At 45.2% G+C, this 64,910-nt stretch overlaps 2 protein-coding genes across 3 annotated transcripts; one reads left to right on the top strand and one right to left on the bottom strand.

Moving 5' to 3' along the window:
- Positions 1-26,376: 26,376 nt before the first annotated feature.
- On the top strand, positions 26,377-41,236 carry AQP11 (aquaporin 11). Of its 2 annotated transcripts, XR_001412601.1 has the most exons (4): positions 26,377-27,523; positions 31,290-31,355; positions 32,967-33,083; positions 39,793-39,806. XR_001412601.1 is itself a non-coding variant. In XM_014947091.1 (3 exons), exons 1-3 carry the CDS (start codon positions 26,929-26,931, stop codon positions 39,843-39,845), a joined length of 765 nt encoding a protein of 254 aa, XP_014802577.1. In that variant the 5' UTR covers positions 26,377-26,928; the 3' UTR covers positions 39,846-41,236. The 2 variants fall into 2 exon arrangements, 1 of the variants encoding a protein (XP_014802577.1); XM_014947091.1 differs by lacking the exon at positions 31,290-31,355 and having other exon boundaries at positions 39,793-41,236.
- Positions 41,237-45,532: 4,296 nt separating this feature from the next.
- Positions 45,533-59,929, bottom strand: CLNS1A (chloride channel, nucleotide-sensitive, 1A). The gene is made up of 7 exons (XM_014947112.1): positions 59,752-59,929; positions 57,005-57,141; positions 53,074-53,184; positions 52,226-52,336; positions 51,066-51,239; positions 49,206-49,290; positions 45,533-46,149 (listed from the first exon to the last, which is right to left on the bottom strand). Exons 1-6 carry the CDS (start codon positions 59,898-59,900, stop codon positions 49,223-49,225), a joined length of 750 nt encoding a protein of 249 aa, XP_014802598.1. The 5' UTR covers positions 59,901-59,929; the 3' UTR covers positions 45,533-46,149; positions 49,206-49,222.
- Positions 59,930-64,910: the final 4,981 nt, after the last annotated feature.

The following is a 64,910-nucleotide window of genomic DNA, read 5'->3' as shown; positions in this document are numbered from 1 at the left end:
TGGAACAGGTTGCCCAGAGAAGCTGTGGCTGCCCCATCCCTGGAGGGGTTCAAGGCCAGGCTGGATGGGGCTTTGAGCAACCTGGTCTGGTGGGAGGTGTCCCTGCCCATGGCAGGGGGTTGGAACTTGAAGATCTTTAAGGTCCTTTCAACCCAAACCTTTCTATGATTCTAATGTTGCCATTTGCATCAGCTTGGCAGCCTCTCTCCAAAGGCCTTGCAGAAAAACATGACACTGAAACTTCTTCTCTGTTGACGGTGGCCTTTATCCCACCCAGGCTGGAAGATGTAAATGGCTGTAAAGATAAAAAGGGCCTAGGGGGGGTAAGGTAAATAATTTTCAAAGAAGAGTGCAGAAAGTGAGCCAAGTGCTGATGTATGCAGACTGTGTTTGAAACAGTGTGGGAAAGCTGCGTGCTCACGGGGCACTGGGGTTGGGAACATTTAAGTTACACGATGGACAATGCTCTGTTTTGAAATCCATGTATGAAGGATTTCTGATTTTTCCCCGGTATGCCTAGATTTCTGGGAATAGCACATTTAATTAAACCATATTCAAGAGGACCGTGCTGAAGTAATTGTTTTTTCCCCTTTAGTTTTTTAAGGGGGTAGAAAACAATGGAGCTCTCAGTTCTTTACACTTCACAGGGGAGAAGGTACAAAGAGCTGCTTAATCTCTTTCAGTTCAGCTCTTTTCTTCTCATGGGTATCCAGTTGCAAGGTATCCCCTCTCCGTCTCGGAATTCGCAGCCGATGCCCAAAGCAAAGTGCATCCAACTGTAAGCTCTTGTTTTAACACGCCTGGTTCAGGACCGACCAGGTTTCGGGCAGGAGCATGGGAGGGTTTGCTCTGCCTAAATCCGTTTGGTGTTGGCAGAGGAGCAGCATCTCAAAACCCAGCAGAGCTCATTGGGGTGATGAAATGCCGAGTAAGCGCTTTCACAACGCCCGGGCTGATCTTAACGCTGACGTTTGCCATCCAGAAGGAAGCAAGACACACAACTAAAAGCAGGCACGTCACCCAGGAAGAGCTGAACGCTTCCTGACTGGTTTTCCAAATAATTATTTCATTTGCTTCTAAAAGGGACTGGCTGGCAATTTGAGTAGTATACAGTTTTCTTCATTGCAAACTGTAATTAAGGAATCGGATGGCAAGATATAAATCATCTCACAGCATCAGCTGGGAAAGAATGGTGAAACCAGACAGTATTAGGGATTCTGGACAGACTGGATCAATGGGCCAAGGACAATGGGATGAGGTTTAATAAAGCCAAGTGCCGGGTCCTGCATTTTGGTCACAACAACCCCAGGCAACGCTACAGACTTGGGGAAGAGTGGCTGGAAAGCTGCCCGGAAGAAAAGGACCTGGGGGTGTTGGTAGACAGCAGGTTTAACATGAGCCAGCAGTGTGCCCAGGTGGGCAAGAAGGCCAATGGCATCCTGGCTCGTATCAAGAATAGCGTGGCCAGCAGGAGTAGGGAAGTCATCGTGCCTCTGTACTGGGCACTGGTGAGGCCTCACCTCGAGTGCTGTGTTCAGTTTTGGGCCCCTCACTACAGGAATGACATTGAGCTGCTGGAGCGTGTCCAGAGGAGAGCCACCAAGCTGGTGAGGGGTCTGGAGAACAAGTCCTATGAGGAGAGGCTGAGGACACTAGGCATGTTTAGTTTGGAGAAGAGGAGGCTGAGGGGAGACCTCATTGCCCTCTACAACTACCTGAAAGGAGGTTGTAGAGAGGCAGGTGTTGGCCTCTTCTCCCAAAGGACGAACGACAAGACCAGAGGAAATGGTCTGAAGTTGGGGCAGGGGAGATTTAGATTAGATATTAGAAAGAACTACTTTACTGAGAGAGTGGTCAGGCACTGGAACAGCCTGCCCAGGGAGGTGGTGGAGTCACCATCCCTGGAAGTATTTAAGAAACGTATAGACATGGCTCTTCAGGGCATGCTCTAGTGCCCAAGGTTATTGGTTTATGGTGGGGTGTTGAGTGTGTGGTTTAGTTGGTGGGTGCGGTGTTTTTGGTGGGCGTTTGGTGTGGTGTATTTTTGTTTGTTTGTTTGTTTGTTTGTTTTTGTTTTGTTTTGTTTTGTTTTGTTTTGTTTTTGTACTCGATGATCTCAGAGGTCCCTTCCAACCACTAAGATTCTGTGATTCTGTGATTCTGTGATCTCACAGCATCAGCTGGGAAAGGATGGTGAAACCAGACAGTATTAGGGATTCTGATTAATTTTCTCCCTTTATTGCCAGGCAGTTTCAAATGCGAAGAGGAAAAAAGCAACATAAATATATTTATAGCGAAGGTAATAAATTAACACCTGTATGCCAAATTGATTTGTTAAATTTGCCAAATTAAAATCCTAAATTTGGCTCAGTCACTTAGCAACAGCTGCATCAGTTTAAGATGTTTCCACCCTGCAGCTGTCACCTCGGGCTGGAGCTCCCACCCCTCCTAGCAAAGGCAGCAGAAGGAAATGTGTGCCTACATTTTACCTGCTCCTCTCCAAAATCCAGCATCTTAACTCAGATGTGTCTTTACCAACCACCTACAAGCTTGGATGTGTCGGCAGGTAGAAGCCCCAGCACAGGTTTGTTCTGACAGCTCTGATGTGAAGCAGTAACCCACAGCAGAGGGGCAGAACAAGCAGTCACGTCTTAAACTGCCACAGCAATACCCACTGGGGTGTATCCGTCGATGCCTGAAGTAAAGACGAAGGTAGAATTGCCAATAAGCATGAAAATGCCCAAGGAAGTAAGGACAAGAAAACTTCTACTGGGGTTTTGTCATGCTGTAACAAACAATTTAGGAATTACTAGGCCTAAAAGAAGGAGCCAAAGGGTTAGAGCCCATCCCAGGGGAAAGGGAGCTCTAAAATCACAGAATGGTTTGGGTTGGAAGGGACCTTAAAGACCATCCAGTTCCAACCCCCTGCCATGAGCAGGGACACCTCCCACCAGACCAGGTTGCTCAAAGCCCCATCCAGCCTGGCCTTGAACCCCTCCAGGGATGGGGCAGCCACAGCTTCTCTGGGCAACCTGTTCCAGGGTCTCACCACCCTCACAGCAAAGAATTTCTTCCTGAGATCTCACTAAATATCCTCTCTTTCAGTTTAAAACCATTTTCCCTCATCCTATGGCTCCACTCCCTGATCAGGAGTTCTCCCCATCTCTCCTGGAGCCCTTTTAGGGACTGGAAGGAGCTCTAAGGTCTCCCTGGAGCCTTCTCTTCTCCACGCTGAACACCCCCAACTCTCTCAGCCTGTCCTCACAGCAGAGGGGCTCCAGCCCTCCCAGCATCCTTGTGACCTCCTCTGGTCCCATTCCAACAGGTGCATGTCCTTCCTGTGCTGAGGACTCCAGAGCTGGACACAGTGCTCCAGGTGGGGTCTCACAAGAAAGGAGTAAAAGGGTTTTTGTGGCCCTTTCTTCCCTCTTGGTTCAAGCTCTCTTGGCTACTTGATCACAAGGCTTTGGCACCCTTGGTTATTTACTTGTTTTCCAATGTGACTGTGTGTGTTGTGGTGCGTGTCAGCCCAGCACTATCCCCTGTGAGGCAGGGCTGCTGGGACCACAGCTTCCAGACCACAGCCCTCAGCAGATGCAGACCAAGGAATGCCTATTCTGAGGATCCCAGGTAGGATTACGAGCGAAACAGGAGCTGAACTGCTGGCCAAGGCAGGATCCAGCCCAAGATCCACGTGCAGAAAGAAAATTCAGAGTGGAGGAAACTTTGCCAGCCGGAAAGAAATCACTTGCCTGGTGCTTATCACAGAATCACAGAATCACAGAATCTTAGTGGTTGGAAGGGACCTCTGAGATCATCGAGTCCAACCACAAAAAAAAAACAAACAAAAAAACCAAAAACAAACCAAACCACCACACCAAACGCCCACCAAAAACACCGCACCCACCAACTAAACCCCACACTCAACACCTCACCATAAACCAATAACCTTGGGCACTAGAGCATGCCCTGAAGAGCCATGTCTACACGTTTCTTAAATACCTCCAGGGATGGTGACTCCACCACCTCCCTGGGCAGGCTGTTCCAGTGCCTGACCACTCTCTCAGTAAAGTAGTTCTTTCTAATATCTAATCTAAATCTCCCCTGCCCCAACTTCAGACCATTTCCTCTGGTCTTGTCGTTCATCCTTTGGGAGAAGAGGCCAACCCCTGCCTCTCTACAACCTCCTTTCAGGTAGTTGTAGAGGGCAATGAGGTCTCCCCTCAGCCTCCTATTCTCCCCACTAAACATGCCTAATGTCCTCAGCCTCTCCTCATAGTACTGGTTCTCCAGACCCCTCACCAGCTTGGTGGCTCTCCTCTGGACACGCTCCAGCAGCTCAATGTGATTCCTGTAGTGAGGGGCCCAAAACTGAACACAGTTTTATGGAGGACAGTGGAGTGGACAGTGGAGTGGACAGTGGAGTCCTCCACAGTTATGGAGGACTGTGCTTATGAACCTACAGAGCTAAACTCCAAAAGCATATTAGGAAGGAATTTTTCACAGAAAGAGTGGTCAGACACTGGAATAGGCTGCCCAGGGAGGGGGTTGAGTCACCATCCCTGAATGTGTTTAAGGGACGTTTAGATGCGGTACTGAGGGATATGGTGTAGGGGAGGACTTTGTAGAGTAGGGTAGATGGTTGGACTCGATGATCCCAAGGGTCTCTTCCAACCTGAATGATTCTATGATTTCTTAAAATGTAATATTTTGATCCTTAGGTATTCCTATCAGAGGACACCACCGGAACAAACAAATTATGTAAGTTACAGTCAGAGAAAGAGAATCTCTGTGGGCTGGTGCTCACATTTTCTTGTACGAGTGGATCAGAGAAGTGGATTTCCAGGAGCTCCAGCGTCTCCATCTTCACTGAATGCCCTCGAGCATCAGGTGTATCTAGAGCAACGGGTGAAGACAGTCTGCCAGGTGTCACCGTTTACTGCTCATCAGGCTGGAACTCCCTCAAACACCACAATGTTTTTTCCGTGCTGTCCTTCGACAGGAAGAACTTAAGAATATCCATAAGAATAACACCGCAGCCTCCTTCGCACCATTTATGATTATTGAGTCTAAGGATGATGCCTTCACACCTCTCAGCCACACAGAATCATAGAATCATAGAATGGTTATAGTTGGAAGGGACCTCAAAGATCATCGAGTTCCAACCCCCTGCCCTGGGCAGGGACACCTCCCACCAGACCAGGTTGCTCAAGGCCACATCCAGCCTGGCCTTGAACCCCTCCAGGGATGGGGCAGCCACAGCTTCTCTGGGCAACCTGTTCCAGTGTCTCACCACCTTCATAGTAAAAAATTTCTTCCTGAGATCTAATCTGAATCTTTTTTCTTCCAATTTAAAACCATTTCCCCTTGTCCTATCATTACCCTTCCTGGCAAAGAGTCCCTCCCCAGCTCTTCTATAGGCACCCTTCAGGTATTGAAAGGCCGCTATAAGGTCTCCCCCGGAGCCTCCGCTTCTCCAGGCTGAACAATCCCAGCTCCCTCAGCCTGTCTTCATAGGAGAGGTGCTCCATCCCTCTGATCATCTTCGTGGCCCTGGAAATGCCAGGGCCCTGGAAATGCCACCTTCGTGGCTGGAAATGCTGCTTATTGTACTTAATCAGCATCATTTTTCATTGTGTTGTCTCTCTTCATGAACAGAAAAAGACAGGAATCAGCCTTCCTGCTCTTCCCACTACGTAGTTACAAGGGAGCCCACAACCTCTGGCCGATGCATTTCAGATTCCAAAACCAAAAAGACCAAACATGCCCAGGCCATACGGTCATTCAAACTCTGTTAAATGCATGAAAATCACACCTGAGCCACATGTATCATGCAGACCTAGATCAAGGTGCCCATCCGACCTTTTAATCTGAACCCTCAATGGCAAGGCCACAGCTTGTAGGCACCACCATAACAAGTTCTGGGCTCCCCAGTTCCAGAAGGACAGGGAAACTGCTGGAGAGGGTACAGCAGAGGGCTACAAAGATGATGAGGGGCCTGGAGCATCTCTCTGATGAGGAAAGGCTGAGGCACTTGGGGCTTTTTAGTCTGGAGAAGAGAAGGCTGAGGGGGGATCTGATCAATGCTTATAAAAACTTAGAGAGTGGGCGTCAAGAGCATGGGGCCAGTCTTTTTTCAGGACAAGAGGAAATGGGCACAAACTTGAACATAAGAAGTTCCACCTAAACATGAGGAGGAACTTCTTCACTTTGAGGGTGGCAGAGCCCTGGAAGAGGCTGCCCAGAGAGGTGGTAGAGTCTCCTTCTCTGGAGACATTCAAACCCCACCTGGACACGTTCCTGTGCGACCTGCCCTGGGTGGCCCTGCTCTGGCAGGGGGTTGGACTAGATGATCTCCAGAGGTTCCTTCCAACCCCATATCGTCCTGTGATTCTGTGAGCTAAGCTTCCTTCAGCAGAGAGTCCTCATGCAGAAGTAAATGTGGAATGAAATATTTGTGGAGAAGCATGTAAAAGAAGTAAACAGGACGCTATTATTAAACAAATTCGGATCACAGGTTGCCAGAAGCTATATTTTTCCCTTGTTTTCTTCCCCAAATCCTGTAAGATAAAGTGATGGCCAAGAAGATCACAAAACCAGCAGCAGGCTATTAGGCCCACTTAGTAAGGGAAAATAAATTTAAACACATAAATTTAAATTACTTTAAAAAATAAATCAGGTCAGAAAGCAACTCAAATCCTCCAAAAACTGCATAGGAAATCCTCCACTTCCAAAGTGTTTCCCCCTCTTTAGTCTTTGAGTTTTGTTTTGTTTGGGTTTTTGATTTATTTTTTTTTTACCAGCACAGCTATTTGCAGGTGTTCAGCGTGAGCAAGAAATGCAGCTGAAATTACTGCTTTGTGTAATGTGAGGAATGTTTCTAGCAGATTCCAGCTACAGAACAAGTCTCCTACAAGTCCCCTGTCTGGCCGGGCACTGTCAAATGAAAAACTCTGCTGTTTTGCCTGACAAACTGTGGTGTTTTGCTGCCAAAACCTCCTTCTCTTTCCACACGGACCCTCTCCCTTCCCACTGTCCCACGCTACCTCTGCTGTTCTTACCCCACTCCAAATATTGGAGGAGAGTCCTCTCAGTCCCAACATGGAATTCCAATTTTCTGCCTACTTCCCAGGACATTTTTTCAAGCACATCCAGATACTGGTGTATAAAACAGGTAGATAAATCCAAGACTAACAGAGAGATTTCCCTTTTAGATCTGCTCAGCAAACCACTTCCCAAAACAGCTAATTAAGTCTCCGTCTTCTGGACAGGCTTGAGAGGTGGGCCTGTGCAAACCTCATGATGTTCAACCAGGCCAAGTGCAGGGTCCTACACCTGGGACATGGCAATCCCAGGCACAAATACGGGTTGGGTGGAGAATGGCTGGAGAGCAGCCCTGAGGAGAAGGACTTGGGAGTGCTCGTGGATGAGAAGCTCAACATGAGCCGGCAACATGCGCTGGCAGCCCAGAGAGCCAACCACATCCTGGGCTGCATCAAGAGAAATGTGGCCAGCAGGTCATGGGAGGTGATTCTGCCCCTCTGCTCTGCTCTGGTGAGACCTCACCTGGAGTACTGTGTCCAGCTTTGGAGTCCTCAGCACAGGAAGGACATGGACCTGTTGGAACGAGTCCAGCAGAGGGCCACGAAGATGATCAGAGGGCTGGAGCACTTCCCCTGTGAAGACAGGCTGAGAGAGTTGGGGGTGTTCAGCCTGGAGAAGGCTCTGGGGTGACCTTGTAACAGCCTTCCAGTACCTGAAGGGGTCTACAGGAGAGATGGGGAGGGACTCTTTATGAGGGAGTGGAGCCACAGGACAAGGGGAAACGGTTTTAAACTGAAAGAGGGGGATTTAGATTAGATATTAGAAAGAAATTCTTTCCTGTGAGGGTGGTGAGACAATGGAACAGGTTTCCCAGGGAAGTTGTGGTCGCCCCATCCCTGGAGGGGTTCAAGGCCAGGCTGGATGGGGCTTGGAGCAACCTGGTCTGGTGGGAGGTGGCCCTGCCCATGGCAGGGGGGTTGGAACTTGATGATCTTTAAGGTTCCTTCCAACTCAAACCATTCTACAATTCTATGATTCTATATTACTAGAAAATTGACCTTTTGTAGACTCAAAGACACTATAGAGAGAATGGAATTTGCACTTGCCCTGGACTTACCATCAGACCATGTCAGCATTCACTCACTTCACCCACTCATAGATAGTTTAGCAAACCCAAATCACACGGGCCTCAAAAAAACGTGCCCAACCTACACACACGCCGTGACAACATCCTGACATCTGCTGGTCCTCAAACCAGGCAGAGCTTGGTGGACCCAGGATGAGGTTCACCCCCCTTGCTGTTTACCTGCATGGTTTCCACAAGTTCCTTCACAACCTGTTCGTTTGACGTAGATAACGGGGCACAAAACAACCAGTTTAATGGGCTCACGGGACACGATCATGAAACATCCACAATAAGTAGGGAACTTTGAACTCGCCTGTTTGCGTCACCATTCTTGCCATAATCCCCACTTTTGCCTGTTTGACTCAGTTTTCTTGGGAGCAACACACCAACTAATTCACTGAAGCCCTAAGAGATCACATTTTTCTTGTCAAAAACCAGTCATTTTACAAAATAAACATATACCCTTGTTCTGATCTGTTTTAGTTAATTTCTTTTACTTTTTACCCAATCTCCATGTGCCTCTAAATTCGCCAGATTTGTTTTAAAGCCTCTACTTCCATCAAAGCCAGATTAGTGGGTCTGAGAGGCTTACTGGCTAAGCTGGAGTTTGCTGGTTGCTCCGCAGAACGGCCAATGAAGAACTCACACGCTTGAGACCTCCACAGAGATTTGGGGTTTTCTTTAAAGTTATTTGCCTTTTTTTGCTTGCAATGCAATCCCAAAGGAAGCATCATCCAGCAGCGAAATCTGATCTGATTTCTGGGGATCTGATCAATGCTTATAAATACTTAAAGGGTGGGTGTCAAGAGGATGGGGCCAGGCTTTTTTCAGTGGTGCCCAGGGACAGGACAAGAGGAAATGGGCACAAACTTGAACATAACAAGTTCCACCTAAACATGAGGAGGAACTTCTTCCCTTTGAGGGTGGCAGAGCCCTGGAAGAGGCTGCCCAGAGAGGTGGTGGAGTCTCCATCTCTGGAGACATTCAAAGACCACCTGGACACGTTCCTGTGCAACCTGCTCTGGGTGGACCTTCTTTGGCAGGGGGTTGGACTAGATGATCTCCAGAGGTCCCTTCCAACCCCATATCATTCTGTGATTCTCTGTGTGTGTGTGTGTGAAATCACTGAGTCAGAGTGTTATTTACACTTTGATTGCAAGAGAACAGTGTTGATAAGTATGCCCACTATTTTTGTTTGCTGCGGTGTCACCTTCCGTGGCGGTGGGGAGGGGGGGGACACATCATTAGGAACATCTACACTTTTGCTTCTCACTTACATAACAAAGTAATCATTTAAGGTGTGATTACTGGTACTTACTGCAGATGAAAAGAAGACAGCTGATGAAACCGAAGTTTGTCTGAGCGCCTGAGGTGACTTTTCTTGTTATTTCAATGGGAAGGGAAAAGTTTTGATGCTGCAGTTCATCCACGCACCTGCAAAACGAGGCAAATTCTCCTGTCAGTCACAAAGTGGCCACGTGAGTTACACCAGAGTCATTCCAGGTGTAACTCTACAGACTTCCACACAATCAGACCACAACAAATTTAGCCTACTGTTACCTTTTTTTTTTTTTTTTTTTTCTTTTAACTAAATCCTAGAATCATAGAATCATAGAATGGTTTGGGTTGGAAGGGACCTCAAAGATCATCGAGTTCCAACCCCCCTGCCATGGGCAGGGACACCTCCCACTAGAGCAGGTTGCTCAAAGCCCCATCCAGCCTGGCCTTGAACCCCTCCAGGGATGGGGCAGCCACAACTTCTCTGGGCAACCTGTTCCAGTGTCTCACCACCCTCATAGTAAAAAATTTCTTCCTGAGATCTAATCTGAATCTTTTTTCTTCCAATTTAAAACCATTTCCCCTTGTCCTATCATTACCCTTCCTGGCAAAGAGTCCCTCCCCAGCTCTTCTATAGGCACCCTTCAGATATTGAAAAAATAAAATCTATAAATCTTCTATCCAGGCTTCAAGGATACAGAAGACACTGAAATGGACATGACAAGCTCCCCGCGTTAAACCAAATAAGTTTAAAGAAGAAAGGGAAGACGGAGCTGCCAAAAAATGTACTGACTTTGAAGTGCTGCATGATGAGACCTGAAGACCAGTGGAGCAGAGCGAGGGCTGGCATCCCCAGGGAGGGAGCTCCACAGACAATCCTGACCTGAGAAGGCTCTATTCTCCCAGCTCAGTCAGGGGGGACCTGCAGGATGAAGCACGAGACAGCCCAGACTGTCCTTGACCGCCTGCCTGCCTGAGGAGACGAGTGATGGCCGCTCGTCGGGACGACAATTCTTGCTGTTTCGTGTGTTATAAAAACCAAGCAGCTTATCTGAGAAATGCAGAAAGTTTCACGGTCACTCCTGCGGGCCCGAATCACTCTGAGCTCTGTGGGGAGGAGAAGAATGGATGTGCTTCAAAACCACAAGCATTTACATCGAAATGAAACGACAATCCGCATTGTCTGGTAACAGCACTCAGCCCGTAACACCCAGCTGGGGAGTTGTGACACACACACCAGCGAGGCTTAAGGATTTTAAAAGTTTTTACATTTACAAATTATTACCAACCATCTTTATCACCACAGGCTGTAGAGTCCTAAGGTGGTAACACAGCACAGTACAAATCGTTCAAAGATAACACGTCTCCTCTTCTGAAAAAGCACCCAGTCTAAATAGACAAGGCAGGGGCTACACACCACTATTTGTGTTCCCAAAACAAAGTTCATACAGCTCAGGGTTTCTGGTTTTTTTCCAATTTAGTCCAAGTCAGTAGTAACTGAAAAATACAGGCTTCTGACAGCTACTCCGTGTTGTGACTGCAAAGCCTCACAATACTTGCCCAGGGCTTGCAGGCTCTACCTCTATGCAAAAAAATACACAACGTTAATTAAACACACGAAAAGGATGCTCAAAGAACACTAATGAAATTAGCAAATCTAAGCATTCAAAAGCCGGGAAATGCCAAAGCGAGTGTCAGCTGCACCACCTTAATTAATGCCCTTTGCATATATACCTTAGAATGGATTTTAATTATCTGAGGAGGTGCTGGTTTTCCAACAGATCCCCTGCTTCCTCATTTGGTTCACAAAAAGAACGCCACTCACTCGAGGGGAGATCGGTGTCATTTGTCTTTAGGCACCAAATTTAGGTAGCCTGAGTAGTTTTACATAAACTGCTTTTGAAACACAGACCATCCAAAACCATAATGTAGATATCTCGGGGATGTGGAAGTAATTCACCCTTTGAAGCAACAGCAGCTCAACTCTTTTCCTCCTTATTTCTTGCATGCCTTATTCACTCTAAGCTGGCCAAGCCTGAAGACAGAAAATATTAGTTTATTCTACATTTTTCTATTGTTTTCATCCTAACAGAACTTCAGCATTTCTCTCTCGTTTTTATAATACCCTAGATGGGGGAGAAGTCATCTCTCCAGTCCCATAGGGAACAGCTCTTGCTCAGTCTCAGCTTCTCACTTCCCAGACATCCTGTCATTCCTGGTTTGTTTGTCCGATCTATTTGTCCCCACGCACACCAGACTGTTTAGGTAAATCTGTCTCTACTCCCCCGCAGCCAATCCAACACCTTCGTGAGGCCAGTCCTAGTTTCTTCCTCTTCGTGTCCCCTCTCTCCCACCCATCTCCTCACCCAAGTCTCTGTCATCCTCCCCACCCACTGCTTTATTTCACTGTTGACGTTCAGCAACAACTCCCCAGAACACGACAACTGAGATTTCTTTCTCAAAGGCTTTTCTGACTTGGCCAAATTTAGGTCAATTTTCATAGGCACAGTCCCCACACAAAGTCCATCCTCTTGCCAAAGTGCAGAAAACACAAAAGGATTTGTGTTTCTAAGACGTTTTAAAACTGAAAAAAAAAAAAAAAAAAAAACATTTTTTTCTTTTTTCATACGGGGACAGTGGTCTCACTTCATCCGAAACCATTAGAGAGGTCTGACAGTTTCTTTGGGTAATAAAAGTTAAGATATTAATTTCAACAATTTTGGCTTAGAATACAGTGAACTTTACCCAAAGAAAATGGCAAACCTTCTGAGGCTCAGCCATCATGGCTAATAAGTACTGCAATGAATCAAATTGATTAACTGGATTCCCTGTAGACTTCCAAAACATTTCCTTGTAATTCACAGGCAAATATACGTATGTGCCATGAGCTTGTTAGGTAGATGACAAATGAAGAGAAAAGCCTCAGTGTACATACAGCTGTTCCAAGTCGGAAATCCCTGATTTAGAATTCAAAGTCTTGGGAACTCTTCTGGCACCATTTCCTCCCTTGAACACTTTGGTGAGAAAGCTGAATTTCTAGATGAACACTGCTCATTTGCAAGTGGTTTCCCTTTATCCTGCTGGTCTCAACACATCAGTAAACTCAAATAATTACTTCCCAAATTACAGGTAGCTTTTTTCTGAAAAGTCAAATGTTACCAGTTAGGCTGAAAAACAGAGGTGAAGGAAGAAGGATCAAGACCCCCATAAAAAAATCACATAATTCAACTCGCTGTTTCTGTGAACCCATCAGTCCTATAACTGCTCAACTTCTACAAAAGCACCTGATATGCAGGAGAACCCTGGGCCCAGGGCTGACAGGTTACACACCTGGGACCCACTTTGAAGCTTGTAAAGGGTGTAATGAGTGGTTGTGTTGTTTTATCTGGGGGAAGAGGGAAATGTGTGTGCAGTACAGGGAGAAATTGAGCACAGCTCTAAACGTTAGCAGTTACTCTAAAACTTCCTTGGCAACACTGAGGAAGGAGCTGAAATATCAGAAGACAACACAACAGAGTCAATCACAGTAACTGTACCTGTTTTACTAGAAACAGATTGTCTCTAGAGAAGAGGGTTTGTTCATTACAAATCAATAAGGCACTCATTAATACTTAAGAAAATCATTCTTTCTTTCAGAGACATTTCAATATCCACAGTGAAGCTTCTATATATTTTCTAGAAATATAGACTTATTCTCCAGACCCCTCACCATCTTTGTCGCCCTTCTCTGGACCCGCTCCAGCACCTCAATGTCTTTTTTATGGTAGGGGGCCCAAAACTGGACACAGTACTCGAGGTGGGGCCTCAAGCACCTCAAAGCACCTTTCATTTCTCAGAACTCTTTTTCCCAAGATTTCTGAAAACTTATTTCAGTCACACACTGAATTGTTTTCTGAAATCCTGAGGGCGAGAAATCAGAGAAGGTGGAAGAAAATGGGGGTTTATAACAAAAGCTTCAATTCTGGGAAACTAGTGGCATCTCAGAAAATTAGCAATTGTCCGTAGTTATTTGCTGGCTGATTCTGACCCCAAACCAATTTTTATTCAAAGACAATATGGAAGTTCAGGCTTCAGAGACTTTAATGTGGCACCTCTGACCGGGCTGAAACTCATACAAAGGTAGAAAGAGAATAATTGGGAAGTGGCAGGCTTGTCACGGAAGTTGTTTCAAAGATCTGGGTGTCTCAATGTTGTCCTTATAATTTACCTCTTATTATCTGTCGTGAAGGATGATTCCTAACATCTTACTGAAGAAAGAAAGTCTCTTGACACCCAGTGCCCTCATCTCACCCTCAGGAAAACTTTCAAAGCTTCAGCTGATTAAACTTGGGTCCAGCATGTCCACAGCAAACAGCAAAACGATGGCTTGCTTTTAAGGCAAACCCAGGAAGCAGCAACTGAAGGTAAAATAAATAAAATTAAAAAAAAAAACCAGTCAACAAAATGATACCCAGTGACCTGAGCACAGACTGTGTGCTCTCCAGACATGAGCTGGGCAGAATCACAGAATCACAGAATCTTCTAGGTTGGAAGGGACCTTAAAGATCATCTTGTCCAACCGTCAACCTAACTGACAAAAATAGACACCCACACAACAAACAAGGAGCATCATCACCAAACCATACCTCCCAGCACTACATCAACCCGTCTTTTGAACACCTCCAGGGATGGTGCCTCAACCACCTCCCTGGGCAGCCCATTCCAATGTCTGATAACCCTTTCAGGGAAAAAATTTTTCCTAATATCCAGCCTGAACCTCCCCTGGTGCAACTTGAGGCCATTTCCTCTCGTCCTGTCGCCTGTGACTTGAGAGAAGAGACCAACCCCCACCTCTCTACACCCTCCTTTCAGGGAGTTGTAGAGAGCAATAAGGTCTCCCCTCAGCCTCCTCTTCTCCAGGCTGAACAACCCCAGCTCCCTCAGCCTCTCCTCATAAGACTTGTGCTCCAGACCCCTCACCATTTTTGTTGCCCTTCTCTGGACCCGCTCCAGCACCTCAATGTCTCTTTTATGGTAGGAAGCCCAAAACTGGACACAGTACTCGAGGTGGGGCCTCAAGTACCTCAAAGCACCTTTCATTGGTGCCCAGGGAAAGGACAAGAGGAAATGGGCACAAACATGAATGTAAGAAGTTCCACCTAAACATGAGGAGGAACTTCTTCACTTTGAGGGTGGTAGAGAACTGGAAGAGGTTGCCCAGGGAGGTGGTGGAGTCTCCTTCTCTGGAGACATTCAAAGACCACCTGGACACGTTCCTGTGCAACCTGCTCTGGGTGGACCTGCCTTGGCAGGGGGTTGGACTGGATGATCTCCAGAGGTCCATTCCCACCCCATATCCTTCTGTGATTCTGTGGTTTAACTATCCATCGATTTGCTACCCAATAAAATGAGTAATTTTCCACTGCACCCTGTAACAATGCTGTGAAACGTACTTTTAACGTTCATGTACCATTCCAAGATTTTTGCCTGAGGGCGAGAAATCAGAGAAGGTGGAAGAAAATGGGGGTTTATAACAAAAGCTTCAATTCTGGGAAACTAGTGGCATCTCAGAAAATTAGCAATTGTCCGTAGTTATTTGCTGGCTGATTCTGACCCCAAACCAATTTTTATTTAAAGGCGATATGGAAGTTTAATGTCACACCTCTGACCAGGCTAAAACTCATACAAAGGTAGAAAGAAAATAATTGGGAAGTGGCAGGCTTGTCACAGAAGTTGTTTCAAAGATCGGGGTGTCTCAATGTTGTCCTTATAATTTACCTCTTATTATCTGTCGTGAAGGATGATTCCTAACATCTTACTGAAGAAAGAAAGTCTCTTGACACCCAGTGCCCTCATCTCACCCTCAGGAAAACTTTCAAAGCTTCAGCTGATTAAACTTGGGTCCAGCATGTCCACAGCAAACAGCAAAACGATGGCTTGCTTTTAAGGCAAACCCAGGAAGCAGCAACTGATGGACCTGCTCTGGCAGGGGGGTTGGACTAGAAGATCTCCAGAGGTCCCTTCCCACCCCATATCCTTCTGTGATTCTGTGGTTTAACTATCCATCGATTTGCTACCCAATAAAATGAGTAATTTTCCACTGCACCCTGTAACAGTGCTGTGAAACGTGCTTTTAACGTTCATGTAACATTCCAAGATTTTTGCTGTTACTAATTCTTCGTGGTACGTTAGGGTTAGAGATCCCACCCGAGATCTGATCGTTTGCCACGCTGCAACGATAATCCCTTCCCCCGAGTGATTGTAAATTGACAAGTGGAAGGATGCAGAGAAGCAGAACAGGAATCAAATCAAGACCGCAACGCAAATAATTAAGCAAAAAGGATTAGATTGTACCTCTCGACTAACATACCAATGCTTTGCTACCACATTACCTCATCTCTCTCAACTAAATTATGACCAGTGTATAGAAGTAGTCCACTCAACACCTCTTCTTACACTGGAAAAACATATATATATCTATTGAAGTATAAAGCATAAGCAAACAAAAGATGTGGTAATACCCCATAGAAAAAGTATTGCATCTGCTTGAGTGAAATGAAAGAAACACAGTTCTGCTTAATAAGATTTAATCTTATTAAACTTTCAAAGCAATTACGTGAATGCAAAGATAAAGAGTCAGGAGATGTCTCCTAGCGCTGGAAGCAACAACTTCACTAACATAAACTTCTGCCACAGGGAGCCACTCACCCAAATTGATTTTCCTGTCTTAATGCTTAAGTTTTCCTTTGCTTCAGCTCCGCGGCATCAGGAGCAGACAAAGAACAAACACACCTTATCAACAGGGACTCCAGCAAAGATGAGCTTACAAAATGCTCTCTCTGAAGGAAACCACAGAGGACACGGGCAGCACAAAGGGAACACGTGAAAATAAAACCAGGCACAAATCAAGAGTCATGTTCCTTTTCCACAGTTTCACCACTTTTCCATTGGCATCAGAAGCAGACAACATCAGAGCCAACTAAAAGTTGTGGTCGTTCCCTTTTTATCTGTTTCTTCCCCCACCTTTGGTCAAGCCTGTGCTGCAGCTGATTCAAATACTACCATGGGTCGCCTGCTTTTCTCTCTTAAAATCTTTCATCACCTGTTCATAAAGAAAAGCAGAGCTCCCATTTGCTTTCTGAACTCCTGCTATTGTATTTTTGAGGGTATAAGCAACACATGAGTCATTACCACTAACAATCGAGAGAGGGAGAACAAAAGAACTCACTTCTTTCCCACAAAGAAGTTTCTGGCACACTTGTTAACATACGTTTTTTGATAAATGCTTTCATACCTGTCAAGAGAATGTGTTGGCTGATTGCAGGTTCAGAAGGGCACTTGGCAGGTGTATGCCCACATCAGTGAGATTTATACTCCAATGCACAGTTTACCTACAATTAAATTTTAATTCAAGAATTGCTTTGCCTGGGCTGAAACACTGCTTTGGGCCAAAAAGAAACACTACTAGTACACAAGCCCTCCTGCTCACACAGTACAGTGAATGCCACTCACAACCCAGATCCGTGAAGGACAAAGTTGAGGGAGTTGGAACTCGATGATCTTTAAGGTCCCTTCCAAATCAAAACATTCCATGATTCTATGATTTAGCACAAAAAAGACATTGAGGGGCTGGAGCGGGTCCGGAGAAGGGCAACGAAGCTGGTGAGGGGTCTGGAGAATAAGCCTGGTGAGGAGAAGCTGAGGGAGCTGGGGGTGTTCAGTCTGAAGAAGAGAAGGCTGAGGGGAGACCTTCTGGCTCTCTCCAACTCCCTCAAAGGAGGGTGTAGCCTTGGGGGGTCGGTCTCTTCTCCCAAGGAACAGGTGATGGGACAAGAGGAAACGGCCTCAAGTTGCACCAGGGAAGGTTCAGGTTGGATATCAGGAAAAATTTTGACACTGCAGGGTTATTAAGCCTTGGAATGGGCTGCCCAGGGAAGAGGTTGAGGCACCTTCCCTGGAGGAATTCAAAAGACGGGTTGACATAGAGCTTAGAGACATGGTTTAGTGATGGGTTTTATCAGAGTTAGGTTGATGGTTGGACTAGATGATCTTGAAGGTCCCTTCCAACTTAGACAATTCTATGATTCTTTGAGTACAAACCAGGTTTTCACAGAGTTTAAGTCTTTTCTAAAAGCAAGAGAGCGTGCCAAGAGGCTGCTGGACTCCAGGTCTCTCACTCAGACCAATAAAACACAAATGCATATTTAAATACATTTTAGTGCTACACAAGACAATAGAGACCCTCTTAAATTTCCTCCTAGCCTTGAAGCCAGATTTGTAGAAAGATACTAATTTTTGCCCCTGTAAATTGCATTGGCACTTTATTTGTTGGTTTTGCTCCATGGATCTTTTACAGAGTCAGAGAAAGCTAATTACCAGTGACAGCAACTGGAATTCGGTAACATCTCTCTCTTTACCAGTTCGACAGAATATTGTGTTTTGCTCTTATGTAATTATTTTTCTCAGAAACACCCACAGGTAAAAAAGATAACACAGCAGGGATAATTTTTGTTATCCATGGCATAATAAATCCATGCATAATATCCATGCATAATAAACAGAAGCAGAGAATTTGGTTTGTTGTTTTGGAGACTGTTGTTCTAAAGAAGCCTGAAAACTAGTCCTTTCACCTCGGGGCCTTCTGTGGGTTTTTCAGCATTTACAATTCTTAGAAATATGGTTCTAAGTTATGTTACATAATTAAGGTATCTTTAGAAGCAATTAAAAAAATTGCACACTGATCTCCTTCAGGGCATCTTTATACTTCCATCAGGTATAACTTATTTTTAAGTATTAAAGTATTATTTCAAGCTGATGGTGCCCTTGCAGGAGTAGCTACTTAAAAGGACAAAGAAAAGGGGAAACACAGAGAGTTGTAGAACAACTACAAACACACCTGAAGAAATATCATTAACAAATAAACTTCTGAGGCCACGTGAGTGGGATGCTACCTACTTTTAAGTGCATATAAATCCTAGGACAGGTGAAAAATAATGGTTGCAGGAAAATGGTGAGTTAGGGCAGGTGATCCCGAAGAAGGCACTTGGGCTTGAGGAGGTGTATCATTGGTGAGGAGCCTGGCTGGTTTCCACAGGCCTGGAATTTGGAAAAAATATTTGGAAAGTTGGGTGCAACGGATACGTTGAGACAATAAACCTTGATTACACGGACTCCCTGTTCAATATAGGACTATATTTTAAGGCAAGCAGTTTGAACGAACTTCAAACAGATGGAAAGCAAGAGGATGTGAACAAAAGCTGAAGGACTGCACCCTGTGTAATTTTGGTGAGCAAGTGTCACTTACACTGTCGTGAATGGGGCTGTGGCAGCTAAAAGGCAAAGCCAAGGATGATTTTGTAACATAACCCACAGGGGGAAAAAAAACCCACCCAGAAATAGGCTTAAAACACATGAGCCTTTAAAAAAGATGAAGCTTTTTTTCTCTGCCGTTAGCTTTTTGTTTGTTTTAGCTGTTAGCCTTTTGGATTATGCCTGTGAGCTTGTCTACAAAACCAGGGAAGTTAGATCCTTCTGGTTTTAAATCAATACTGACAGATACAATCACTCGAATGCAGGATCTTGGTCTTAGAGGGAAAAGAGAAATATTGTAGTGCTCCTAAGAAACTCGAGAGCTTTGGCAGCATCACTTAATGCAAGGGGCTTCTGCCTTCAAGTCACCATTTAGTTTAGTCTATTTTTGCTCCAGTCATATTCAAAATTTTCTACACACACTACTGCAGTAATAACAGGCAAGTTCCTACCGCAAAACATCTGCTTTTGAATAACATTGAAAGATGTTTTTATTACTACAGAACAGTCATTTTATTTCTATTAATTTGTATATGTCCTGTTGCATCAAAGATTATGAACTCCAGCTAGTGTAGAGACTTCCTTTCTCCGTGATTCAGCTCATCAAATAAGATTGCTGGTTATATTTTTAGGAAAAAAAAAAGTGCTTCCCATCAAAGCTAACAGCATGATCAGAAAACAAAAATCAGAGCAAATAAACCTTCTGGCCCTGCAATACAAAGCAGTAACCTTTGGAAACAGCAGGGGAAAAGATGGGGGTTACCCCCTCTTCAGTTGCTGCTGCCTAAACCCAAGAGGGTTACCAAATCCAAAATTTCAGTCTAGTGGCTGGGCCCTGTCACTGGGATTCCACCCACATTAATAAATTAAACAAGTCTGGGACCAGTACTCTGCCCCTGAGGCCAACTGGCACAGGACATCCAACGTCTCTTCTACTACAGCCTCAAAAAGTCATAAAAGCACACGATCTCCCTGTTGGGGATGGCAGGATACATCCCCCAATCCGTGCCCTGGAGTATTTTGGGAAACTGCTGATCATCCCAGGCTAAAACCATGGAAGGATTAAGGAGAATCGGTAGAAACAACTGAGCACCAGTGCTCAGGAACACCCCCGATGCTGCTGTTTAATTTGCTGGTATCAGCAGAGCTTTAAAGAGCCTGGACATTTCTCATGCTTTGATCTGTGCAGATACCCTCAGCAGGTCCTCACAGCAATAGTCCTCACATGCAGGGGTATTTTTTATCATAGAATCATAGAATGGTTTGGGTTGGAAGGGACCTCAAAGATCATCCAGTTCCAACCCCCCTGTCATGGGCAGGGACACCTCCCACTAGAGCAGGTTGCTCAAGGCCCCATCCAGCCTGGCCTTGAACACTTCCAGGGATGGGGCATCCACAACTTCCCTGGGCAACCTGTTCCAGTGTCTCACCACCCTCAGAGTAAAAAATTTCTTCCTGAGATCTAATCTGAATCTTTTTTCTTCCAATTTAAAACTGTTTCCCCTTGTCCTATCATTACCCTTCCTGGCAAAGAGTCCCTCCCCAGCTCTTCTATAGGCACCCTTCAGATATTGCCTTCATATATCAAGCAGCCCCAGATATATTGTCTAAAAGCTCACACTCACGTCTGCTGAGCAACTCCCCTGATGTCCTCATCCTTTTCTTGTCACCCGTGCACCAGGGTTACTCTCTGCACAGCTGTCCAGGTACAGCAGAGCTTCCGAGTGCCCTCTCCAATTTAAAACCGTTTCCCCTTGTCCTATCATTACCCTTCCTGGCAAAGAGTCCCTCCCCAGCTCTTCTATAGGCACCCTTCAGATATTGCCCTCATATATCAAGCAGCCTCAGATATATTGTCCAAAAGCTCACACTCGTGTCTGCTGAGCAATTCCCCTGATGTCCTCATCCCTTTCTTGTCACCCGTGCACCAGGGTTACTCTCTGCACAGCTGTCCAGGTACAGCAGAGCTTCCGAGTGCCCTCTAGTGCAAGTCTGGCACCGTCCCTCAGCTGCTGTGAAAAGCAGCCAGAAAGGGGTAATGTCAGAGAATCACAGAATGGTTTGGGTTGGAGGGGACCTTTAAGGCCATTTGGTCCAACCCCCCTGCCATAAGCAGGGTCATCTCCAAATACATCAGGTTGCTCAGAGCCAGGGTCCAACCTGGTCAGGATTGTTTCCAGGGATGGGGCATCTACCACCTCTCTGGGCAACCTGGGCCAGTGGGGGGCTTTCTGGGCTGCCAGTGAACATCATCAGCTCATGTGCAGCTTCTCATCACAGAATCATAGAAGGGACCTCTGGAGATCATTTAGTCCAACCCCCCTGCCAAAGCAGGTCCACCCAGAGCAGGTTGCACAGGAACGTGTCCAGGTGGGGTTTGAATGTCTCCAGAGAAGGAGACTCCACCACCTCTCTGGGCAGCCTCTTCCAGGGCTCTGCCACCCTCAAAGTGAAGAAGTTCCTCCTCGTGTTTAGGTGGAACTTCTTATGTTCAAGTTTGTGCCCATTTCCTCTTGTCCTGTCCCTGGGCACCACTGAAAAAAGACTGGCCCCATCCTCCTGACACCCACTCTTTAAATATTTCACGCATTGATCAGATGCCCACTCGGTCTTCTCTTCTCCAGACTAAAAAGACCCAAGTCCCTCAGCCTTTCCTCATCAGAGAGATGCTCCAGGCCCCTCATCATCTTTGTGACCCTCTGCTGTACCCTCTCCAGCAGTTCCCTGTCCTTCTGGAACTGGGGAGCCCAGAACTGGTCCCAGTGCTCCAGATGGGGTCTCCCCAGGGCAGAGCAGAGGGGCAGGATAACCTCCCTCATCCACCAACACCGCCGAGTCCTTCTCCTCAGGGCTGCTCTCACCTCGGCAGAGCTGCTCTCATTGTACTAAACCTCCAGAGCTGCTTCCTAAGACAAGCTGTGCTGATGCTGTGCTTGAGCTTACCCAGGGCCTGTGCTCAACAAGGTTTTTCTCTTTGGAAGCACTAATTTTAGTTTCCGTATCTCATCGATTTCCAGCGAAGTTTTAAATGTCAGTGGAAAGCTACTGGTTTGAGGGGAAAACCAACTAAACCACAACAGAGGAAAGGAGGGCGCATGAATTCCCTGATACACAGCTGAACTACAGACTCAACTCCTCTGCAGTTGCTCATTAAAGTGGTTGGAAGCGTTTGCCAGCATCTTCCAGCCTGATAACGCCCAATTTCACCCCTGCGAAACCCATCCAAGAATTCTTGGCATCTCGATACCCTCTGCATGACTCAGCCTCCCACAGGGAAAGAAAGGAAAACAGGGAATTTTAGGAAGGAAGGGTGCTGAAGCCACACACAGAGCTAAGAACAGCTCACTGTGTAAGAGAAAGGAAAGAGAAGGAAATAGGGGAGCTTGGGGAGAGAAGGAAAGTAGGAACACACATATATAGGAAAGAAAATACAAGCACTGATATGCATGGAAGGGAAAATCTCAGAATCACAGAATGCGATGGGGTTGGAAGGGACCTCTGGAGATCATCTAGTCCAACCCCCTGCCAAAGCAGGTCCACCCAGAGCAGGTTGCACAGGAACGTGTCCAGGTGGGTTTTGAATGTCTCCAAAGAAGGAGACTCCACCACCTCTCTGAACCGCCTCTTCCAGGGCTCTGCCACCCTTAAAGTGAAGAAGTTCCTCCTCATGTTTAGATGGAACTCCTTATATTCCAGTTTATGCCTGTTTCCTCTTGTCTTGTCACTGGGCTCCACGGAAAAAAGACTGTCCCCATCCTCTTGACATCCACCCTATAAGTATTTATAGGAGTTGATCAGATCCCCCCTCAGCCTTCTCTTTTCTCTTCTCCAGATTAAAAAGACCCAAGTCCTTCAGTCTCTCCTCATCAGAGAAATGCTCCAGGCCCCTCATCATCTCTGTAGCCCTCTGCTGTCCCCTCTCCAGCAGTTCCCTGTCCTTCTGGAACTGGGGAGCCCAGAACTGAAGCCAGTGCTCCAGCTGGGGCCTCTCCAGGGCAGAGCAGAGGGGCAGGATGACCTCCCTCCACCTGCTGCTCACACTCTTCTTGATGCCTCCCAGGATGCCATTGGCCTTCTTGGCCACAAGGGCACATTGCTGGCTCATGGTCACCCTGTTGTCCACCAGGAGACCCAGGTGTTTTTCCTCAGAGCTGCTCTCCAGCAGGTCAGCCCCCAACCTGTAGTGATGCAGGGGGTTATTCCTCCCCAGGCACAGCACCCTACACTTGCCCTTGTTGAATGGGCAAAATGGGAGAAAAGGATGTGAAGTGACAGAGAGAGAAGAGAAGAGAAGAGAAGAGAAGAGAAGAGAAGAGAAGAGAAGAGAAGAGAAGAGAAGAGAAGAGAAGAGAAGAGAAGAGAAGAGAAGAGAAGAGAAGAGAAGAGAAGAGAAGAGAAGAGAAGAGAAGAGAAGAGAAGAGAAGAGAAGAGAAGAGAAGAGAAGAGAAGAGAAGAGAAGAGAAGAGAAGAGAAGAGAAGAGAAGAGAAGAGAAGAGAAGAGAAGAGAAGAGAAGAGAAGAGAAGAGAAGAGAAGAGAAGAGAAGAGAAGAGAAGAGAAGAGAAGAGAAGAGAGAAGTATTGGAGAAACAAAAACTATATATGTCCTGCAATAATATATGTCCTGTAATAAAGCAGGAAGGAGCATGAGGGGATCTGGTACATGGAGGAGAGAGCAGACATGGGAATTACCTGGAATGAGACACGGACCCAGCAGTGCCACGAGGAGGAAAAAACTGATGAGCTCAACTCATTTAGTATCAAAAAAAACCAAACACGTTGTAAAATGAATTTTAAAAGACATTCCAGGCTTGAATATTCGCTTTTACAAATGACAAAATTATCCAGAAGATCTGTGTTCTCACCTATCAGCGGCAAAACACAAAATAAAGCTGCTGTAAGAGCGCAGCAAAAGCAATTGTTTGGAATGACACCACCCTCTGGTGGTCAAAAAATCCGGACACCATGGAGCTGGTAGCTGTGGTTTGCTGACCCCTTATTCATGTCACTGGCCCCAGCTTTCCTTAAAAAAAATAAGGCAATCCATTCCAGTCTGCACGTAATTAATCCAACTTGAGACCGTGCTGTTAAATGACACATCCACCTCATTAGTCTATATTTTAAAATGACACATTCATGACTGCTCATAAGCACAAGTTGTCTGAGGCTGGGAAACAGACTGGCAATCATTTTAATGTTCTCTGGCAAGCAGCAAGGATAGGAACAACACACATGTCTGTGCTTGGCTACGTAAATAAAGGAAGTGACACAATACTAAATTCCCAATTAAAATGTAAAGCTATTACCTGCAATTTTCTGCTTTATCTCTCCGGAAAATAAGCTCTTCAGAACCTGACACTCACTTTCCCTGTGTGCAAGACAGCTCCTAGCCCAGCAGACTCTAGTCTCTAGATGTGACTTTAATAGATGTCTTTAATAAAAGTTACAATACAGCTTGTAGGGAAAAATGGAAGATAAGTTTTCCAAGTTAATCCTGACCACATCCATAATTGTGTACATTTTCTCCAACTAATTCAAACCAGACTGCATAAAGCTGTGCTCAGAGGCAAAAAGAGGAGCCTATATATTGGGATCCAAAACCAGCTTTCTTATTCTGATCCTTAATTCTAACAGGACATTCCTGAATGTCATCCTAAGCCTGAAATACATAAAGGATAACTGTTATTTTTCCTCCCATAATGACAGTTACAGAATATCATTGCTGAGAAAAGCAATTGCCTCAATTCAAGGTTTTCATGAAGGTGCTTCGGGACTTAATGTAATGAGTTAACACAGTCATGATGTCTCCTGCCTCGCCTTACTACCACTTTTTGACTCCTGATCTTGTATAAACAGTAAAACCCAAATATTAACCACTCTGCCATTAGCTCCTTTCCTCTCTTTATGTTATCACTGCTACCCTCTTGGGGATTTCCTGTTAATAACACCCCTATTTCTCATAGCCAAATGATCCTTTTGGAAGCTGAGCCTCCCAGATACTCTTTTATCCCCAAAATTCTTGAGACCAGATAATTTCAATGGTCCTACATTCCTGGAAATGAGGAAGAGCTTGTCACGTCGCTCCCTCCTACAGTAACGATTACGTGTTTTGCAACTTTGATCTTTATGGTAGGCTGACCTTTAACTAAAACTAAGGGTTTGCTTAGTTGGAAGCAACGCATTTGTCTATTGCTTCCTTGCAAGAAATACACCATGCAGACCTTGATCAGGCAAAAGTCCTTCTTGCCAGGCCATTAACTATCATCTTGGATTCCACCTCGGGGCAAAAATACCGGCTCCTAGAAACACTCAGCATTTGTCCCTCCTTGCAGGTGCATTTAACTGCAGCACAGTGGGAACTGCTGCCAGCAGCGCCACAGTTTTGCAGCTCATAAAAGCAGGATTTTGGCACTCCTGAAAATGCGTCACCGGTCAGTGGCGGAGAGGACGAAAAGCAGGGAAAAAGCACCGCAAAAAGCATTTATTCTTTCCGCAGGGTGAAAACTAAAGCGTTACATCGAAGGACACACGGCACACCCACTCGTGTGCTCAGAGCCCAAGGGTTTGTTGCTCTCTTCCCTCCCTGCAAAACACTCGCGGTGAGAGGTACAGCCTGTTCCAAACACCTAACTGCAAAACAGCACTGCAGGTAGAGACTGGAGGAAAACTCAGCCCCAGCCTAATAGGACGGGAAGCATTTACGCCAATTACCTCACACTAAACTCACCCTTTTTAGTTACTAGGCACAAAAACACACCCCCAAGGAGGCGATGCCTATTTTTCAGGGCTGTCCCGAGGCCATTTGGGGCCCGCTATGAACGACAGCGTTACCACCTTCTGCAGCATGAGTCTGCTGCCTATTTTTAGCCTTACTTCCATTGGAGAAGCCCCAGAATCCCCACCTGCCTCCACCGTCAAATGCCCTTCTTCCAGCAAGCGAGTGGGAGGGAGAGATGGAATTAACCCCCACAACCCGCCTCCTGTGCAGCCGGGCTCCCAAAGATAAATAAAACCACTTTCAAAGCCTTCAGCCAGGCTGGGGCCAGTGGGAGCGGCCACAACCACCTCAGTTTTGCCTCCAGGTGACGATGGGCAGCGGCCCATTAGATCCTCACCTCACTGCCCCTCACTTCATGGAATGATAAAAAGGTTTGGGTTGGAAGGGACCTCAAAGATCATCCAGTTCCAACCCGCTGCCATGGGAAGGGACACCTCCCACCAGACCAGGTTGCTCAAAGCTCCGTCCAACCTGGCCTTGAACCCCTCCAAGGATGGGGGCAGCTTCTCTGGGTAACCCATTCCAGTGCCTCACCGCCCTCAGAGCAATGAATTTCTTCCTGAGATCTAACCCAAACCTTCCCTCTTTTCAGTTTAAAACCACTGCCCTGATTCAAAAGCCCCTCCCCACCTTTCCTGTAGCCCCTTTAGCTACGAGGAGGGGCTCTAAGCTCTCCCCGGAGCTTTCTTTTTGATCCGGAGGGTCAAACACCCTCCCTTCACCTCAGCACCAAGGGCGGGAAAGCGCAGCGCTTCCCCCCCCGGCGCTCCCCTCACATCCACCCCTCGGCTCCCTTCGCCCCCCCTCGGCTCCCGCTCTCCGACGGTGAGGAGGCCTGGGAGGACGAGGAGGAGGAGGAGGAGGAAGGCGCTGCCGCCTCGCCTCATCCCGCCGCGGTGACGGAGCTTCTTTTTTCAGCCGCTTTCGCTTGCTCCCCCCCCCAACTCTCCGCCCCGGAGAGGCCGCGCTACCAACCCGCCCGAGAAATTGGCTGGCCTCCCCGTTCCCCCTCCGTGGGGCTGAGGGGAGCTCCCTCCCTCCCTCCGGCCAAGTGCTGAGGGGCTGAGGGAAAGCGGAGCCCCCTTTCTCTCCCCCCACACCTTCCCCTCCCCGTCCCTTTTTTTCCACCGAAGGGAGAGACCTTCCTTCTCCGAAGCCCTTCCCAGGAGGGCAGAGGGATCTCCCCCTGCCCTCACCGCCCTCAGGCCGGGCTCCCCTGCCCTTTGCTCCCGGTCTCCTGGGTGAGTCAGAGCCTCGCAGGTGGGGACAGGAGCTGGGGACAGAAGCTGGCTCCTACCTGGAAGGGGAAGGGGTGGTCGTTTGCCCTCCCTTTCCCGCTTGGTTTCTCCCCGCAGGTGGTGGGGCTGGAGCAGGGTGAAGTCCTCCTGCGAGCCCTTGGGCCTGTCAAACTCTCGCCATGGCTGGTGGTGGGCTGGGGACCTCTCTCCTGCTGATGGCCAGCATCGTGGCGGCGGTGGGGCTGGGCAGGAGATTGACCCGCCGCCGGCTGCGCTCCCGCCCGCTCCTTTACACTTTCTTTCTGGAGATGTTGAGCACCTTCCAGATCTGCGCCTGCACCAACGAGCTCAGCCTGCTGGGCAACACGGAGCCCAAGCCACACACCGGCCTGACACTCACCTACGGCTTCACCGTCCTGCACGGCCTGACTCTGCCCGGCAGCACATGCAACCCCTGCGGCACCCTGCAGCCCATGTGGGGCGGTGGGACGTCGGTCAAGATGGGGGGACTCAAGATCGGGGCTCAATTCGTGGCAGCGGTGCTTGCCAGGGTGTTTATGCACTTTCTCTGGAGCTTGGAGATGGCCGAGCCACATTTCGGAGCGCTCTCGCAGGGCTGCAGCAACCCCATGCAGACTACAGAGATGCAGGCATTCTGCATAGAACTGCTCTTTTCTGTTGTTTTCCAGCTGACCGTCCTGCGAGTGGAAACTATTAATCCCAAATACAAAGTCCACTTGGTTGCTCTTCTCATCACCTTGCTCGTCTACGCAGGTCAGTCTTTTCTCTGTTCCTACAATAAAATTGTAACAGAGGGCTTTTTTTTTTTTCTTTTCTTAAACGTGTTAAGATGCAAAATTATTTTTCTCAGATTACAAAAAATGCGTCAAGGAAAGCCTTTGGTCCTACACATACCTTTGGAGTTTATGTAAAAGTTTGCCTGGTTACATTCCAGGCAGGTGTGGGGTTAAGAACGAAACGAGCGAGGAATTTAAAACCGTGTGGAATTCACACATAAATAGGGTTAAGAGTTTCAGGGAACACTGTGCAGATATCTCAGGGAAGGATCGTTTCGTAATCCCACTTTCTGTAGCGCGAGAGGTTTCATCCAACGTGCTCTGATTTGTGAGGCGGCGTTGGGAGAGCGCAGGGCTGTCTGCATCAGGAAAAAATGCTGATTGTGCAACGGCAGGTGATACGGAAGTTTGGCGTTTAAATAATGCATAATTCATATCAATGCGGCTTCTCCAGCTGCGTTCAATCCTTAAACCAGAACCAGGTATGGTTATTTGTAGAATGCACCCAGAAACGATAAAATAATACCTCGTGACAGGAAAAAATGCTGATTGTGCAACGGCAGGTGAACGAAATGAGCGAGGAATTTAAAACCGTGTGGAATCCACACATAAATAGGGTTAAGAGTTTCAGGGAACACTGTGCAGATATCTCAGGGAAGGATCGTTTCGTAATCCAACTTTCTGTAGCGTGAGAGGTTTCATACAACGTGCTCTGATTTGTGAGGCGGCGTTGGGAGAGCGCAGGGCTGTCTGCATCAGGAAAAAATGCTGATTGTGCAACGGCAGGGTACGGACCGGTATAGGCACTCGGCATCATATGAGGGTCATAAACTGAAACACAAGGTTTGCATGCGCTCTGACTGAAGGGGAGATTTCCAGGCTCATAGTCTGCTGTTAGTCTTGTGTTAGACATTGCTTTTTTTCTGAATTTTCACTTCCAAATGTAAAAAAAAAAAAAAAAAAAAGAATTAGGTGCCTAATTGTGGCATTTGTAAGAGTCTCCTCTCTCTGTGCTGCCCTGTGTGGCCGTGTCCTTGTCTGACTGTCACCTCATGCTTCCCCGAGGTGGGACACTTGTCACCTGGACCAGAGGGAAGGAAGAAGGGAGAGGAGTCAGTCTGAGCTTCTTTCTGCTGGCTCTTGATGCTGCCTGTTGTCCCCAGTGAAGTGCCTTCTCACTTGAGGGCTGCCCTGCAGGGATTGGGTTGTACTGGGAAGGAGATTCTGTCATTTGGGATAGGGGGAAGTGAAAGAGGGATGGTTACGGAGCTCCTTGCTTGTGCTCCAGCCCCCACCACAGAGACAGTCATCTAGGAAATGATCAAATCCGTTTATGAGAGAGGGAGATCGCTCTCTTATCCGCAAACATCTGGGATGTCATTGATGTCTGGTCCAAAAGGTTTAACTGTATCGTGCTATTATCTAACATAATAGCATATTGCAGAATAAACTAGTCGAATTTTCAGATGTACTAATGAAAAAAACCTTTTCTCATTATGTTCAGCTGAAATTAGCTAACACCTGAAAGATTAAAAGAAGTCCACGGAGACTTCTGAGAATTAATTTAGCTATTTGAACTACTTTCTAAAATTAATTTTTGAAGGCAGGGGCAAGGCGTGAGTCCATGTTAGCAATTAAATATATTTCTGAATTGCTCAGTGAAAGTGTAGCCAGAGATTATCCTGCCTCTTCTACAAGCATAGGAAGCTGGATTCAGGATTCTTAACATTCCTTTCCAGCTTAGCAAATCCTCACATAAAATAATACGTGTCACATTCCCTTTCTCTTCGCTACTTCATGCAAAGAATTCATGCCCGGTGTCGTTGGCCAGGCTGGCCTTGTTTTTTTTATTTTCCTAGCAGGAGAAGGCTGTGTACCAAGTCCTCTTCCTTCTCATAAATTTGGACTCGTTAGGACCATCCAGTGCAAACGATCCTGTACTTCCAGCAAACATCAGACCCTCTTGTGCCCAGGCCTCTTTCACCTGCACAGTGTGTCCTGGTTTGTGTGCAGAACACCCTGCGCTACCTGGACAACTTTCTTTCCATTTCTTTTAATCTAGAATCATGTAAAAATGTATATTTTCCAGGGAGCATATCCTGAATTTAGTTTTATCCCCTACTTAGTGGAAAATCCAATTCTTTCTTGTTCGCTCTGCTCCAAGCTTCCTCAGGTTTGTGCTCTTTGCTGGACACTCCATTTAAAAAAAAAATAAATAAAGAGGTGAGCAGTCTTCCCCCTGCAGAAGTCAGGAGAAGTGTTTACTGAGCTCTCCGAAGGTGTGGATTGAAGCCTCCTGCAGTAGAGGAGGGGGAAAACCCCAGGATTATTCTCACTGAGCTATTACTCAGTAAACACGGTACCCCAATTAATTTCTTTCTGTGATGAAGTAACGGGCCTGCACTGCAAGAGATCTCTTTTTCAGTGGACACCTTCGAGGTTCTCAGACCTCTGCTCACATCTACACAAGCATTCCCAGGGATGTCCTTCCTTTTCCTGCCCCCTCCGTTCTGAGGACCCCTTCCCACAGCCACTCAGCACATCCAAAGGGCTACAAAGCCAGAACAAATTTAGGCAAACTGGTAGCATTCTTCCTTTTCCCTACAAAAATAGCAAAGTAGTGTAGAATATTGAATGAATAATGATTTTTCAAACTTCTATGTGACAGATACAGTGTTCTAGTTAGGAACTTAGAAAGATGTGTTACATAAAGTAGATCTCAGGAAGAAATTTTTTCCTGTGAGAGTGGTGAGACACTTGCCCAGGTTGCCCAGAGAAGCTGTGGCTGCCCCATCCCTGGAGGGGTTAAAGACCAGGGTGGACGGGTCTTTGAGCAACCTGGTCTGGTGGGAGATGACCCTGCCCGTGGCAGGGGGGTTGGAACTCCATGATCTTTAAGGTCCCTTCCAACTCTAACCATTCTATGATTTACAAGATAAAATTCATGCTAATGATTTCTTTTCACACTCTGGTTTTAAAAACCAAATCAATTGTGCCTTCAGGATCCAAGTTTATCACAGTTATGAATGAACCAGAAATCTTAGAAAATACATCTCGTACATAGTGTCTCATATTTCGTTCCATGAATTATGTTCTACTATGAGTTTGAAAGCTGTGTCCTGTAAGAGGAATGATTGATGTCTAAAAAGGGACTGTAAGAAGGAATAGCAATTATTCCAGTTTGGTTTGGGTAAAATTTTGAAGGATAGCCATATCCCTATGGATTACACCCGTCTAAATGTATCAATACACATACAAAAAACATTAAGTTGTATTTTTATGGTTGACTAAGTGAAGTTGTTAGAATAGATAAATGTTGACAGGTCACTGTTGCGTCTACCTCATAAAAGGCACTTAGACATGCCAGGCAACTTACTCCAACAAATAACATCACATTCTACAGTATTTTCAAACTTACAAGATGTTCCTTTAATTTTTCTTCTACTTTTTCGTGGTTAAAAATATTTGGATTATTTTTTTTAATGTTTAGTCTTGCAGAGATCTAATTTTTATAATAGCGCACGCTGTACACAAAAGCTCCTACTGCATTCACTCTGTTTCTTCTACTAAGTAGAAGGAGAAAAGGGAACATCATGTCTTTGCCTATTAAGGGAGTGATTCAGAAGCTGAGGATGCAGATTATGTACACATTGGTAATGAATATTTTTGGATATTTCCTTTTGGATGAGATTTAATTAGGGGAAGAAAAAAAATACAGCTTTTGAAGGCTTTTTCATTTACAGGCAATATTGCAGTGAAGTCAGAATTGTATGAAATTGGTTAGAAGTTTCAGAGCCTCACATAGCAAGGTAAAACGACATCTTTTTAATTCTGAGTTTCTTCCTAACTTTGCTTTTGCCTTTAGTAATTTCATTATCTCATCTTTCTAAGTTTTTGTGTTTCCAACAGCAAAGATGTTACACTTCTTTTGCTATGAAATCACTTCTCTTTTCTGGTCCACAGACTGAAATGTTTTGTAAATATTTTTAAATAAGACTACACTAGTGGCCCTGGCCTGTGGCTGACATTCCAGTAGTTATTAGTAATGAATATTAAAGAAATAGTGCAGTTAAAACTCTAACGTTTAATATTCAGAAACAGCAACTGCTTCCTGAGAGTGAAATCCTGCTCTTGAATGTGTGTTTGTGGATGTAAAAGCAGAAGCAGTGAATTTATAAATAGATTAAAGCAAAGTAAATTATTGTGGATGGCCTTCCTGGCAACAGCAGGAGATATTGATGTGTCCGTGGGCAGAGTATCAGCCTACACAGTAAATCTGAGGTGCTGTTCAAAACAAGCCTAAAACCAGAGCAAACTGAGTAGGTCAACAAAGACTAAAACCTTCCCGAACTGTAATAACGGTAAAAGAAATAATGAGTGTAATAATTGACTAAAACTTTCAGTAGATGATTGCGTGCCCATAACGAATGAGGATTACAGCAGCGTGGTATTTGTATGAAGCACAGGTTCAAAGCTCATGCTAAATTATTTGGGAAAAATCAAGAATAAGCTTTAAGAAACTAAACAGACACATAATGTATTATTTTGGAACAGATTAATAGAAAAAACAGAAATGGGGTACAGGAATACAGATAATTTTGCTCAGAGCAATGCTTTTCCTGCAGGATTGCAATGAGAGGAACAACTTCTGACAGAATTAAAAACACTCACCTCCAGGTTTATCTGCTGTGTAATTACAGTTTAGTCCCCACAACGTAACACGTTTGGATCTAGATTATTTAGAGAATGTTTAGGTGATTTCATCTACATCTGCAGTCAGAGGGAAGGAAAGATGCTCAGCTGCTTTCAGCTTCCCTTTTGAAGAGAGAGGAGTGGGATTTGCTTTTATTTTCTTGATATAACACATAGAATGACTGTTACAGCTTCTCCCACAGTTACTACCAGAGGATAATCTTAGTGTTCTAGAAACTGATATGATAATACTAGTGTTTTATTAAGAAAGTACAGAGGTTAATGTACCAAGAACAGCGCTTGACAGGTTTTTTCCATTATCTTGCATATGTGTTTCATGCAACATGAGGATGTAACGAAAGCCCAGTATTTCTTTCCTAATATTTGTGTAATTTCTGTCTCTTCTAAAAGTGTGGTAGAGACCACGTAAAACAGCTCACTGTTTTATCAACGGAAACATTCAACGTTGGCCAAACCCATCTCTTCAAAGAATATTTGCTAGAAAGAGATAAAGGAAGTTACAGCCTGCACTTCAGATATTTTAAAGCATTTTAGAAAACAGTTACACTGTGAAACGTATCATCCGGTGAATAACTTCAGAAGAGTTCATCTGTTCAAATTATTTCTCCCAATTCATTTTATTGCTTTCTTGTAGTATTGTGTGGGTGCATTTAAAATAAACATTAAGAAAGATGATTTGATTTCATATTGTTTACATTTTATTGCAGGTGGAAATCTGACGGGAGCAATATTTAACCCAGCGTTGGCTTTTTCATTACACCCAAATTGTTTCTATGACAAATTTGGGAGTTATTCACTAGTATATTGGATAGCACCATCCTTAGGTAAGTTCTTAATATTTTAAGTATTTGAGAAAGTCACACGGTTCAAAAAAAATGGCTATTCTTTATTTGACAGCTGGTTCGTTTTCTATTTTAAATAAAATCCAGAAAATAGTCAAGTACAATTTATGTGTAGAAGTCATTCAGAATCAGGGGTTTGTGTTGCAAATGCAAACTATGTATTTTAAACTTGTGTAATGCTCTGTGTAGAGCACCTGTAACACTGTTTTGTGCATCAAGCATCTAATACTGAGTTGTAAACAACAGTTTTATTCCACCAAACAATATCTACTGTTTTGATAAGGAAACAACCCTATTAGGTTATATTCTTGTTTAGTTTAGATGTCATGTTCAGAGTCTAAGTACTTTTGGGATACTTTGAGCCAGATAACTCTGCTCCCAAAGAACCACAGCAGCTCAGTGCTAAATGGAAAAGGGTTAGTGTTTGGGTTAAGGTTAACTAGTTAGTTATAAACCAACAGCTGTTTACTCTGGAGCGTGATCCTTTTGAAGCTGCCTGTTGTTTGGGATTTCATGCCTTGGTACTCAAACCCAGCCTGTTTGAGGTAGGCTCCATATTCTCACCCTGACCAAAGGCCCGCTTGTAGGTTCTACCAGAATATTAAAAAGGAGAAGAAGCTTCCTAAAAGTAAATACCAGCCTGACTAAGTTCAAAAAGAGAAAGATACTGGTTAGCATGGAGTTTCTGTCTCACTTGGTGACAGTGTGCAAGGACATGGGGATGATAAATTAAAAAAACTGCCCACAGGTGTTAGGACAAGTGCTTAAAATACACTTTCTCAATTATTACTATTGTAATATCAAATCTCTTTTATCTGCTTAGTGTCTAAACTTTGCAGTTCCCATTCTGTGGTTTTCCACCCATCACTGTTGGAAACAATCTGTTCTTAGTTTAAGAATAAGGAATGTTAGTAACTGGACTTTTTCTGAACTTAAATTATGGTTTTAATTTGGAAGCTATTGCTTTTAACTTCTAGTTGTGTGCAGGTGACAATGCACCGTGTTGTTTGTTTACAGCCAGTCCCTGCAAATCTTGAGCGTTCTGCTTAGAGGGTATATAAAGCAGCAGCCTGTTAATCCAGAGTTCTTTCATGACCATTAATCCTATTAGAAGGTACAAAAGCGATGAAGGTACAACAGGGTGTGAAACACACAGAGGAAACATCTGAAAGGGCTCCAGTTATAACAAATAACTTCTTTTCCTTGTTTGAGTTGATGTCTGTGCGTGTTCTGCTTGCACTGACTCTTTGTCAAAAAGGGAGAGAGAATTTTTAGTTTGACTAAAATTCACTTTAGTATAATTTTCATAGAATCATAGAATGGTTCAGGTTGGAAGGGACCTTAAAAATCACCTAGTTCCAACCCCCTGCCCTGGGCAGGGACACCTCCCACCAGACCAGGTTGCTCAAAACCCCGTCCACCCCGGCCTTGAACCCCTCCAGGGATCGGGAAGCCACAGCTTGTCTGGGCAACCTGGGACAGTGCCTTACCATCGTCACAGGAAATAATTGCTTCCTAATATCTAATCTAAATTTTCCCTTTTCTGGTTTAAAACCGTTACGCCTCATCCTATGTGTCCCCTCCCTGACCAAGAGTCCCTCCCCATTTCTCCTGGAGCCTCCTGAGGGACTGGAAGGGGCTCCAAGGTCTCCCTGGAGCCTTCTCCTCTCCAGGCTGCACACCCCCAACTCTCTCAGCCTGTCCTCACAGCAGAGGGGCTCCAGCTCTCCCAGCATCCTTGTGGCCTCCTCTGGACCCGTTCTAACAGGTCCATGTCCTTCTGATGTCCATGACTCCAAAGCTGGACATTCTGTTAAATTAGATATCCCACCAGGATGACTGAACAAGAGTAAGCTCAATATAAACCTTTGGACTCTTCCAGTTTGGAGCTAATGAAATGTCTTGGGCAAAGCTGATGAGCATCACCTGGGTCCTCACAGAACACAGGATATTTCTCAGAATTCAGGTTTAGCTTTCTGGTGTATTGACCGATTTCAACCTGATGACCATTTTGAGATTTGCCAGGTTGTAAGCACTCAGGATTTAACATTTTGGCAAGTGATCTAAAGCAGGAGGCACTCGGAAAGACGGTGTTCTACTTATTTAGCAAGACCCATCCTGCAGAACTGTGTTGCAGAAAGCCTTCGGGTGATTTCAGCTTGAGTAAAATGAGGAATTATTTAGAATGCAGTTAGGGATTATTGTTACATTTCTATGAAAATTCATGAACAGCAGTTTATTGTTAGTTCTAACATACAGAAAATACACACAGAATACGCTGTCTCTTAGTTTATGAGAGAAAGGAAGTGGTAAAGACGTGAATACTCGGGACACATCACTTTTTGTGTAGTGTGACTCCTGCAGGCAAACATTTTGTTACAGATCTCAGGTCTGGGGATCACCTGAAGGGTTGAGTAGACACTTGATAATAGAAGTATCTCATTACAAAACAAGGGAGCTTCATCTAGATGTTATTTTATAAACCAAGAGTTGTAAACAAATGTAAGGGGTCTGAGGTGGAAGTATAGAGGAGGTTGAAAACCTCTATAATGTATTTCAAAATAAATTTGGAAACTGAATTGATGAATACAGGAGCACAGATCTACAAATCTAACATGAAAGGAAAACTTTCTGACACTTTTTGAAAATAAGAAATTAGGAATACATTTTTTAACGTATTAGGAATACATTTTTTTTTCCATAATTGGACCAAATGATGAGGCATCTCAAAAAAATACCTGTTACGATGATAATAAAATTATTGTGAAAAGAACCTCTGAGCAGAATCCTCAAAGTAGATGATGAGGGAAGGGATAATTTAAATTTAGTTGTAAAAATTACTTTCAGAACCCATGTGTCAGCAGAAATACTGTTTCAGACGTCCTAGAAACTGGCAGAGTCATAGCGATAAGTTAATTTGAGGTCTCCACTTTTCCCAGCGTCAGCATCTGAGATGGTTAAATTACTTTGTTATTATTTTGGGGAAGTCTGTTAGGGGTTTTTTTTTGTGATTTGGCTTAATATCTACCACCTGCAGAACCACGGACTAGTGTTACCAGGAAAGTTCAAATTGCCTGTGCAAAGTATGATACGATCTCATCTGTGGGCACAGCAAATACCATGAGGACAAGGAGACTGAGACCATCCCGGATAGAAGAGACTCTGATCTAGCCAAAAGCCAGTTTTTAACCATCAACTTTAAAGCCATTTCCTTAGAAAGGACACTCAGAACAAGAGGAAGATTGATTATCACCTCCACAAGGGGAGGAGGAAGGGGAGGTTTTCTTTTAGGATCAACAAATCTACCGGTGGCTTATGGTCTTTCATGAAAATAATCTCGGAGCTGTAGTTAAGAACTCGTTTTTCAGAAAGGTTTCACTAATGTTTTGGTGCAGGTGATTCTCCAGTAGCATTAAACCAGCTAATTCTTGTAGGAAATGGAGATGTCAGTGAGTGTTTACACATAGGCAGGCCTAGATTCTGCGCCGTGAAGGGCGACAAAGATGGTGAGGGGTCTGGAGAATAAGTCTTATGAGGAGAGGCTGAGGGAACTGGGGTTATTCAGCCTGGAGAAGAGAAGGCTGAGGGGAGACCTTATTGCTCTCTACAACTCCCTGAAAGGAGGGTGTAGAGAGATGGGGGTCGGTCTCTTTTCTCAAGTCACAGGCGACAGGATGAGAGGAAATGGCCTCAAGTTGCGCCAGGGGAGGTTCAGGCTGGATATTAGGAAATTTTTTTTCACTGAAAGGGTTATCAGGCATTGGAATGGGCTGTCCAGGGAGGTGGTTGAGGCACCATCCCTGGAGGTGTTCAAAAGACGGGTTGATGTAGTGCTGGGAGGTATGGTCTAGTGATGGTGATGCTTCTTGTTTGTTGTGTGGGTGTCTATTTTTGTCAGTTAGGTTGATGGTTGGACAAGATGATCTTTAAGGTCCCTTCCAACCTAGAAGATTCTGTGATTCTGTGAACACGGGAGCAGCAAGTAGCCGGGGAACAAAGATAGTTTCTGTTTCCCTGCCAGAGGAATTCCTGTTAGTTGTCCAGGCATGATTACACCATTAGGAATGATGGGGACTGAGATAATGCTGCTTTTTGAGTACCGGAGAGTTGGCAACTATGAATGGAAGAGTTGGTGACAAGATGCTGGACGTGAGGGCAATAAAGTGGGATGCTTTTTTCCTGGACAGGTACCAGCTTAGCGTCCTACTAGGTTTCTAACGCTACGAAAACAGAATCGATGCCCACTTCTTTAGGTCAGTTTTACCAGAAAGACTAATACTGTTCCTTAGAAGAAACAGTTTTTTCACCATCAGGATAAAGAATAAGTGTCACAAAAGTCACTTAGCAGTAGATTTAAGTGGAGGAGGTAAGCAAGGGAGAAGGCTACATGTGAAACTTCCACGTTTCTGCTCAGAGAACGTATCCAGAGGTTTTAGAGAATTTGTAGAATTATCTAGGGTGAAAGGGACCTTTAAGATCATCTAATCCAACCACCAACCTAACTCTGATTAAAAAAAAAAATAAAATGACTAAACCATGTCACTAAGCACCACATCAACCCGTCTTTTGAAAACCTTCAGGCATGGTGCCTCAACCACTTCCCTGGGCAGCCCATTCCAAGGCTTGATAACCCTTGCAGTGTAAACATTTTTCCTGATATCCAATCTGAACCTCCCCTGGTGCAACTTGAGACCGTTTCCTCTTGACCAACCTCCCCTGGCTACACCCTCCTTTCAGGGAGTTGGAGAGAGCCAGAAGGTCTCCCCTCAGCCTCCTTTTCTCCAGGCTGAACACCCCCAGCTCCACCAGCCGCTCCTCACTCTATCAAAGGCCTTACTAAAGTCCAGGTCAACGTCCAGGTTTCCATCAAGGTCAGTATTGGTACACTTGAGCTCAGCAAGAAACCAAGAATTGCAAGTCCACGTGCAGTGAAGTGATCAGCATCTCAGGGACTTAGTAGCAAAGGAGGGTGTCAACAACCAGCACAAGTCTCCACCTCCCAGACCCTGGTCCACCGAGGGGTGTTCAGCTCTGCAGACATCATCTGAGAGAGCAAAACTCTTCGGCAGTGAGCGAACACAATGCAGGGAGTTCCTAGAAAACTGTCACTGATCAAGTCTAATTCAAATACCGAAGCCAGCGAGTGGAAATCCTATATTTGACCTGCTCACCAACAGGGAAGAACTGGTGGGGAACGTGGCCACTTGGGTTGTAGCCCTCGCAAGAGTTCAGGGTCCAGAGGAAGGCTGGGAAGGTAAACAGCAGAGCTCTTTGGACTTTGGACTTCAGGAGAAGGGAATTCTGCTTATTTAGGAATTGCTAGGTCAGTAGTGACTCCCTCGGAAGTTACATATGGCAGGAGTATCCCATGGAAAGGTGATTTTTCAGAAAAGCTTATTTGAGCTCAGTAAAAAGTTTTGATGGGCAGGAAAACTCCCAGATTAACCGTTCTCCTTGGCAGACAAGGTCACTGCAAGGCCCCAAGTTGTGGTGTGGGTGGAGTGGACTCCAGGAAAACCTTCAGGAGAAGGGTGCAGCAACAGTGGAAGAAGTTACCTGGTGAAGCTCTGCAGTCCCTGTCCGTGGAGGTTTTTCGGGACACAGAACTAGCACAGGCAATAGTTCTGCACTGAGTAGGAGATTGGAAAATTCCTCCCAATAAGCATTTTTTCTGATGTAGAAAGCTTCATAAAATACAAGCTTTAGTTGAGGAACATCAACCAGAATCCACTTCATTTTTTGAAAGAGAAGATACTGATTTTTTTTCCAGGAGAAAAAAAGAAAAGATCTCAAAAAATTATATTATGTGCCCTTTTTGGACTTGGATAATCCTTATGGGTCCTATCCAAGTTGAGATATTCTGTGATTCTCACGAATAACCTACAATCTCTAACTTTACCATTTTTCAGCTCGAGTAAACCTTAAACTAGAATGATCCCTGAAAAAAAAACAACACTATCCTATACCTGCTTGCAGCCCCGAAAACCGATGTGGTTATCAAAGCAGACACTGCTGCCAAACTCAGCCTTAGCCCGTCGTCTGAGGAATGGAGGTTTAGCAGCTGGGTCAGTCATTTATACGTCCATGAAAGGAGGCTGATACAGCAAAAGGAAGGTGAAGATCAGGATTCAAACATCAACTACACAAAGAAAAACAAGATTATTAACTCATAGGGATCACTTGCATGGTCTGTTGTCTGTTCACAAGCTTTCTTTGTGAAATAGATGATATTCAGTGGTGCCTGGGGACAGGACAAGAGGAAATGGGCACAAACTTGAATCTAAGAAGTTCCACCTAAACATGAGGAGGAACTTCTTCACTGTGAGGGTGGCAGAGCCCTGGAAGAGGCTGCCCAGGGAGGTGGTGGAGTCTCCTTCTCTGGAGACATTCAAACCCCACCTGGACACGTTCCTGCACAACCTGCTCTGGGTGGACCTGCTTTGGCAGGGGGTTTGCCTGGATGATCTCCAGAGGTGCCTTCCCACCCCATATCATTCTCTGATTCTGTGTTTGCAAAAGTACTGACCCCGTCTTAGCCCTTTCAACAGAAAATTCCATTTTTTCTGCAGTCCCTGCTGTTTCGCACATTAGACACTCAAATACTTGAACACTGTGTTTATTTTCAATGCCAGTACTCTGTCCTTCTCAAATGTATTTAAATAAAGGTCTTTTCTGTAATTTCTCTTTCCAGGTACAATACTTGTGGCTTTTATATGGGACGAAATCCTTCCTCGGATATCCTGAGACATCAAATTCTGAAATCTAGCAGTACTACATTAAAATCCTTTCAAGAGCTGCAGCCATGAAGCTTTCAGAAAACTGACATTGAATTCCACGTCACCTTTCAGTTGTACTTTCAGATAATTGTGTTTGAAATATTTGACTTAGAAGGTTGTCTTTGAATCCTTATTTTGTAATAGCGTATCAGGGATTTTTGAGAATATCTGCCAACGTTTTCAGTTCAGCCAGATTGAATGTGAAGGACCGTTAGAACCTTGAAACTTTTGTCACTTTAGCCATAAGTGCCATTTGCTGACCTTGATCCCAACAGCATGCAAAAACTCATTTCAGAGAAAACAAAGTTTGATTTTATTGGATTTCTTCCCATAGAAGGCACCTGCAAAAAAAAAGGAGCTGAAGATTTCATTCCTATAATGACCTCATCATGTTCCTACTTGTGATTTACGTATCTCAGAGAGGATGAAAGGCTCCACGAGTCCCTAGAAGAGGCTCCACAGCTCTATTCTAGAGGTACCCTACACCATAATTAAAAGTCTGTAGGACCAGCATTGTTTTAATTATAACCGAGTGCAGGTAAGTAACCCCCTCGCTTCCTTTTGGGAAGGTTTTGCCCCATCCTGTCCCACTACAGTCTGGTGAACGTTGGAAAGAGCAGTAATAAAATACCATAAATGATGTAGACACACAGAAAAGGGCATTTTAGGCAAAAAAAAAAAAAAAAAAAGAACAATCTGAGATTACTGCTGCCTCTACGCAGAGTAAAATAGACACAGTATATAGGGAGGAATCATGTGGAATTGCATTTGTCCTTGATTTTATGTAACTCTTATGGGATATTTTTCTTGAAATAAATGAATTTGCAATACAGGAGAATAAATAAAAGAGCTAAAACCACAGGAAAGCTCCGTACCCAAACTGGCACCAACATGCCCTTCGGAGCCTCAGCTGAGGAGGACACCACCGATAGGGACCATCCTCTGAAGCTCCCTTTCTACTATAAGGTTTCTCCTTCTGGATGCATCTTAATTTGTATATAGGCCAAAATGAATTTTCCAAATTTAAGACTAAATTCAGATTTTCTTTCTATAGTTACTAAGTTTGAAAGGAGAGGTAATTAATAAGTTCTATGGAGATCCCAGTAGCGAGTCCCTCAACTCATTTCCCTCAACTCATTTCCCAAGTCCCCTCACAGACCATAATCTCCGAGGAAGGAGGGGGGAACCAGACAGGATTGTGTTTTTTTTCACAGTAAAATTATGAACCAAGTCTTAATCAGCTACTGTTGTCAGCCGTCTTTTTTTGCAAGAGTTGGGGAAGGAAAATATTTTCATGTAATTTCTTACTCGTTGCAATAAAATCTTTTTTCTCCTTTTAATTTTCCGAGGTTATCTTTAAGATTACATTGCAAAATGAAATCAACTGTTTGAACACGCTTTTCATGCGAGAGTCTTAATCCACCACCCTGTATCCAGTCATTAAAATAAAAATAAAAAAAAATAAAATAGCTTTCTAATATACTGAAGAGAACTAAAACTGGTGGGTTATCACTCAGCAGCACCATGGGATGCTGGTGGGAGGAGCCCTGCTAAAGGAATATCCCAATAAATGACTTTTTTTTTCCTCCTGGGTCTTTGCCTTTACAGGTGTATTCAAGTTTTCAGCCTTGTTTCTTACAGAAATGAGCCCGATTCGCAGGTCTTTTTGAAGCCCACGGGGTAAAGGTCTCAAAAATAAACCAGGCTGCCAGGGAAAAGGGAAAAAAAGATACAAAGCTCCAGGCAACCAAGGTTTCTTAGATTCCACATCGTTTTTCACCCCTGCGAAAGCAAAGTCCAGGAACCAAAGAGGTCAGATCTGAAGTTCTGTTCATCTACGTTGTTTATTTTGGCATAATGTCGAGTTTAAAAATAAAATAATGGTCTGAATCTGGGTGATTAACAAGTTGTTGCTCTAGTTATAGCCAGTAGAATATAAAAACTCACTAAGAAAATAGACAAGTCTTAAATGGACTAAATGAAGGCAAAACCAGAAAGTAGCAGAAAGAATGAAAAAGAAAACTTAAGTTAGGAACTGAATTTAACTATTTTTGGAATTTAGAATTCCAACCTGAATTCCATAACCCTTGGAATTTAGAATTTAACTATTATTTTGGAGCACACACAAAAATTAACATTTTATATTTGAAGTAATGAACGCTTAGAAGTTTAAGTGCTCCCAGAACACGTAACACAGCGCTTAAATACAAAGTTTTCTTGAAAATAAAAATTTGCCAATCCACACAAGATCGCTTCCCGACGCTGCCTCCAGGGCTCACCCAGGGCTTTTTCCACCTCGCCAAAATTAACCTCGCTCCTCTGAGTTGATGGGAAGCACCATAAGATGCCTCCTCATGGGGCTCAACAGCAGGACACAACAACTCCTCCCTCTGGAGCTTCCCATGGCTCAGTGAGGACCAAGGGAAGCCAGGAACGGTCCATCTACTACAATATATAACGAGTAATCTGCGGTTTAATATGAAAAACAGTAACTCCAATAACTAAGGTTTCTACCAAAAACCCCCAAAACCAAACCTGTCTGTTTTGACAACGAATGGTGACTTCATATTGCATGAACCTTCTTTCCTGATCTACGGCGCTGGTGGAGTTTTAGCTGTCCCAAAATGTCACCCTGTGAAGGTTCTCCAAATCCCAGCACAAAAGTGAAAGCATCGCTCTGTGCCCTCCTGTGTTCTCTGTATGGGTGTAAGCAGCACGTGCAGCCACAAAGCAATCCGGGGGGAAAATCAGAGATAAATCAGGAAAGAGCCCCGATAAGGACTGGGATTCCCAGTTCTCCTCCTTCCATCATGCCCAGGTGAACCAGTTTTCTCTCTTTTGGAGGAAGAAACAAAGCCAAACCTGGCCAAAAAAAAAAAAAAAAAAAAAGAACAATCTGAGATTACTGCTGCCTCTACGCAGAGTAAAATAGACACAGTATATAGGGAGGAATCATGTGGAATTGCATTTGTCCTTGATTTTATGTAACTCTTATGGGATATTTTTCTTGAAATAAATGAATTTGCAATACAGGAGAATAAATAAAAGAGCTAAAACCACAGGAAAGCTCCGTACCCAAACTGGCACCAACATGCCCTTCGGAGCCTCAGCTGAGGAGGACACCACCGATAGGGACCATCCTCTGAAGCTCCCTTTCTACTATAAGGTTTCTCCTTCTGGATGCATCTTAATTTGTATATAGGCCAAAATGAATTTTCCAAATTTAAGACTAAATTCAGATTTTCTTTCTATAGTTACTAAGTTTGAAAGGAGAGGTAATTAATAAGTTCTATGGAGATCCCAGTAGCGAGTCCCTCAACTCATTTCCCTCAACTCATTTCCCAAGTCCCCTCACAGACCATAATCTCCGAGGAAGGAGGGGGGAACCAGACAGGATTGTGTTTTTTTTCACAGTAAAATTATGAACCAAGTCTTAATCAGCTACTGTTGTCAGCCGTCTTTTTTTGCAAGAGTTGGGGAAGGAAAATATTTTCATGTAATTTCTTACTCGTTGCAATAAAATCTTTTTTCTCCTTTTAATTTTCCGAGGTTATCTTTAAGATTACATTGCAAAATGAAATCAACTGTTTGAACACGCTTTTCATGCGAGAGTCTTAATCCACCACCCTGTATCCAGTCATTAAAATAAAAATAAAAAAAAATAAAATAGCTTTCTAATATACTGAAGAGAACTAAAACTGGTGGGTTATCACTCAGCAGCACCATGGGATGCTGGTGGGAGGAGCCCTGCTAAAGGAATATCCCAATAAATGACTTTTTTTTTCCTCCTGGGTCTTTGCCTTTACAGGTGTATTCAAGTTTTCAGCCTTGTTTCTTACAGAAATGAGCCCGATTCGCAGGTCTTTTTGAAGCCCACGGGGTAAAGGTCTCAAAAATAAACCAGGCTGCCAGGGAAAAGGGAAAAAAAGATACAAAGCTCCAGGCAACCAAGGTTTCTTAGATTCCACATCGTTTTTCACCCCTGCGAAAGCAAAGTCCAGGAACCAAAGAGGTCAGATCTGAAGTTCTGTTCATCTACGTTGTTTATTTTGGCATAATGTCGAGTTTAAAAATAAAATAATGGTCTGAATCTGGGTGATTAACAAGTTGTTGCTCTAGTTATAGCCAGTAGAATATAAAAACTCACTAAGAAAATAGACAAGTCTTAAATGGACTAAATGAAGGCAAAACCAGAAAGTAGCAGAAAGAATGAAAAAGAAAACTTAAGTTAGGAACTGAATTTAACTATTTTTGGAATTTAGAATTCCAACCTGAATTCCATAACCCTTGGAATTTAGAATTTAACTATTATTTTGGAGCACACACAAAAATTAACATTTTATATTTGAAGTAATGAACGCTTACGAAATTTAAGTGTTCCCAGAACACTTAACACAGCGCTTAAATACAAAGTTTTCTTGAAAATAAAAATTTGCCAATCCACACAAGATCGCTTCCCGACGCTGCCTCCAGGGCTCACCCAGGGCTTTTTCCACCTCGCCAAAATTAACCTCGCTCCTCTGAGTTGATGGGAAGCACCATAAGATGCCTCCTCATGGGGCTCAACAGCAGGACACAACAAATCCTCCCTCTGGAGCTTCCCATGGCTCAGTGAGGACCAAGGGAAGCCAGGAACGGTCCATCTACTACAATATATAACGAGTAATCTGCGGTTTAATATGAAAAACAGTAACTCCAATAACTAAGGTTTCTACCAAAAACCCCCAAAACCAAACCTGTCTGTTTTGACAACGAATGGTGACTTCATATTGCATGAACCTTCTTTCCTGATCTACGGCGCTGGTGGAGTTTTAGCTGTCCCAAAATGTCACCCTGTGAAGGTTCTCCAAATCCCAGCACAAAAGTGAAAGCATCGCTCTGTGCCCTCCTGTGTTCTCTGTATCCCTAAAACCTTACATAGAATCATAGAATGGTTTGGGTTGGAAAGGACCTCAAAGATCATCCAGTTCCAACCCCCTGCCATGGGCAGGGACACCTCCCACCAGACCAGGTTGCTCAAAGCCCCATCCAGCCTGGCCTTCAACACTTCCAGGGATGGGCCATCCACAAATTCCCTGGGCAACCTGTTCCAGGGTCTCACCACCCTCACACTAAAGAATGTCTTCCTGAGATCTCATCTAAATCTCCCCTCTTCCAACTTAAAACCATCACCCTTTGTCCTGTCACTGCACTTCCTGACAAAGAAGTCAGGACACCAACATCATGATATTGAAAACAAATTCACAAGTCAACTCCAGCTCAAATGAAAACGGAGAAAGTTTACTACTGGAATTTGAATATCAGGGAAAAAAACCAACTTGAATTTACTGACATCACCCCATGGCAAAACCTCCACCAGAGAGATAAAATGGTAAATGCTCCAAGAGGACGAAGCTTTGGGCAATCCAAAACTGGCTCCCCACCTTTGGGACATGCCAGATTAATTCCATCTTAACGAGCACGCTCTGAAAACAGTCTGCCTTTTTATCCTCCCATCTAGAGAAACGATGAAAACGGCTTCACCGGACTTATTTTTTGTGATAAAAGAGAGTGTTAAAACCCGAACGAGGTCAGCTCGGAGCCGCCGAAGGAAAGGACAGAGAAAGCGCAACACAGAGTTAATTGTGAGATATGAAAAAAAAAAAAAAAAACAACCCAAAAAAATCTTAGTTTATTTAACAATGTTGTTAACGTTTCATACAAAGACACAAAACGATTCTCTTTTTTTCCAGGACTTTGGGGGCTGCCTTCCATCTCCACCCGACCGCTGCTCTCCCAGGAGTGAAAGGGACAGCGCTGACCGGATGAAGCCAGGTAATTTGGAGGGGCTTTGAATTTAGCTTCACTTTTAATCCTTGGCCAACCCTACGTGTAACATTTTCCATTCTGCTCCAGCGACGTAACGAACAGGTACAAAAATACGGCAAATTCTAGGACAATCGAAAATCCTCTTCTAATTACAGCTTTATTTCTCAAGTCCCAGAATTCCTACGAAGGCTTCTTTGAAATGACCCCTGATTAGCCCCATTCAAGTGTTAGATGGAAGAGGTTTTATTGGTTCTTTTTGTTTGTGGGTTGGGTTTTTTTGTTGTTTGTTTGTTTGAATAACCCCATAGTGGTCAGAAACGTCAAACCCTGTTTTAAACATCTATAAAAGCATTTATGGACCTAGATGTCTAAGCTTAGGTCATTAAAAGAAAGGTTAACTCCCGATAGTCACTGCAGTGCCTTCAGTTTTACCAGCTTATTCTGGAAGTGCCACCAAGAGGGATCTGAAAGACAGAAGACACCAAATTTACAGAATTGGCATGAAAAGAAAAGCTTGATTCATCTTTACAGAGCGGTTTGCAGTCCCAGAGGACAGCGATCGACTGCGAAGCCACTGATTTTCTGGAGGGCTGAGCATCTTTGCCTGCGACAGCGTGTTCATTAAAGCTAAATCGAGGTCAACTAAGGACACCGTGTGATGACAACCCACAGTTGAGCCCTGGAAGACCCCACCAGGCACAGACCCCACCGGTTGCTTGGGAACAATCAACACAACCCCGTGATGCGACAGACAAAAACCATGACCAGTAGAAATCGACTGGCAGCCAAGTCTTTCGGGAGCTTCAGCAAACGACTGTCACATCTCGTTTGGGTAACGAGCGGTAACACGCAACACGAGTGTGTCCCCACCAGGGCATCGCTTTAGAGGCAGGGTGGCGCGTTGCTCTCTAAAGGATCAGCAACAAGATGTTCCTGTAAATCGTTTTTTGGGGTTCAGGAGGTTCAAAGGGCTGAGCTGCTCCACAGAGGATGGAGAAGATGACAATGTCCTCCCTCTCCACCCCTATTTTCAGAGCGTAGAACCACGCTGATCATTAGCAGGGTGATTAGCACAGACCAGCAAGAGCTGTTCTCCTCCCTTCACCCCTTCAGTTCTTTACACCCTTCATTAATGAACTTATTTCAATTACTCTCAGGCTGGTGGGTATTTTAAAAAAGGCCCATCACGCCCACAGGTCCCAAACTGCCACCTGGAGCGATGTCACCACAACACTTGACCCTGCACTTGAAGATGGCTCCATCGGCTCCTCAGCTCCAAGCAGTGAAAGCAGAAGGATAGAAGGGCTCCCTATACAGTCACCTCTTCATTAGTTAGTAATTAATCTCCCCCAGCCATCTGCCACACTGTGGAAGGCCCGGAGTTAAGCAGCAGGAGGAATTCCACTGAATTCCAAAACTACTTCTTACAGGTTTTATCTACCAGCACTACCTCGCTCCTTAGAGATCTGCTGCCAGCAAGTAACTCTCCTTAATCCTGCTCGAGTTTAAACCAGGACATTAACCATTCAAATTTGAATTTTCAACAGCACAATTCTATTTTTTTTAATTTATTTGTTTTATAAACCAGAGATCAAAACCATTTTGGAGATGGTCATTATCAGAGCTAAGCCTTCCATTCACCGAGAGGCGCTTCATCTACAGCTGAAAAGATTTCCCTAATTTTAAAATGTGCCCTTTATCAAATACGGCTACCAGCAAGTAACTCTCCTTAATCCTGCTCGAGTTTAAACCAGGACATTAACCATTCAAATTTGAATTTTCAACAGCACAATTCTATTTTTTTTAATTTATTTGTTTTATAAACCAGAGATCAAAACCATTTTGGAGATGGTCATTATCAGAGCTAAGCCTTCCATTCACCGAGAGGCGCTTCATCTACAGCTGAAAAGATTTCCCTAATTTTAAAATGTGCCCTTTATCAAATACGGCAACAGTCCAGTGGTGGAACAACCAGTATCTTGACTTTTTTTTTTATAACGGCTCCACTCTGTGCTGCAAAGTCTTCCCCAGGGTAGGAAGAGCAACTGAAGAAAAATTTGAGCTCTTAAACCAAACAATAAATACTAATTCAGAACCGGTGGCAGCGGTCAAGATCAGAAAAACAAATTCAGAAACAGAGTAAAACAAGCAACAGAGGAGGAGGGGAGATGCACATCACCCCTCAGCAACAGCCCTTCTCTGTAATCCCTGATCAACTACTTCTCACCCATTCCCATCCACTTTTTTCAGCGTGTCATTGTCTTATTTCATAGGATCACAGAATGGTTTGGGTTGGAAGGGACCTTAAAGATCATCCAGTTCCAACCCCCCAGCCATGGACAGGGACACCTCCCACCAGACCAGGTTGCTCCAAGCCCCATCCAGCCTGGCCTTGAACTCCTCCAGGGATGGGGCAGCCACAGCTTCTCTGGGCAACCTGTTCCAGGGTCTCACCACCCTCACAGCAAAGAATTTCTTCCTGAGATCTCACCTAAATATCCTCTCTTTCAGTTTAAAACTGTTTTCCCTCATCCTATGGCTCCACTCCCTGATCAGGAGTTCTCTCCATCTTTCCTGGAGCCCCTCGAGGGACTGGAAGGGGCTCAAAGGTCTCCCTGGAGCCTTCTCTTCTCCAGGCTGAACCCCCCCAACTCTCTCAGCCTGTCCTCACAGCAGAGGGGCTCCAGCCCTCCCAGCATCTCCGTGGCCTCCTCTGGCCCCGCTCCAACAGGTCCACGTCCTTCCTGTGCTGAGGACTCCAGAGCTGGACACAGTGCTCCAGGTGGGGTCTCACGAGAGAGGATTAAAAGGTGTTTTTGTGGCCCTTTCTTCCCTTTCCCATCTCCTCTTCCCTCCCCTGAGCTTTGCCTGTCTGCCACCACACACACAGTCCCAGAAGAAGCAGCTCTTCTTCTCCCACCCAGCACCAACGAGGAAACGCCGGCACGTCTTGTAATGCCACTAAGGGGACAAAAGCAGTAGGGGTGACAGTAGGGAAGAGGGGACACTGGCACAACCACCTGGGCAGGGTGTTGTCTCTACGTTGTGTGTTTCTGACAACAATCCCATCCTGATTGCTCAGGAACTTTACCAGGAACTGCTCCTGCTCTGCTTACAGTGAAGGAAGAGATGGACTCAAGGCGCTGGGAAATCTTGCACACTAAGGGTGAGATAATGGACACTAAGGACAGAGACATCCCAGCAACAGCTCCAGCATTTATGTATCAGCATCTCAGAGCCTTTGAGATGGGATAATCCTTCATTTACCAAACGGCTGATCTGTCTTCCAGACAGACACATCCACACAGCACAGCGGTTGATACCAATAGGCAATTTTGGACAGATTGTCTTTCCACACTTGTGATAACTACCTTTTCCTTCTCTAAATCACCATCATCCTGACATCACATGATACCTCCCGCAGGAGGTCTGGCTGGGATCACGTGTGTTATACAAACTAAAGAGACAGAAAGCTCTGCAGGACTGAAAAGTGTCGCTGGTGGAAGACAGAAGAACTTACAGCAGTGAATGTCCTCCTCAGTGATCCACTTCTGCATCTTCAAACTGCCCCGCAACTACTGGAGCTATGTCCACCTCCATCCCATCTGGAAAACAACAGTCAATGCTGGGTATCACAGAATCACAGGGTGATATGGGGTTGGAAGGAACCTCTGGAGATCATCTAGTCCAACCCTCCTGCCAGAGCAGGTCCACCCAGAGCAGGTTGCACAGAAAAACGTCCAGGTGGATTTTGAATGTCTCCAGAGATGGAGACTCCACCACCTCTCTGGGCAGCCTCTGCCAGGGCTCTGCCACCCTCAAAGTGAAGAAGTTCCTCCTCATGTTTAGGTGGAACTTTTTATGTTCAAGTTTGTGCCCATTTCCTCTTGTCCTGTCACTGGGCACCACTGAAAAAAGACTGGCCCCATCCTCTTGACACCCACCCTTTAAGTATTTATAGGTGTTGATCAGATCCCCCCTCAGTCTTCTCTTCTCCAGACTAAGAAGACCCAAGTCCCTCAGCCTTTCCTCATCAGAGAGATGCTCCAGGCCCCTCATCATCTTCGTAGCCCTAATTAACACAGGGAAGAGAGCGAGTGCCCTCTGTTGACAAGAGGCGGCCAGAGCAGAAACCTCCTCTGAACTTCTGGCAGCAGCCCAAGGAGAAACACTGATGAGCTCACAAATTTCTGGTTTTGTTCCAGCTCGATCTGTCGGTCACTTAAAGACATCACCTACAGCCTCGTCTCACCCCATCTTATTAAAAGGCTTAAATGCTGGATTTAAACTATTTCACTTCTTAAATGAAATTTCCGTGTAATAAATGCCACGATTCCTTTTAAAAGCTTTAATTAATCGTGCTCTACCAGAAAGAAGCTTGATCCTGTTCTGAAACCGCTCTCGGCAATTATAATTTTGAGGGAAAAAAAAAGAACTATCGCTTTATGTTACAATGTCAAAAAATAACAGAATTCAGAAACTGAGCAGCCCCGGGGATATCAATAATTGTACAAACCAAGAAGCGGAACCGTAGCAAATAAGATCGGGAAGGCCAATAAAACTGATGACGATGGCTTTGAGACATGTGAGGTATTTGCTGTGCAATTTATTTTAATTTTCATAATTTTCAGGGTCAGAAACCTGACAAAATTTTCCGATGAAGGGCACTGCTAAAACAGGAGTATATAACCAAGTTATCTTTACATTATATAAATCTATTCAAAGTTGTGGAACAAAGAGAACCTGTAAACAACTGACAAGGCAAAAAAAGATTAAAAAAAATAATTGATTAGTTATGATTCTGTTGACTATTCTGGACAAGCTGAGAGCTAGAAATCCACAGCAGCCACACCATTTTTCATCCTTCAAGAATGCCAAGCCCCATTAAAAACTCAGATTTATATCCAAAAAAAGAAGAAAAGCTACTAAACTACTTCCCCATTCTTCTCCCCGTTAATATATTGCTCCAGGAAAAACACGATGGAGAAAAGGCAAATTTTGAGAGACTGGGGTTTTTTTCCAACAAAAGGAAACCTTACTCCTTAAATATATATTTGAACAATCAGTCAAGTTAAGAGACTGCATCCTTCAGAAAAGCAGATTTTTAAAAAAAATCTGTTCTAGTCTATTTGAGTGATTATGAATTCACACTGAAATCTGTAAGGGAATTATTAATTTACAATTTAGGATATTCAAAAAAATAAATAGTATTACCTGTTTAGAGTGCAAATTGCTTCCTAATCCCAGTGTAGACATTCTTTTTTTTAATCCTAAATCAACTTCACCCTACCACTATTCCAGGGAATCCCACCAGGAAATCCTTGCCAGGCTGGAGAATCATTGTTTTCATATATTTTAGTAAAAGAAAAGGATTTCTTACCTTCAAACTCCCTTATGGAGTCTTCTGTTCTCACTCCTGCCATGTTGTACTGGCTGCTGACGGACTGGGCTAACATGCCTTCTAACCTCTCCAGGGTGGCCTGACCTTCTGCGGTTAAATGCGACAATCCTTCTTCGTAAGTGTAAAAGCTCGGGATGTCACCTTGTTCCAGCTCTGAGAAAACAAGTTCATGTTTATCAGATCTGAGTTCAGGAGTCCGGATCAAGCAGGGGTGGAGGAAGAGGATAACAGTTCGGCAAGTTACGCTAAAATTAACAGACTGAGATTAAAAGGCTGCTTATATAGGTTATGGAACATACAGGGTGATGTCAACTCACCACGCCACGTCAATGGCACTGAACTTGGGCCAGCACATCCACTGGGAACAGGAAGGCTGCTATTTGTGATTTGGGCTTTTGAATCATAGAATGATTTGGGTTGGAAGGGACCTTAAAGATCATCCAGTTCCAACCCCCTGGCCTGGGCAGAGACACCTCCCACCAGACCAGGTTGCTCAAAGCCCCGTCCAGCCTGGCCTTGAACACCTCCAGGGATGGGGCAGCCACAGCTTCTCTGGGCAACCTGTTCCAGGGTCTCACCACCCTCACAGCAAAGAATTTCTTCCTGAGATCTCATCTAAATCTCCCCTCTTCCACTTTGAAGCCATTACCACGCACCCTGTCACTACATACCCTTGTAAAAAGTCCCTCCCCATCTTCCCTGGAGTCCCTTGAGGCACTGGAAGGGGCTCCAAGGTCTCCCTGGATCCTTCTCTTCTCCAGGCTGAAGCCCCCCAACTCTCTCAGCCTGTCCTCACAGCAGAGGGGCTCCAGCCCTCCCAGCATCCTTGTGGCCTCCTCTGGCCCCGCTCCAACAGGTCCATGTCCTTCTTATGTTGGGGCCCCAGAGCTGGGAGCAGATCTCCAGGTAGGGTCAAGAACAATGTGTTTTGCTGAATTCCAGTGATTTCTGACAGCTAAACTACACATCATCTGCAGATTTCTGAGGTTTTACATTGTCTCTGTGGCATGAAGAATGTTTCAGCAAGATAAACAAGGAACTTCTTAACAGCCCAAACCATTCTCATGGCAGACACCGCAGGAGAAGTTCCTGGTATCCAGGACCTGGTAGATATTTCAAAAGAAAGAAGTGTTACGAACCACGGGCCTCGACGTCGTACTCCTCCCCTTCGTAATCGTTGTCTGAATCTTCATCATCTGGGTCTGGGTGCAGAGCTTGGCATTCACACATGGCTGAGAACATGGCTTCCACTGCAGGAACACAAATGAACACAGACCTCCCTCGTTTCTCCACCAACACTCCACAACAAGAGGCAAGAAATCCTGGCCCAAGCGACCAAAGAGATCCACAATATTCCTTTACCAAAACCCACCACTGAATTCATATTCGAAAACATCGTCCAAGGAGCCACGCAAGAAACAAACCATGTTTCCCAATTCCAGCTCGGTGTTTTATCCTCTTAAGAGCACTTTCCCGTTATTTCACTGAGGAAAAAATGTTTATCTTTGGACAATTCAGCCTGTGGTTACCCCCCACAGGATTCCTTGCGGCATCTAATACAAAAAATTCTTAGAACTTGGATACAACTAAGCTCCACACCAGTCAGGATACAACTGCTTTCCAGCATCTGGACATTAGTATGTTCTTAATAAAATGGTTGCTGACTCACAATATCACTGAATTTGTAATTAAGAAGATGTTTGCCATATCAGTTCTCTGTGAATGTATATAGAGAAGATTATCTGTGTCATGGATTTAGACTTAAAAGTCTCTATTTTAAAGCACTGGATTTTTCCTTGAGAAGTGGCTCCTTGAAGTATTCCAGCTTCAGCAATATAAAACAATTTGCTTTGTTCTTTTCAGCACCCAGAAATGAATTAAGTAGAGGAGGACACTAAAGAATCACGTCATTTACATCTCTCTGCCCCAGTGTCTTCCACATTTAGGTAGAACTTTAAGCTAAAGTGTGATTTCCCTCTTCACTTACAGGCTGATTTGTCACTAGGCACAAATCTGAATTCCGCAATCGGTTCAGCGTCGTCATCGCTGTCTTCCTCCTCCTCCCCTTCAGCCACGGGAGGCTCTTTTGTCCCCTCCTCTGTAGGAAATTGAAAGATTTAAGAGAAACATGTTTATTTTCTCAAAAAAAAAGTCAAATTTATTCTTTGAGGAACACACAGGTAATCAAATCAGAGACCTGGATACAACAAGGGCAATGAAGCTGGTGAGGGGTTTGGAGAATAAGTCTTGTGAAGAGCAGCTGAGGGAGCTGGGGGTGTTCAGCCTGGAGAAGGCCAAGGGGAGACCTTCTCGCTCTCTCCAACTCCCTGAAAGGAGGGCGTAGCCAGGGGGGAGTCGGTCTCTTCTCCCAAGTCCCAGGTGATGGGACAAGAGGAAACAGCCTCAAGTTGCACCAGGGGAGGTTCAGGTTGGATATTAGGAATAATTTTGACACTGCAGGGTTATTAAGCCTTGGAATGGGCTGCCCAGGGAGGTGGTTGAGGCACCATCCCTGGAGGGATTCAAAAGACGGGTTGACATAGAGCTTAGAGACATGGTTTAGTGGTGGGTTTTATCAGAGTTAGGTTGATGGTTGGACTAGATGATCTGAAAGGTCCCTTCCAACCTGGACAATTCTATGATTCTAACCTGTGAGAGGCACAAACACACCCACTCCCATCCACCTTACTGATATCATCTTGACAACTCTTGCAACACACATAAAAACTTCTCTATTTATAATTTTAGGACTTTAGATTTCTGCAGTGGTCACACAAAGTACTTCAGGAAAACTGATTCTTATTAAAAACAACTGTGCTCGCCCCCCCCCCGCCCCCCCCCAATTTACAATCATTACCATTTACCTGCACTATGCTCTATATGTATTTTTTTAAAACCACATGAATTTTACAGATCCTTAACGCTACTCTCATGAAATCAACTTGCTTCCCATCTGCCCTCTCCCTGAGAACTCTGGCATTTACAGAAGGTCTCAACTCGATTTCAGCCACTCCTTGCCAGCCAACAACATCTCAGAGGTAGAAACTGCACCCAGAGCCAGTGACAGCTGTGGGCAAAGCTGTGCTCCCCGATGCCTGTGACCAGATGAGCAACACAACAGCATTTTATTTTCTCTAAATATTAAAGCCAGAAAGAAAATGGCTTCAGTTCACAGAATCACAGAATGCTATGGGGTCAGAAGGGACCTCTGGAGATCATCTAGTCCAACCCCCTGCCAGAGCAGGGCCACCCTCACAGTGAAGAAGTTCCTCCTCATGTTTAGATGGAACTTCTTATAGTCAAGTCTGTGCCCATTTCCTCTTGTCCTGTCCCTGGGCACCACTGAAAAAAGACTGGCCCCATCCTCTTGACACCCACCCTTTAAGTATTTATAAGCATTGATCAGATCACTCCTCAGCCTTCTCTTCTCCAGACTAAAAAGACCCAAGTCCCTCAGCCTCTCCTCGTAAGAGAGATGCTCCAGGCCCCTCATCATCTTCGTAGCCCTCTGCTGTCCCCTCTCCAGCAGTTCCCTGTCCTTCTGGAACTGGGAAGCCCAGAACTGGTCCCAGTGCTCCAGCTGGGGCCCCACCAGGGCAGAGCAGATGGGCAGGATGACCTCCCTCCATCTGCTGGTCCCACTCTTCCTGATGGACCCCAGCTCATCACTTTGTGGCTGGGGACGCTGCACTGACAACCTCAAAACTGCAGAATTCTTTTCTACAGAAAAAGAGCAATACAGTTAAGGCTCTTCCCCCAAGAGTGGCTTTTATCACAAACAAAACTGGCACGGCCAAGAATACGAAGAAGCCAAGAAGCTGCCAACCAGCTGCCCCCAGAAATGAAGTCTCCAAGGAAGCCACACAATCCTTTTCCAACTGACACCCGCGGGCACAGCTTGTTACTGCCAAGTCCAGCTCTTTGTTTTCAGTGAAGCCAACCCTCTGGTTGCCTTTTCTAAAAAAGAGGCGAGGATGAGGCACACACACACAGAAAATGCAACAAAAACTTGCAGAGGAAGAACAAAATGTACTCGGCCCAAGGAAGAAATGAAACCTCCTGCAGCCAAAGAAGTGGAGAGGTTTGGGTTTAACACTATTCAACGGTTACAGTCCTGGGCCAGGGGTAAACCTGGAAACTAAACAAACCTTCCACTTGCTGTAGGTGATTTAATGTAGCCAGAATTGATGAATTTTAAAAAATAAAATAACAAAAATCCTCATAAAAATTAAGTCTGTTAAGGATTTATAGATAAGGACTATCGCAGGATACCCCAAATAGGGGTATCCTATATGAAAAATCCTATCCTATATGAAAATATCAAACACCTTTCTTCAGACTAAGCTCTGGTCACTTCAAATAAACACAAAGGAAAATGAGGGAAGAAGAACCAAGAGGTGCACGCACACATTCTCTGACGATTTGTGGTGACAGATTGTCAGAGAACCCCACTCATATGAGAGAAGGAAATAAAGGGAAGTATTAATAGCTTAAAAACGCCTCTGCCTCCTCAGAGTCTTGTCAGTACTCTCAGTATATAAACTATTTAAAGAAAAATTAAAAGCCAGACTTGAACTACAATGACTAGTAGGCATGAAGGGGAAAGGAGACCTGCTCAACACTTAACACTCGCTACTCTTCGATCAAGAAGGTAGTTTATCACACTCTTAAAATATGAACAGGTCTGATGGAAGAATCACAGAATCACATAGGGTTGGAAGGGACCTCTGGAGATCATCTAGTCCAACCCCCTGCCAGAGCAGGTCCACCCAGAGCAGGTTGCACAGGAACGTGTCCAGGTGGGGTTTGAATGTCTCCAGAGAAGGAGACTCCACCACCTCTCTGGGCAGCCTCTTCCAGTGAAGAAAAAAGTCAATACATCAAAACCTGAAAATTTCCATAGAAATAATGAAGCAGAAAGCTTGTTTTTTCTAGGTCAAAGCAAGGCTGGTGAAAAGGCTGGTTCTGGGTTCACCTACAAAGACCCATATCGCCATATTTTTTTAAGCAAGCTGTGGGAGATAATGAATGAGCGCTCCAGGCTAATGGGAATCAGCAGGAATTCATACAGGCTGCAGAGGGTAGCAACATTAACATAAATTTAATAAAGCAAAAATGATACTTAACCTGGTATCACGGGGAGAGAGCAGAGGAACTAATTTATTTAAAATGAGTGTAAGAGAGCAGAGAACCCATTTTCAGCGGCTCCAGCTGTAGGTACTCACATGCTGAGAGCTCAACAGTAGAGAAATGACTCTGAACAAGGGCAAAGCTATGCTTCTGTGTCCAGTTTTGGGCCCCTTACCACAAAAAAAGACATTGAGGGGCTGGAGCAGGTCCAGAGAAGGGCAACGGAGCTGGTGAGGGGTCTGGAGCACAAGTCTTGTGAGGAGAGGCTGAGGGAGCTGGGGGTGTTCAGCCTGGAGAAAAGGAGGCCGAGGGGAGATCTCTCTCCACAACTCCCTGAAAGGAGGGTGTAGAGAGGTGGGGATGGGTCTCTTCTCCCAAGGAACAGGCCATAGGACAAGAGGAAATGGCCTCAAGTTGCACCAGGGGAGGTTCAGATTGGATATTAGGAACAATTTTGACACTGCAAGGGTTATTAAGCCTTGGAATGGGCTGCCCAGGGCAGTGGTAGAGGCACCATCCCTGGAGGTGTTCAAAAGTTGGGCTGATATAGTGCTTAGAGACATGGTTTAGTGATGATTTTTTATCAGAGTTAGGTTGATGGTTGAACTGGATGATCTGAAAGGTCCTTATGATTCTAAAACAACCATCCTTCAGAGAAACGAAAAAGAAAATACAAGGTATTACTTGAATGAAGCATATAATTTTTAAAAACAGAATTTACTCTCTTTGAAGAAAAAATCCTGCCTCCCAGGACCACGTGGGAGCACTAAGCAAGACTCTGGGCATACCTTCAAATTTGGCATTGACCATGACGTACAAGTGCTCGGAGGGGAAGGCGCTCAGGTCCCTGGAGACGGCGTGTAAACTTATGGTGGGATAATCCAAGGAGAAGCCAACTCCAGAGTTTTCCAGCCAAGACAGGCGACTAACAAGGAGGTGGGGGGAAAAAAAACAGAAGAGACAAGTTAGAAACTAACAGAGGAATCCAAGGTACCCAACTCACGCCTGCAGAAATGCAAATCAACCCCCAAAAAGTGAGTAATTCCAGACAAGGCACCTACCCCGCTCTCAGGTAATATAGTCCTGGACCTGCCCAAACAGGACCTTGCAACAACTAATGGCTGAGGTAAAAAAACCCTACCTTTTCTTAAAGAATACGAAGCTGAGCTCCCTAAACATATTTCAACTTTATCACATTCACACTAAATCCCGAATTTCTCTCCCTACCTCTTCATTTTCTTCTCCCTATAAATAGCTGTCATCCCAAAGCTCACTGCAGAGGTTCCAGAATACGATTAATAACTCAAACTATTAAACGTTCTCTGATTTTGCAAGATAAAGTGGATACTGAAAGAAAAGTCAGGTTGTATTTTCTGAAGAATCAGAGATCTTGATGTAGGTATAGCCTGTATGTAGAAAAACAACCAGTTTTGTGACCAGCAGAGGTAAGGAAACCAGGTTATGGTTTCCCTCCCTTCACAACTTAGGTTCTACAACTTCTGCTTCCCCGCATTTTCACTCTCATCCCTGACCACACCAAGAGACAGCACGGGTTGGCACCACTGGGCTGCTACCTCCTTCATATCACAGAGATCCATGTCTTTCCAGCGGCCCAGAAATCAAACCCAAGCTAGTTTTTGGGCATCTGTGATCGATGAGGTCAGGCAGAGAACAGAAATAGGGAGAGGCAGAAAGCGAGACCTCCATCACGTGCAAAACTCAGCGTCCAAGTTTTTTTCTGGAGGGACAAAACCACTGAGAAGGTCACAGAAAGCCTCCTTGTCCCAGGAAATCAGGCTGAGAGCGAGAGATAATGCAGTGGGAGCAAGGAATTTCTTTCCTAGCCTCCCTCAGCCAGTTCTAACCATTTACAGCTGCTGACACGGAGGCAGCACACGGATCCAAAGCCGCATTGTCCGCCCGGTTCTCCCACGGCACCGCACTCCTGCGGAGGCGTTTTCTATTCAGGAGCAGCAAGTGGCTCTGGTAAAAGCTCTGCAACACGCTGGAAACATTTTGGGAAGAAGCTGGCAGCATTTTACGTGCTTCACACAAAAAAAGTACTGAAAGCAAGTTACAAGGAAACTCAGCATTATACGTGTTGAGAGCAGGCGCCGCGCGAACAGAAACCCTTGTATCTACAACTAAACAAAGCAGTAACTCAAATTCCAGAGAGATTCCTCTCCGAGAGGAACACAACATCACTAACAAGTCTAGGTCAGGCAAAACCCCCTCAAATATTTCCTGGTTTATAAACATTTCAAGGTCTAAAGGTTTTAAAAGACAATTCATGCCTAAGTATACATTTTAGATGGTGTTTTTGTTCTAACAACACTCTTCCACTGTGGAAATATATTATATTCAGAGTACATTTCCACGGTGAAGAAAAATGATGTTGCCTTTATAGCAAGCTCTCTTCTTGAACTGTGCAAGGCAGGGAGGATACGTCTTCCACCATAACCTCACTTATTTGTGCCTAGTGAGAACACGGAGTGCCCACGTGATTAATGTGACATGAAAGACTTCACAGAACCACAGCAGAAAACCAACAGCCCTGGTCGCTCCCCTGTCAAGGGAAGAGAGGTACCGAGTGCTTTTCATGTCTCAACCAGCCGGATGCCCTGGCTGTGCTCTTCACTCTTGCGTTGTTTAAAAACCATTTCCAGCAAGAATAAAGGGGAAGTCCCTCAGAGCCTGCCCCTCAGCCCTCTTTGAGGGTGTCCCCCACACAACGGCCCCCCTTTTTTGAGTCACATAATGATACAGGGTTGGAAGGAACCTTCAGAGATCACCTTGTCCAACCCTCTGCCAAGCAGGGTCACCCAGAGCAGGTTGCAGAGGAACGTGTCCAGGTGGGGTTTGAATGTCTCCAGAGAAGGAGACTCCACCACCTCTCTGGGCAGCCTCTTCCAGGGCTCTGCCACCCTCAAAGTGAAGAAGTTCCTCCTCATGTTTAGATGGAGCTTCCCATGTTCAAGTTTGTGCCCATTTCCTCTTGTCATGTCACTGGGCACCACTGAAAAAAGACTGGCCCCACCCTCTTGACACCTACCCTTTAAGTATTTATAAGCATTGATCAGATCCCCCCTCAGTCTCACCTTCTCCAGACTAAAAAGACCCAAGTCCCTCAGCCTCTCCTCCTGAGATGCTCCAGGCCCCTCTTCATCTTTGCAGCCCTCTGCTGTCCCCTCTCCAGCAGTTCCCTGTCCTTCTTGAACTGGGGAGCCCAGAACTGGACACAGCCCCCCACATCCCCTCAGGGGAGACCCCACAGTCCCTTCAGAGGAGGGAATCCCTCAGGGCGGCCCCACACTCCCCCCAGGGGAGAGGACATCCCCTCCACCCCCAGCCTGGTCTCCACCAGACCCCAGGGGAGGCCCCTCACAACCCGCCCCCCCTCAGGAGAAGCCATACAGTCTCCTCACGACGGTATCCCCGGTTCCTGCCGGGCAGCATCCCCTCAGAGCGACCCCCTCACCCCGAGGCCTACGGGGCTCCCCCACACACACTCACTTTCCGCCCCCCCCACCCTCACCTCTCGGCGATGTAAAGCGTTCCGGCGCCCAGGGTGCGCCCCGCCAGCACCGCCTCCGTGTCGGGCTGCCGGTGGCGAACGCCTTCGGCCGGCGGCGGGAATCGCTTGAGGAAACTCATGGCACCGTCGCCGCCTCCCTCCTCCACCATGGCTGCCGCCTCCTCCTCCTCCTCCTCCGCGCCCGCCGGAAGCGGAACTGCTCGTCCTGCCCGGGCCCCTCTGGCCGCGTCTCTATGGTCCCCGCGCCGCCGCCATGTTGGGGCCGTTCCCGCCTCGCCGGCGGGCGTCGTCAACCCACAGGGGAAAGGACGGTGTTTCACCTCAAAACGTCGTGTTCTTGAGGGTGAGTCGCAGCCTCTGCCCAGAGCGATGCGGTCTGTGACCCAGGAGCATCCCCCTCGGGCATTTTTGGGAATAAAATTTTCATTAGGGAAGCGCAGAGGAGCGCTGAGATGATTACTGTGGGAAACGAGCTAAGTTTTGCTTCAGCTTATTGACATATTCTTGTTGGTGTGTCAGGACTAACAAAGGAGTCTTAGTGATAGTAGAGTCTAATAAATTGTGTCCAATTCATCCCCAGAAATCCCTTGGTCTGTCAAGGGATCCTTGTTGGCAGAGCGTTATCTGGGGGAAGAGAAACAGACTGGAACTTGGCCTTCAACACAGGAACCCGGAGGGGAGGGGAGTATCAATAAGGCCAAAGAAACCAGTCTTGGGCAGTAAATCTGCCAAGTAGGTGGTAGCAAAGACTGTGAAATAATGTGTAGCATAATCAAATAATCAAACGCGAAAATAATGATTTCATAGAGTAGGTGTATGTGTGCCTTGCATGGGAAAAATATGAACTAAACCTGTAATAAGGCGGTCGGGAAGAATGTGAGCTCCAACTTCTCAGCCTGTGGAAAGAGAGACAGAGGCCTCTGCCCAGAGCGATGCGGTCTGTGACCCAGGAGCATCCCCCTCGGGCATTTTTGGGAATAAAATTTTCATTAGGGAAGCGCAGAGGAGCGCTGAGATGATTACTGTGGGAAACGAGCTAAGTTTTGCTTCAGCTTATTGACATATTCTTGTTGGTGTGTCAGGACTAACAAAGGAGTCTTAGTGATAGTAGAGTCTAATAAATTGTGTCCAATTCATCCCCAGAAATCCCTTGGTCTGTCAAGGGATCCTTGTTGGCAGAGCGTTATCTGGGGGAAGAGAAACAGACTGGAACTTGGCCTTCAACACAGGAACCCGGAGGGGAGGGGAGTATCAATAAGGCCAAAGAAACCAGTCTTGGGCAGTAAATCTGCCAAGTAGGTGGTAGCAAAGACTGTGAAATAATGTGTAGCATAATCAAATAATCAAACGCGAAAATAATGATTTCATAGAGTAGGTGTATGTGTGCCTTGCATGGGAAAAATATGAACTAAACCTGTAATAAGGCGGTCGGGAAGAATGTGAGCTCCAACTTCTCAGCCTGTGGAAAGAGAGACAGAGACTCAGGTGGCCGGGATAAGGGTATAAAATACCTGAAAGCTGAAAGATCAGCGTGCACCTATTTTTGGTGCACCCGATTCAGCGCTGTTTTGTATTAATAAATTATTTAACCTTTGCTTCGGTGACTTTGTCCTCTTTAAATTTTAAGATGTGAGTTGGTGTTTCTCACATTACCGACAACAGGAGGGAGCTGGGGGTGTTGAGCCTGGAGAAAAGGAGGCTGAGGGGAGACCTTCTCACTCTCTCCAGCTCCCTGAAAGGAGGGTGTAGCTGGGGGGTGTCGGTTTCTTCTCCCAAGGAACAGGCGATGGGACAAGAGGAAATGGCCTCAAGTTGCACCAGGGGAGGTTCAGATTGGATATTGGGAAAAATTTTGACACTGAAAGGGTTATTAAGCCTTGGAATGGGCTGCCCAGGGAAGTGGTTGAGGCACCATCCCTGGAGGTGTTCAAAATACAGGTTGATGTGGTGCTTAGTGACATGGTTTATTGATGGTTTTTCATCAGAGTTAGGTTGATGGTTGGACTAGATGATCTTGAAGGTCCCTTCCAACCTAGACAATTCTATGATTCTATTCTACGACAGCTGGTGTGGGCAGTGTACGTATTCTGGCCTGTAAATCTCCGTTGAACAGGTGACAGAAGAAAAAAAAAAATCACAGTAGCTTTTTGGTGACTTAATAGATGCTGGAAAGGGATGGCCGGCACCCAGTGCCTGGGACACATCATGCAATGGTCCACATGGAGAAGAAAAAGGAAGTGACAGGGACCTGAATTGCTTAAAGGATCTCCAGCTGATTTCCAGCAGCAGCGGTGAACTTGGAATTGGGAGGTGGATGTTCCCAATCCCGGGTGTACCTGGTGAGCCTTGGGACAGCAGATTGCAGCAATTCCCCTGGATTTACAGCATTTCTGCAGGAAATTTCTCTTCTGGCACATGCTGCTGCAGTGGGAGATGGGGATTACACCAGTAGAGTGTGGGTAAATAAATGGTAACGTTCAGTCTGCACCGGTGGAGTGTGTCGCTGTCGGGGGATGCTCCTGGTAACTCCACCACCGAGGCAGGGCCACTGGAGACATCTCTTCTCCCTGGCTTTTCAGGTTGGCCCCTGCTCCTGCCGTAGCCACGTACTCACCAAGAGCCCGTGCAGCCGTTCACCTTGTTGTCATGGTTTTCACTCTTCCCATTCATCAGGTTGAATTTCCATCTAAGGAGTCATTTACCTACCTGTGTGCAAACCCAGCTTCTCACAAACACGAAGGGATTATTAACAGAATTAGGTCTCCATCTTTCCTTTCTCTAGACTTTCCTAGTTATGGTCATGAACAGCAAGGAGCCAAAGCAACACGTTCTAGAAAAAGAAAACGCGTGAAGAAACCAGGAGCAAGAAGAACATAACGTGGCTCTTTTAGGCTGAGCTTTCTAAAGTGTTTTGGAAATCTCCTTGGCCACCCCTATCCATTTTGGATTCTAATTATGCAAATAATTACTCATCCAAATCAACCAAAATCAAAGCAACTTCCACAATGAAGTGATATTTAAACTGGATGCTGGAATAGCTTGGAAAAAAAAATAAAAATAAGAGGCAGTAGGAGATGAGGAAAAGGAGGGTTTTTTTCCTCAACCATCTTCAAATTTGCAAGAAAATGGCAAAGAAAAAAAAAGTGGCAAGAAAAGTGCTCGTCTGGAAACAAAACCCCAAGATAGTGAATACGGATCAGACCAAGTTGGACTAAATGATCTCTATGGTCCCTTCCAACTCTAAAAATTCAGTAAAATTCAGACTGAAGCAGCTGGTGGGAAAAGAGAAATACGTGGAAACACCATTTCACCAGAGTTTGCAGTTATAAATCAGTGAAGAAAAAAAAAAATCACAGTAGCTTTTTGGTGACTTAATAGATGCTGGAAAGGGATGGCCGGCACCCAGTGCCTGGGACACATCATGCAATGGTCCACATGGAGAAGAAAAAGGAAGTGACAGGGACCTGAATTGCAGTATTTGTGCTTGTGTCCATCCCCTGTTACCTAACGTGGCTGTAAATACCAGCCACGGAGACCCCTCACGGCCTCTGTAGGTAACTGGAAATCGCACGACAACTCCTTTAGATAGTTTCAAATTAAATTTTCTGAATGACTGAAGTTGCATGAAGCCATTGTGGAGGAGCAATACAGAGTTCACTTCTCCTGCACACATGTGCGAGTCCTTCCTGTGTCACGTACTGCTCTTCCACAAGAAGACAAGAAAAAAGATGGTTTAAACCCAGGCTGGGAAGTTGGTTTGGAGGCCGAAGCATGAGAGAGGAGGAGAAATCTACATCTTCCTCCTTTACAAGATCCAGATCCTTCATAGTCCAGTTCTGAATCTAGAAACTAGCAGACGTTTAGATGGGTAGCCAGACATTTCCTAGAAGTTCACCAACAAAAGAGAAGGGCAATATTTGAAAGCTCTAAGAGCTTTAAAAAGTGCGTTAACGATACATCCCCACCCCAACGCCTCAATGCTGGATGTCCAAGAGTGGTTTAGTCAACCAGGGCCACGTCTAGAGGCAACAGGGAGGAGCAGGTACCATCCCAGGGTTAAGAGCCACCTTAGGACACCAGGTAGGACCCACCACTCAAGGGAGATGATGTTTCTCTCCGCTGAGTGCAGGGCACTGCCTGCTGTAAAGTGTCCAGTTCAGACTTGAAACGCCCAAAGTCCATCAAAAATGCAAATGTAAAGCATTGGTATTTTCACTTTGGAGCAGGAGGATGGATTTCACAGCGATTTCTCATCACTCCAGGCACACGCAGCAGCTTCACCGTGACCACAGCTGGATTCTTAGGACAAATGTTTACCCTGAAAGGGTTATTAAGCCTTGGAATGGGCTGCCCAGGGAAGAGGTTGAGGCACCATCCCTGGAGGTTTTCAGAAGACGGGTTGACATACAGCTTAGTGACATGGTTTAGTGATGGGTTTTTTTATCAGAGTTAGGTTGATGGTGGGACTAGATGATCTTAAAAGTCCCTTCCAACCTAGACATTTCTATGATTCTGTGATTCTAAGAAAAAAGGACTGATGGGTTTAAATGATTCACACGGAGAGAAATCACCCCTTTCTTGGATTCACTTCTCTCCCTGACTTTTTCCTCTGAAAGTCCTAAACCATCATTGATGGCCATTGCCATAACCAGAGCTCAGAACATCTCCATCTTCAGTGCCTCTCTGCAGGCTTCCATCTAGTGCTTTTACACATCATCTCAGCCTAAATAAACGAACCAAGCTCCTCTCTAATTAGCACCATGGATGGAAGCTGGAACAGCCTGGGTCTGGTACTTGCTGCAAGTATGACCCTTGGAAACGAATAGTGGTGATAAATCAGGCAGATTTTCTCCCCGGCTCCAAGAATTCACCACCAACTCAGCACCAACCAACCACCACCAACACAAACAAAATGGAATGTTGTAGCGCAAGGCAAGGGCTGAACCCTGCTCAGGCTGCTTTTTGTCAACTTGACTGCAACATCGCTGTGAAATTAGATAGGAAAATTCTGCAGAAGATAGAATATATGCAGAAAATTATCACAACAATCACAGAATGCGATGGGGTTGGGAGGGACCTCTGGAGATCATCCCTTCCACCCCCCTGCCAGAGCAGGGGCACCCAGAGCAGGTCCCACAGGAACGTGTCCAGGTGGGGTT

This window comes from Calidris pugnax, unplaced genomic scaffold, assembly GCF_001431845.1.
Source record: "Calidris pugnax isolate Ruff unplaced genomic scaffold, ASM143184v1 scaffold121, whole genome shotgun sequence".
NCBI lineage: Eukaryota > Metazoa > Chordata > Aves > Charadriiformes > Scolopacidae > Calidris > Calidris pugnax.
Note: the sequence above shows the minus strand (reverse complement) of the source record. Positions and strands in the feature narration are given on the sequence as shown.

Bases quoted from the DNA above. Each gene is read 5' to 3' on its own strand.
- AQP11 (XM_014947091.1), top strand. From the start codon at position 26,929: ATGGCTGGTGGTGGGCTGGGGACCTCTCTCCTGCTGATGGCCAGCATC. The intron at 27,524-32,966 runs GTCAGTCTTTTC...ATTTTATTGCAG, and splicing joins CACCTTGCTCGTCTACGCAG to GTGGAAATCTGACGGGAGCA. The intron at 33,084-39,792 runs GTAAGTTCTTAA...TTCTCTTTCCAG, and splicing joins TTGGATAGCACCATCCTTAG to GTACAATACTTGTGGCTTTT.
- CLNS1A (XM_014947112.1), bottom strand. From the start codon at position 59,900: ATGGTGGAGGAGGGAGGCGGCGACGGTGCCATGAGTTTCCTCAAGCGA. The intron at 52,337-53,073 runs GTAAGTGAAGAG...GTGTTCCTGCAG, and splicing joins GCCTAGTGACAAATCAGCCT to TGGAAGCCATGTTCTCAGCC. The intron at 51,240-52,225 runs GTTCGTAACACT...TTGTTTTCTCAG, and splicing joins GTACGACGTCGAGGCCCGTG to AGCTGGAACAAGGTGACATC.